General features: G+C 46.3%; 2 protein-coding genes across 2 annotated transcripts; both read right to left on the bottom strand.

The window, feature by feature from the left end:
- Positions 1–12414: 12414 nt before the first annotated feature.
- On the bottom strand, positions 12415–16161 carry THBD (thrombomodulin). The gene has a single exon (XM_060253978.1). The coding sequence runs from the start codon at positions 16159–16161 to the stop codon at positions 14521–14523; it is 1641 nt and encodes a 546-aa protein (XP_060109961.1). The 3' UTR covers positions 12415–14520.
- A 32834-nt stretch (positions 16162–48995) lies between these two features.
- CD93 (CD93 molecule) lies at positions 48996–51330 on the bottom strand. The gene has a single exon (XM_060254402.1). It carries the CDS (start codon positions 51036–51038, stop codon positions 49248–49250), a length of 1791 nt encoding a protein of 596 aa, XP_060110385.1. The 5' UTR covers positions 51039–51330; the 3' UTR covers positions 48996–49247.
- Between the last annotated feature and the right edge of the window lie 20759 nt (positions 51331–72089).

Here is a 72089-nt window from a genome sequence, read left to right as displayed (position 1 = left end):
GGAAATGTCTGCTGGGCTCTCCATGATTCCCTATGGAGACTGATTCCCATAGGGTGTAATGAAGAATTGATATAGGGTATAATGGAGAATTGTCGGGTGTCTGGGGCTCTGGGGGGCTGTTTTTTGAGATAGAGGCACCACATTTTCAGCATACCATCTGGTGTCTCTCCTCAAAACACCCTTCAAGTTTCAAAAAGATTGGACCAGGGGGTCTTATTCTATGAGCCTCCAATGAAGGTGCTCCTAGCCGTTATTACCAATGGAAAGGAAAGGTCCCCTGTGCAAGCACCAGTCGTTTTTGACCCTGGGGTGACGCTGCTTTCACGTTTTCACGGCAGACCTTTTTAGGTGGTGGTTTGTCATTGCCTTCCCCGGTCATCTACACTTTCCCCCCAGCAAGCTGGGTACTCATTTTACTTCCTGTTTTCGGCAGTGGCATTTGGGGGAAATGATGTCACAGGAAGTGATGTCACTTCCTGCTTCCGGCAGGTGGCGCAGGGAAAACGATGTCACGGGAAGTGATGTCACTTCCTGTTTCCGGCAGTGGCATGACGTCACCGGAAGTGACGTCACTTCCTGTTTCCGGCGGGCGCACGCTTCGCGCGCGCACACACACACACACACACATTCATCCCCCCCCTCAAGGTGTCCCTGGCTGACCTGAAGATATTATGGCCACCCTAGTGCCTAGGAAGGTGGTGAGCTCCCCTTCATTGGCAGTCTTCAAAACGATTATTTGTCGGAGATGCTTTAGGCTGATCCTGCATGGAGCAGGTGGCTGGATTAGATGGTCTGTATGGCCACTTCCAACTCTATGATTCTATGATTCTATAAATGTCACTTTGCCGGGCTGTGCCATAATATCTATGGGAGATATAACTTTATAAAGGATCCAGGCAAACCCAATTAACAATATTATTTTAAACTCAAAATAGAAACATGCTTAAAATAGAAATTCTCTTATGGTATTTCCTTACAGTATCTCCCTGATGCTCACTCTCCCACTTCCACTACCTGTTACATATTAACACTGGGACTCTATATAGGGTCAGAAATAAAGGTTACTCACAGATCAGATAATAACCCTGGATGGGCCAGTTCTGGCCCACGGGCCATATGTTTGATGTTGCTGCCTTAGATGGTCATCATGAAGTTATTCAGAGCCTGCAATAAATAAAAATAGATTATCTATTAATGGCTGCAAAATTGCTAAGTGAAGAAAACTGGAGAAATGCTAGAAACAATTTACATCAAACCAAATTATTTCTTTGGTATAATTACTTGTATGCATGAAAGACTGAAGGCAAAAGAACCTTTTCCAAATGCTGGAAGCCTTTTTAAATTTTTGGTATTAGAAGCCTGGCTTAGTTAATGATTTCTACGATTACTCTTCTTTGATGTGATTTGTGTGATACATGTGTTATGTCTTTTTTAAAAATATCAATAAAATAATAACATAGAAAGATAGTGGGTTGGATCCAACCAGCTTTGTCAATAGTGGAAAGGTGAGGAGGCTATGCTGGAGATTGTAGGAGCATTGATAAAAGTCATATGGGACAAGAGTTGTGATAAGGAAAACTGAACAAGAATAAGTGAAAAAGCTAGCTGGATCCAACCCACTATTTCCCTCAGGAAACTGAATCAGTCCTAGTCATGGGTGTGTTGCAAATCCCAGAAGCAGGTTAATGTGTCTTTCTCTTAAGTAAGGCAGCACATCTTGCCAAGTTTCCACATCATTTTTTACTCACGAAGCAATTTTGTGAGCAAGATGTAACATATTTTTTTAATCTATAAGCTTTCTCAGTTAAAAACTCACTATCTTTTTTGTGTTTTAACATCTGGCACAACTAAGAATTCATTTAATGTCACAATTGACTCAGGAAACATGCCGCCCTTCCAGAGTCTTTCAGGCATGCAACAAAAACAAGTGACAGGAAATGTCCATTCTTCACCTCCTAGACGGCTGTGCGTGACTGGGCTACCCAAGCTGAAGAAACTAAATCAGAAGAAAAGTATATATAATGTGAACCTGGAATATTTGGTTCCATGAACAACGGCAGAGACTGGGGAGAAGGGCAGGGGTGGAATTCTAGCAGGAGCTCCTTTGCATATTAGGGCATACACCCCTGATGTAGCCAAATATGCAAAAGAGCTCCTGCTAGAATTTCACCCCTGGAGAAGGATCAGAGGAACCCACTACAAGAGAAATATGGGCATAAACATGATGGGGTTACAAAGATATATGGAGCTAGCTCAAGATGTTTTGATGCCCAGGTGAAAAATCCAAATGGCACTCCATCATTTCACCCAGGAACAATTTCTCAAAGCTTTATTGAATTGTACAAAATGGGTAAAAGAGCCTCAGTGGATCATTTTACTTTCAATAGCAGTTTCTTTGGAGAACTTTCCCATATGTCAGTTCTGTTTGTCCCTTATTCCCTTATTAGGGCCTCATCTGAAAAGGCAATTGAAGTTCTGGGGACAACAGTGCAGCTACATGATGGCCACATAAGCACCGCTGTTCACCTGAAACCCTCTGACTTCTGCACATCTGTCATTTTAGGCTGTACAATGACAACAGCTCTACCGTGTGCTGTAGTGGTTAAGCCAGTGTGGTATAGTGGCTAAAATCACTGGACTCTAATCTAGAGAACTGGGTTTGATTCCCCACTCCTCCACATGGGTGACCTTGGGGTCAGTCACAGTTCTCTCAGAGCTCTTTCAGCCCCACCTACCTCACAGAGTGTCTGTTGTGAGGAGAGGAAGGGAAGGTGATTGTAAGCTGCTTGTTTGAGTAGTGAAGATTGGGGTATAAAAATCAACTCTTCCTCCTTAAAACGAAGAGGAGCTGTCTTGCTAGTGCTCTCCATACCGTGGGGTGGGAAAAGAAGATCTGTTGTAATCACATTCTTATTAAAAGAGGATTAGATGCATTCATGGAGGAGAGATCCATCAATGGCTACTGGCCATGATGAGGGAAAGAAACCTCCATATTCAGAAGCAGTAAACCTCTGAAACCTAGTGCTATGAAGCAACAATAGAGGAGGACCTTGGCCACTGTGCCCTTTTTGTTGGCCCTCAAGGGAAACTAGATGGCTGCTGTATAAGAAATGATGCTGAAGTAGATGCTGGAATGGAGAGTCATAGATGAACAGATTCCATTCTCGTTAGTATCTTGCAGTTGTCAAGAAGTGTGTCTTGCCATAATTGTGTAGAGTGGGGAGGTCTGCTTTTATCCATTGTATTAGATGCCTGAATTTTCTTTGCACGGTCCTTTCTCGTACTTCAAGTACTTGAAGGGCTGTCATATAGAGGATGATGTGGAATTGTTTTCTGTGGCCCCAGAAGGTAGGACCAGAACCAGTGGGTTGAAATTAAATCAAAAGAGTTTCCATCTCAACATTAGGAGGAACTTTGTGACCGTTAGAGCGGTTCCTCAGTGGAACAGACTCTCTCGGGAAGTGGTGGGCTCTCCTTCCTTGGAGATTTTTAAACAGAGGCTAGATGGCCATCTGACAGCAATGAAGCCCCTGTAAATTTAGGGGGAGGTATTTGTGAGTTTCCTGCATTGTGCAGGGAGTTGGACTAGATGACCTTGGAGGTCCCTTCCAACTCTATGGGTGTTTTCGCACTGACCTTATGCCGGAGCGACGTCCCTCTTCACCGCGCAGCGTCTGCGCGGATTTCACAGTAATTGCTCCGCAGAACCCGGAAGAGCCGCAAAGTCCCACGGCTTTTGCATCGCAAATGTAAACCGCCAAAAACCAGTTTACATTTGCGACGCAAAAGCCGCGGGACTTTGCGGCTCTTCCGGGTTCTGCGGAGCAATTAGTGCGAAATCCGCGCAGACGCTGCGCGGTGAAGAGGGACGTCGCTCCGGCGTAAGATCAGTGCGAAAATGCCCTATGATTCTATGATTCTAAGGGGTTTTTTTGCAAGCCTAGCAGGTCCAGTGCTGACTGGGTAATTTTGTACAAGTCACACACTTCCGGCTTAATCTACCTCACAGGGTAGTTGTGCAGATCAAAGCAGGGAGAGGAGAATGATGTAAGCTGCCTTGGTCCCCCACCCCACTGTGAAGAAAAACTGTCCTTTGCCTATATAGAGGCTGCCAGGAGGGGGAAAGTGATAGAAACCTGAAGTCAGAGGGGCAGATAAAAAGAAGGTGATAGGGTTTCCAACTCCTAGTTAGAAAATTCCTGCAGATTTAAGGGGTGGGTTTTGAGGAAAAGTGGAATCTCAGACAGGTACAATGCCATTTCCCCCTGGGGAATCACTGTTGCCAACCTCCAGGTGGCAGCTGGAGATCATTCAGAATTACAACTGCTCTCCAGATGGCAGAAATCCACACCCCTTGAGATGAGGGGAGTGAATGCCTTCAATTGGGTAGGTGGAAAGGGGGGCACTAGTCCAGAGCCTCTTTCTAGAGCCCATTGAATTTTTTCTTCACAACGGGCCTTACTCCTAGTTAAAACGTAATAAGAAATACTTTGAAAGTTTGCCATAAGTCAAGAGTTGGCACATACCATACAGCAGTTTGAGAAGTTGTTAATTTACTTAAATGAGTCCTCCTAACCATGTTCATTCAGAAGTAAGTCTCAGTGGGCTTGTGGTGGCATCTTTGCTAATTGATCATTAAAAAAAACAAACCCTAGAACACACTCCACATTATACAGAAACTATTCTATTTTTGTTTCTTTTGATGTCGCTTTCCAAAGCATCACATGCATCATTCTGGTCACAGTTTAGTGTGTGTGTATATATATATATATATATTTAGCCTATAGTATTATGTCACTTCCAGGGACACCACACCTCTAGGAATTGCAGGAAACTTTATGGTAAAGCCATAGTTTCCTGCAATTCCTAGAGAGAACTGGCATCATTTCAGGGTTTCCAGACACATTCCCATGTTCCTCCCCCCCCCCCCCCCCCATCTCCCACTGGTTGCCAGGCTTGGCCTGGCAGCTCTTCTTGTAGATAATAATGCATTAACATATTTAGTGCCTACAAACTTTGAAAGCTGCTTTTCACCCACCTTCCGTTTTCCACTGTAGTCTCCTGAGGTGTGCATCGAAGTATTGTAGTCTAAGAGATTTTTATTGGCGTTTTTAAGGGGGTTACAAAATTTTCAAAAGGGAGAAGAGGGGAAAAAAATCCCCCTCCCATATGTATAGGGTAATTTTCCAAAAATTAAAGACATTCTTTGCTCAAATATAAGTATACAATAGCAGACAAAACAAGAAATAAAATGTTGTGGTTGTTATGTTGTTGTTAGGCTTAATTAATCATCCCATCCCAGTTAATACCGGGCTCTGGGCAATGTACATCAGTAGTACAGGGATACATACATTTAAAACGAATAGAAACAATTCAAGCCAAAACATCTTACATCTTATAACCCCCATATGGCACCTTGTCCGTTTCTTCTGTTCCAGATTGCTGGATGCTGTATCAGGGTGGGCTGGGGGGAGTTCAGAGGGGTGGAGGAATGAGGTGCCATCTCGGCAACCCTTGCTGCCCTTACTTGAAAGGCTGCCAGAACATCTCTGCCTTGCAGGCCTTGCTGAGCTGCATAAGATTCTGCAGGGCCCTGGTGTCATCTGGCAGAGAGTTCCACCAGGTCAAGGCCAGGACCAAAAAAGCCTTGGCAGTCATCAAGGACAGCTGGACCTCTTAAGGGCTGGGGATCACCAGCAAGTTATTACCAGTAGAGCCTAGTTCTCTTCCAGGGATGTAGCAGAGTTAGTGATCCCACAGATACATTGGTCCCAGACTGGTCCCAGTCTGCTCTCATTTTCTTTTTTTGAGAACAATGACAATAAATTTATCTATCTATCTATCTATCTATCTATCTATCTATCTATCTATCTATCTATCTATCTATCTATCTATCTATCTATCTATCTATCTATCTATCTTAAGGTCTTGAAGATCACAACCAGAACCTTGAATCTGACTCAGTACTCAATCGGGTTATTGTAGCTTAAAAACATATAACAATATATATGACCCATAATCATATTTGGCAACATAGCTTAGAAACACACGGGGGGGGGGGCTTTTTTCTGAGGAAACAGAGTTTCAGAACCTCTTTGGAGAAACAAAATTCTCAAAAAATGTTTAAAAGCTCATGAGGGGCACCTGTGTGTTTCTCCTTCATTTCCCTCTTGAGAGTTCTGGCATACTTCCACCTTAGATCCATACCAGTCCGGCTTCCGCCTGGGCCATGGGACGGAGACGGTGCTGGTCGCCCTCATGGATGACCTCCGGCGACATCTGGATTGAGGCGGCTCGGCGGTATTGCTGTTGTTGGACCTGTCAGCGGCGTTCGATATGGTCGATCATCAGCTGCTGACCCGCCGCCTCACCGACGCAGGAATTCGGGGGCTAGCCTTACAGTGGCTTTCCTCCTTCCTTGAAGGTCGGGGACAAAGGGTGGCAATTGGGGGAGAGTTGTCCCAGAGGCGCCTACTCAATTGTGGGGTGCCTCAGGGGGCAGTTCTCTCCCCGATGCTGTTTAACATCTTTATGCGCCCCCTTGCCCAGATTTCCCAGAGGTATGGGCTGGGTTGTCACCAGTATACTGATGACACCCAGCTCTATCTACTGATGGGCGGCCGGACTGGAGATGCTCCTGAAAACCTGGACCGGGCGTTGCAAGCCATGGCAGAGTGGATCAAGTCGAGTGGGCTGAAGTTGAATCCAGCAAAGACAGATGTCCTGTGCATGGGCCGCGGCGGGCCAGGGGAGGAGATCTCCCTACCGGCCTTTGACAGTGCGTCGCTGATACCAGTGCGCAGGGTCAAGAGCCTGGGAGTACTTCTGGAGCCTTCCTTGACAATGGAGGCACAGATAGCAGCCACTGCTAAAGCCGCCTTTTTCCATCTTAGGAGGGCGAAGCAGCTGGCCCCTTTTCTGGAACGTGGTGACCTAGCAACAGTGATTCATGCAACGGTCACCTCGAGGCTGGACTACTGTAATGCCCTCTACATGGGGCTGCCCCTGTACCGAACTTGGAAACTGCAGCTGGTGCAGAATGAGGCAGCCAGGCTGCTAGTGGGACTACCTCGGTGGGAGCACATGCAGCCTAGGTTGCGGGAGCTGCACTGGCTGCCAATTGTGTTCCGAGTTCATTACAAGGTGCTGGTTATTACCTTTAAAGCCCTATATGGCCGAGGACCTGTCTACCTTAGGGACCGCCTCTCCCCATATATTCCCCAGAGAGCACTGAGATCTAGCTCCCAAAATCTCTTAAAAATCCCTGGACCAAGGGAGGCCAAACTGAAAACAACTCGAGAGCAGGCCTTCTCAGTAATGGCTCCCCATTGGTGGAATCAACTACCAGCGGAGGTTCGAGCCCTGCGGGACTATAATCAGTTCCGCAGGGCCTGTAAAACTATCCTTTTTCAAATGGCCTACAAGATTGAATCCTGAAATGACATCTAGCCATCTGATATACGTCGTTCTGTATTATAGCACCTTATTTGTTGTGGTTTTAATTAATTAATCTATTTATTCAATGTATTTTATTGTATTTTATCGTATAATGTATTTACTGTAATTCATGGCACTCTCCATGTCTGTGAGCCGCCTGCCTTGGCGGGGAGGGTGGGATATAAATAAAAACTATTATTATTATTATTATTATTATTATTATTATTATTATTATTATTGCTTTTTCCAGGGGGGGGAAAGCCCTGTATAACACAGTAGTTTAAACAATATAATGGCCCAGTCAGATTTTCTTTCTTTTTTTCATGGTATGTTATTTTTATATCTAATCTTAGCCATCTTATCTATTTTATGGAATTACATACATAACCTCATAAGAATTTTTATAATTACGATTATAATTTCATAGTATTTTTGCACATTAGGACAAAAATCACATAGATACAATACCCCTATTATTTCTTAATGAAATTGTCTTATGATTATCAAATATTAAGCCATTCAACTGTTTAAGTACAAAAGATTGATTCAAATAATCATAAAAAATCATCATTTGAATTTCATTCAAGTTCATCATTTGATCTTTAATTAATGTAAATTGTCAATTTTGCCATAATCACATATTCTTACATCTTGTCTATCCAATTCTCAAGAGCTGGACATCCCTCAGCTTTCCATGTAGATAGATCCCAGCAGGCGGCCATGTTGCTCTGAAGCAGTAGAACAGAGCAGTAGACAAGTGGCACCTTTAAGACCGACTAAGTTTTATTCAGAATGTAAGCTTTCGTTAAGAATTGCTGCTTGGCATTCCAATTTTGTCTGATGAAGTCTGCTTAGAGCATAAGAAAGCTTACATTCTGAATAAAACTTTGTTGGTCTTAAAGGTGCACTTGTCTACTGCTTTGTTCTCAGCTTTCCAGTTAGCTGCAAATTCTCTTGCTGCAGTTAACATGTAACTAAGGACTTCATGCTTTGTTCTGAAAGTATTGTTGAAGGATGGTGAAGCCATTGTTGACAAAAAGACATGTAAGATGGGGGGGCTGCAAAGAGGATGCAAAGAATGGGACAGAATTGCTTTTTCCCTCCCATGCTGCCGGTGCAGCCTCCTGTGCTGGAGGGAGGAAGAGCAATTTCATCCCATGCCCCCAACTGCAGCCCCTCCAAGCTTGATGGCTTTTTGTCTGCCTCCTGGCTGTGATTTTTAATGGGTTCTACTTCTGCAGTCCTCTTGTCCCTGAGGTTCATAGGTTCCAACCAATTGTTAAGAAGATGTATTACAGGTTCAAATGTTACCTGTGTGCAAGGACACTGATGACCATTTTCCAAAGTGTTTTTATAACAAATGTGTGGCATCTTTTGCTTGCTAATTTGTAAGTCTATCCTTTCCAAAAGGCACTTTTACTGGGCTTTGGTCATATTACAATTTAATTAAATTAGTTAATTGTGTAATGGGTATACTGTTGGAGTTTTGGCAATTTCACTCCCTGGAGTCAAGTCCTTAAAGAGATGGGAGTACCAGACCACCTCACAAGTCTCCTGAAAAACCTGTATAAGGGTCAAGAAGCAACTGTCAGAACAGGATATGGAACAACTGATTTTGAGGAGAAGACAGAAACTCAAATGAAAAGACTTTTATCAAAGATTTCAGGTTTTCACAGCTGGTAACATCATTAGGGTTTGTAGAATCTTTCGGGATCAAGTGCCGGTCTGAGCGCCTGCTCCGGCTGCAATGCCACTGAGGATGTTCTCCGCAGCTGAGAACGAAACACCTGGAAGGAAAACTTTCTCCAGTAGAACACGGCACTTGAGCCCGAAAGATTCTACAAACCCTAATGAAAAGACTTTTCTTCTTCTGTGCATTCAAAGGAAGCTGAAAAGGGCAATGAGATTAGCTAGGTGTCTGCTTGCTCTGGAGCCTGGGAGCCACACCTTAGCCAGAGATAAAGAGATTTATGCACACTTATCTGACTTGCTCAATGCTTGTATGTGCTGAATCATGAGGACATAGCATTCTTGGAGCTGGGGCAGCTTGTCCAGGGTACTGCCAGGCTCCAAGTGAGGGGGTCCACAGCCCAACAGTGTCTCAGGTGCCAAATGTTATTGAGGGGTGCCTGTGCTTGGGTTGCCCTCCACAAGGCATGTGTGTGAACAGGGCATATAGGGTGGGGTAAAACAGTGATTGCAAAATCCAAAGGTGCTTAAACTGTCAGTTTACTACATACATTCCCTGGAGTCAGTTACCTTCAAGAGCTCTTATATCCAGGGCTTTTTTGGTAACAGGAACTTCTTTGCCTATTAGGCCACACACCCCTGATGTAGCCAATCCTCCTGGAGCTTACAGTAGGCCCTGTACTAAAAGCCCTGTAAGCTCTTGGAGGATTGGCTGCATCGGGTGTGTGGCCTAATATGCAAATGAGTTCCTGCTACAAAAAAAGCCCTGCATATATGTAAGGAAGATTTGTGTTCCTTTTCATCTGCATCTCTAGTGAACTGTGGTCCAGTGTGTATTTTCCTTAATTTACACTCATCCTGTGCTGTCTCTTCCAAGAACATGTCTTTTGTATTTGAATCTTTTTAGGAGCTCTGCTGAGGAGAAAGTAGAGTTTAGTATCTATTCTTGGTCTTTATGGAAAATAATTAGGTGGTTGTATTTCCTGCCTTTGATTTATTCCTGTAACCCCAACTTTCTCAGCTTGATTTTGCAGGGTGAGCCTGTTTAGTTTCTGGGCAATTTATTGCCTTCCTCCCTTTCTTTTGCAGGTTGCCCTTTTTTTGCTCCTTACTTGAGGTTTGTTGAACAGGAAGAATGGCTTTTCTTTCCAGGAAGATCCTGATTTCCTGCCAGCCGCTGGCAGGCCCTTTCTCACACTCTGCTGTCCCTGCTGAAATCCTCATATTGTATGATCCTGTACTGCCTGCTGATCAGACTCAGGGGTCCATGCAGATTTGACCCAGCAGCGGACAGGCAGAGATTGCCAGGCAAGGATCTTCTTCAAGTTGGCCACACATAATTGGGCACTTTAAGTGCTCAAAGCAAGAACGCTCCAATGAAGATGAAAAGCAATAGGTTACCTGAGCAAGAGAGCTCCATTGGTGATGGAAAATAGAATTCTTCCAGTAGTGTCTCTGTTTCTTTGTAGGGCTGGTGACACCACAGCATTGCAGGCCTTTCTCTGCTGTTGCTTTAACTCTTTAGTCCTTATAGATCCAAACAGGCAGCCGTGTTGGTCTGAAGTAGCAGAACAAAATAGGAGTTGATTGCACCTTTAAGACCAACTTAGTTTTATTCAGAATGTAAGCTTTCTTGACCACAGTACAAATATCTTCACTGTGTTCTCATGGGTGTATGCAAGGAAAAAAATTAAACAGTATGTTCCTTTTAAAAAGAAGTGTGCATGCACATGGAAGCTTACGTTCTGAATAAAACTAAGTTGGTCTTAAAGGTGCAATTTCTTTAGTCCTTACATACAGGTGTACCAGGTTGTACCCAGTCCTTGCTGGGTACCATGTGTTCCCATGCTGACATTCTTTGCTGTGAACTCTGTCCCACTGTGCTTAAGGGTTACTTATCTCTGAAAGTATAAGGAAAAGGTAAAGAAATAAAAAGGTAGAGAAAGAGGCCAACTGCATATAGGTGTTCTAGTGTGTATCAATTGGTTTCCTAATTCACTGCCCCTGGGCACCATGGTGTTTGCCAGCACAACACCTTTCCTATGTCTGCCAAGTGTTTTTTAAAAAGCGGACAGGAGCAGGTGGGGCTTTTGCCCAGTTGGGCTTCTGACTGGCCATGGAAGATCTGATTGGCTGTGCAGATTTTTATAGCATTGCTTCAATGACACCTCTGACCACAGTACAAATATCTTCACTGTGTTCTCATGGGTGTATGCAAGGAAAAAAATTAAACAGTATGTTCCTTTTAAAAAGACATCTCATTAAAGAGATTATAGATCATAGAATCAAAGAGTTGGAATGGAACTCCAGGGTAATCTGGTCCAACCTCCTGCACAATGCACCAACTAAATCAGCAATAACCCAATTTGGTGTAGTGGTTAAGTGTGCGGACTCTTATCTGGGAGAACCGGGTTTGATCCCCCACTCCTCCACTTGCACCTGCTGGAATGGCCTTGGGTCAGCCAGAGCTATCGCAGGAGTTGTCCTTGAAAGGGCAGCTGCTGTGAGAGCCCTCTCCAGCCCCACCCACCTCACAGGGTGTCTGTTGTGGGGGGAGAAGACACAGGAGATTGTAAGCCGCTCTGAGGCTCTGATTCAGGGAGAAGGGCGGGGTATAAATCTGCAATTCTTCTTCTTCTTAAGATATGCTTTGGGTTATCCACCTAAAAAGCTGAAAACAGAAGAGACCCCACACTGCATGCACCAACTCCCACCCCCAGCCTCATACATTCTTCAACATATTTTTCTGCCATTAGGCACACCTCTGAATAGGCAGATTCTGTACACCAAATTTCAAACAGATAAAGCCTGTCCGCTTGGTTTTGTGGCGAACTGAATGATCAAGTACAAATGGCAGAACCTCAAGTACACCGCTGTTCTAGCATAATTTGTTAAGTCTAACTACAATACCCACACAATAGTCCTCAAAGTTGTCAACAAGATTCATTCAATATTTGTGGCAGAGACAGATATTCCCTGAATCAGCCAAGGAACAATAATGTCATTTGGCACACAAAGTTGGCATTTGAAGAACAAAACATTTTTTTCCTGTAAAGTATTTTGCAAGTTTTAAAATATCCTCCTTGATGTTAAAATCATATCAGGCACTTGGCAGCAAGCACAAAGAATACACGTAGCAGAACATTGGGATAGCATGGACTTGCTCCTCCTCTCTGGCTACTAATATTCCAAAAATAAATATTTACACAGACACCAAACACTCAACAAAACAGCTGCTAATGAACATCCCTTCTGTTCCCCTCCCACCTTGTTAAAAATAATCAGGTCTTTACACCATAATAAAATGTTTAATCGAGAACTACATTGTGTTCAGCAACATTTGTTGGTCACACCCATTTGCTCATTTCTATGAAAGTCGTGTTGCACTGGAATCATAAATCATACATACATACAAAAGCACTCCAGAGAGAGGCAGCTTGCTTTATAGCTTAATCATGGTAATTTGTTAGTGGTATAAATCCTGTTAAAGCTCAGTTTATGGTTCTCCTCCTAAAATTGTATGACTTAAGATATAAGGAGAGCTGCAGATTTGAGTTCAGGAGCAACTAATAAACCAACAAGATTTTCGGGGTGCAGGATGCAGAAGTCCAATGCACACAGTAATTAGCTTGATTAGAGCAAAGAGCAAATTAACATCTATCATATCTAATAAAGTAGAATACAATGCACATTGTGCCTATGCTTCCCGAGTTCCTTCTTTGCAACACCCCTCCCACCTTCTGACTGGGACAAAACAATGAGATCTTCATTCTGACTTATATCTGACAAAGGGAACTTTGACTCATAAAAGCTCATATCCCAAAAACCTCATTAGGTCTCTAAGGTGCTGCTGGGCTCACACTGAGCTGTACAACAAGAGAACCAAAATCATGCTTTAGTCCATCTTCTTGAAAAATAAGTCTTCACTAAATGTTTAAATTTGGCTGTTGTGCTCAAGGATTTACACAGATCTAACAACTATTGACTTCACGTTGTTTTAAGGCCCGTTTTTTAAACATTCAGGATCCTTAAAAATTGACAATACTTAAAAACTGTTTTTTCAGAACTCCCCACCATAAGGGAAGAGCATGGATCTTTGTTGCAGCTACTGTCACTGAAGGGGGAAAGGGGATTTGGTGCCATTACCAGGGAAGGCCAGAAGGTAGCAGCAGAGACACTAAGGCTGATACGCATCTAATGGTCACTTTTTAAAATCCAGGCTGCTTAACTGATAGTAGCAGATAAGGTTGCTAATATAAGTAGAGTGAGCTAATTGTCCTTTCATGCCTAACTAGCATGAAAACTTGGAATATACATTGAGGTGCTTCTGTGAAAAGAAACCATGCCTATGAAGAGTCTAAATCCCATTGTAAATGTAAGTTGCTGTCCAGTAAACTGGATTTTTTATGTTAGCGGCTGCATGGGATTTATGGCTGTTGGGGTTATCACTATGTCTCTCACAGAAAGTTTCTTCTGCAATGTAAAACAGCAGTGCTTTGCAGAGAGCAGCCCATTTAATGTGCCAACATGCCCAAGGGCACACAGAACATTCAGGATGTTATGAAAGATCTATGGCAAAACAAGAACATGAAATGGCAAAAGAATATCCATAGGAACAATACAAAAGAAGAAAGTACTGTTTGTAAAGCAAGTGATCTGTGCTCGTCATCAAGGACACAGAAGTATTTTGGTACTATACAGACCTAAGGGAAAATTCTTCCAGGCCATGGGGTGGGAGTAGGGGGGAGAGACAGCAGTAGAATAGCACCTCTCTCTTTTCAGCACCAGTAGAACAGGAGAACTTCTCACAGGGTTATGCCCTTCCATGTCTATTTGGCATGATCTTTTGCAAGCAACTGTTTACCATCATGGATGCAAACACACCCACTCTGAATATAGCAGGGATAATACACAGATCGGTCTGTAAGCAACAACACACACACACACAAAACCCAAAAACAAAACTACAAAATGCAAGCATTGTCATCTTTGGCAACTCAAAAATATCTTTAAAAAAAAAAAGAGTGTCTGCATTTAGCCAAAGAATATGCAGTTTCTTCCAGTTCACCAGATGTCCTAAATACACGGTCCTCAACTTCTCTGGCCAATGAAACACCAAATCCTTAATCCTTCATCTGGAGAAAACTCCCCAAACGCCAAGGACTTCGTTTCACGGCGCAACCATCGCTGCTGCTTTCAGTGCTTCAGGATTCACAATGTTTTACAAAATCCAGGAACACCCCCCTTCCCCCACCCCAGCGTTCCTTCAGGCAACCATGAAAAAAAAATGCATCCATGCCAATTAGTCAGTCTGCAGCTAGTATCCATTTTCACCCCTTTTAAAAAATAACTTAGACCAATTAATGCCACTCTCTCCTCTCCCAAGGAAGTCCCCTACATTTTCTGTTTGCAAGAGGGGCTCTCAGGCCTAACCTGTCGCATGCCCACTTCAGTCTCCAGCTGCTGGCATTTGTAATCCTTCCTGGTTGGTGAAGCACGCAGCCTTTTCAGCAGACAGTACACAACTGCCGCTAATGCCCCAAAGGAGAGCGCTGTGCTCAGGATGACAGCAACCAGGATCCCTGGGCCGTGACTGACCCTCGGTGGCGCAGAAGTGAGCACGGGGGTTGCAGTGGAGTAAAGGCTCACCTCCCCTGAGCCATCGTAGTCCGGTCTTTGAGAGGCGCTGTCCGTGTCAGGTCTCTGGGTGGAGCATTCATAACCGCCGAAGCGATTGCGGCATTCCCCCGCGCAGTAGCCTTCCTCGCACTCGTCGATATCCGTGCAAACCTTTCTCCCGTCGTCATATTCCTGGATGATGTAGCCGTCGGGGCAATAGCAGGTGTCTCCGGTGTGCGGGTCGCACTGGGCAGGGCACTCGGAGCGGTTGCAGGCCCTGACACAGCGGCGCGGGTCCTTGGGCTGGGGAGCGAAGCCCTCGAAGCAGGCGCACCGCGCGGCGCCGTCGACCACGGCGCAGTCCTGCTCGCAGCCGGCGTGAAAGCAAAGGCTGGCCGTCTTGAGGCAGCTGCCCTCCACCAAAGTGTAGCCGGCAAAGCACTGGCAGCGGAAGCCCCCGGCGGTGTTGACGCACTGCTGGCTGCAGAGGCCCGGCGTGTCCCGGCAGTCGTCGACGTCGTTGCAGCTGCGGCCGTCGGCGCCCAGCCGGTAGCCCTCCTCGCACATGCAGAGGGCGCGCTCCCCTTGCGGCTGGCACAGGTGCTCGCAGCGCAGCCGGGCGCAGGGCGAGAGGCAGCGGCGGCCGTCGGGGCCCAGGGCCGCGCCCTCGGGGCAGGTGCAGAGCGGGCGCCTCCTGCCGCCCTCGTCGTCCTCCTCGCGGCAGCGCCACTCGCAGCCGCCGCCCTCCAGCTGGCAGGGCCAGGCGCCCGGCTTGTCGGCGTCCCAGGCGCCGCGGCGGCACTGCAGGCTGAGCTCGAGGCCGGGCACGTGGGCGCGGGTGGCGGGCGGGAAGGCGGGCAGGTCGGCGTCGCGCGCGCCGAAGGGGGTGCCGTAGCGGGCGGGCAGGGCCAGGGGCGCGCACATGGCGCCCGCCGGGTAGCTGTACTCGCACAGGAAGCCGGCGGCGGCGGCGTGGCACGCGCGCTCCTCCCAGCGCAGCTCGCCGCTCACGGCCACGCAGCGCGGCCCGCACGTGCCCTCCGCCGGCCCGCCCCCCGCCCACGCCGCGTAGTCCGTGCGCTCGTCGCCCGCCTCCCACTGGAAGCCGCGCAGCGCCGCGCCCGCCTCCACGCAGCGGCCCTCGCGCAGCCGCAGGCCCAGCCACGCGCCCCCCGCCCGCCCGCGCAGCAGCAGCTCCGCCGCCTCGGCCGCCACCGTCGAGCGCGCCCACAGCAGCCGCCCGCCGCCCGCCGAGCACGCCGCGCCCGCCGCCGCGAAGCTCCGCGCCTCCCAGAACAAGGCGAAGCAGCGCGACTCCACGCACTGCGCGCTCGGGCCGGCGGCGGCAGGAGCGGTAGGGAGCGGGACGGCGCCCACCCCCGCCGCCGCCACGAGGAGCAGCTCCAGCGGCCCCATGTGTGCAGGCCCCGCCGCCGCCGCCGCCTGCCTTATATGCAGGGCAAGCCCCGCCCGGGAAGAGACCTCCCGCCAGGGGAAGGAGGAGGGCTGGGCCTGGCAAGGGCCGCCAGCCCGCCCGCCCGCCTCCCCTCGGCTAGCCGCCCGGCGCTGCTCTTGGTGCCGTCGCCACCCTCTCCTCCCCCGCCCAGGGCAGCATTTTGTGCGTCTCTGCCTGGACTGGACCATCAGCGCTTGCCCATAGAGCTTTTCCTGGAATCCTCCTTTGTATTTACTACTGCTGGCCCAATGTGTACCGGTGCCGCAGCCAGTTTGGTGTAGTGGTGAAGTGTGCGGACTCTTATCTGGGAGAACCGGGTTGGATTCCCCACTCCTCCCCTTGCAGCTGCTGGAATGGCCTTGGGGCAGCCAGAGCTCTGGCAGAGGTTGTCCCTGAAAGGGCAGCTGCTGGGAGAGTTCTCTCAGCCCCACCTGCCTCACAGGGTGTCTGTTGTGGGGGAGGGAGGTAAAGGAGATTGTGAGCCGCTCTGAGGCTCTTCAGAGTGGAGGGCGGATATAAATACAGTATCTTCATCTACCTCTCAGGGTGTCTGTTGTGGGGGAGGGAGATAAAGGAGATTGTGAGCCGCTCTGAGACTCTTGAGTGGAGGGCGGGATATAAGTCGTCTTCTCCCCAGGCTTCTGTTTCATTAAGCTCAAGTGATTGATTCCCCACCAGTTACTGCACCTGAGCATTTTGACCCGCAACTCCCTCTAATTTTCCCTGCGCCTTCTTGATCTCTAAAAATCAAGACTGGGGAGACGCGGGGAGAACTGGAGGGAGCTGCAGGTCAGCAACTGACAGGGGATCCATGGCTTCATCTGACAAAAGCGGAAGCCTGGGGAGCCAAAAGGCCCATTGCCACCAGTGCTGGGGAAAGCCAAATTAGCCACTTCCTCCACTATAATTGCTGTGGGGGAAGTGACTGGCCAGAGGGGGGGGGGGTTGAGGGAGAGGCCCCAAAACTGCAGGGCAGCTTCAGGGGACTCTCCCGCATGCAACCCCCCTGGTCCAAAAAGACTGCACCCAGCTGTGGGCACCCCAAAAAGAACACTTCCCAATGGTGAGAAAAAAACAATTAGAGCCACTTCCCCCACTGTAATTATTGTGGGAAAAGTGGGGGTTTTGAGGAGAGCCCCCAAACTGCTGTGCAGCTTCAGGGCACTGTCCCAAACAAAACCCACAAGGCCAAAAAAAAATTGGACCAAGGGTCCAATTCCTGGGGCACCCAAAGCCAAACCTAACTTCACATCAGATAATCTCTATAGGACCCAAATGCACTACATCCATCTATCTACTCTATGAACCCTGCTGGCCTGGAACCTATATAAACCCAGTTGTATCTACTATCTACTCTATGAACCCTGCTGGCCTGGAACCTATATAAACCCAGTTGCCAACGCCACTGCCACACAAAACACAATCTGCTCAAGGCTGCAGCAAACCCAGATGCCAGCTCTCCAACCGTGTCCCAAACAATGCAGGGAGAGCTGGCCAAGCACAACAAGCATGCTTGGTTCTGGGTCTCTCACCCAGATGCCAGCTTCCCTGCCACAGAACACACAATCTACAGATGCCAGCTCTCCAGCCCTGCCCCAAACAACACAACTCTCAAATGAGAAGCAGTGGACCACACCTAGCTCCACATCATTCTGTATCTGACACAAAGCAAGAAGCATTCAGACTTACCTTGAGTGATGGATGGTTGGCTGGTCCAGGCTCTTTTGCATTACCCAGGGTGCACCACGAGGAGGCGAGCCAGAGTTGCACCCCAAATGAGGAAGATCACTGGGAGGGCCAAAGATTGTGTGAGAGGAAGGGAACCATTTCTTCTCTCTCAGCTCAGCAGCAACACACCAGCTATCACTGTTCCATTAGAGGGACCTCAGCATTGGTATGACTGCTGGTGCCTGAAGGAACCAAAGAAGGGGGCTGGTCCTCCTCAACCAGCTTCTCCTCCAGCTCCTGCACGACACTCTGCAACCTCCTTGGAGTGATTGTTTTGGACAGAAAACTGTCCCCAAAGCTCATCTCCAAGGAGGGCTGCTCTTGCTGCCCCTCCTCCAGCTGCTGAGGCTGAGCAACATCAGCTGGAGGAGAGACTGCCTGAGCAGCTCAGTGCCAGCACCTAATGGCACCTCTGCTGGGGGCGCCCCAGCAGCAGCCTCGATGAAGGGCCCAAGGCCAGAGGTCTGAGTGCTGGAAGGCGGCTGTGGAGTGGCCCTACGCACAGGTGGGGGGGGGACTGGGTCCTGCCCCTTCCCTCCACCCCTCTAGTCTTCTCCTGGCCTTGCCCCAGAGCCAGTTTGGTGTAGTGGTTAAGTGCACTGACTCTTATCTGGGAGAACCGGGTTTGATTCCCCACTCCTCCACTTGCACCTGCTGGCATGGCCTTGGGTCAGCCATAGCTCTGGCAGAAGTTGTCCTTGAAAGGGCAGCTGCTGTGAGAGTCCTCTCCAGCCCCACCCAACTCACAGGGTGTCTGTTGTGGGGGAGGGAGGTAAAGGAGATTGTGAGCCGCTCTGAGACTCTTGAGTGGAGGGCGGAATATAAATCTAATATCGTCGTCTTCTGCTACCTGTCACTCATGTCACCCTTGGCCAGTCTCACACAATCTGAACTGCGAGTGGGGTTTTTTACAAACCTAACTCACTACACTGTACCCTGAACCAACAGGTGCCCTGACTTCTTTTTAAAAACCCTCCCACCAAAACTTGTTTGTTTGTTGTTGTTTTGGTCCCTAACCTGTCCCTCTTTGGGTTGGGGTAGCAGTAGTCTGGTAAAGTTTAGGAGACTAGGTGATCCTGCCTCTACCTGGCTACAGTTTTTAAAAGGCTACCTTGAGATGAAGGCAATCCTTGTTATAACCTCCTAGTTAAACTTCTCCTAACTAGATCCTGGGACAAACTGGATTTCCTTGCAAACTAGAAATCAGGTGTCCCCTATAACTAGAGAGAAGCTGTGGTTTACCTTGTGGAAATGTAAGGATGCACCAGCTTTCAGTGGCTGAAAGCAAGATGCACTGCAACCCTAGTCTCTTTAAAAGGGAGCCTGATGTGGCATCACGCTGCCTTTTATGGAAAACCTAAAATCTTTTTAAATTGCCCCTATCTGGCCTAGTTGAATTTTGAAAGAAAGATAAAGCTGTAAACTGGATTAATTTTTTTTTTAAATTTTAAAAAACACAATCCCTAAAAACACCCTTATTAGTGCGGCAGCCTATTTAGTGGCCCTAGCCAAATCGAAAGCACCCTCAGACTCCATGGCCAATGGCTGGGGCTGATGGGAGTTGTAGGCAAAAAACATCTGGAGAGCTACCGTTGGCCACCCCTGATATATAAAAAACCAATGTTTCCCTCAACTGGATAACCCTCTTCAGATATAGATCTTTGTTCAAGATGGTTTTTTAATATCTCCACACACTATCTCTTTCCTATCTCGTTCCTCAGACAAGACTGGCTAAACTTGTGTAAGAACTTCCCACCACAGACCCTTTCCCCTAGCACACTAGATATCCTCTTGTCTGAAGAGCTATACCCCGGACTCTGACACCCTTGAGGGCTCTTCACACTGATACCTCATACGCTTGTGCCAAGTCCCCTTCCACTGCTAGGATCTCTGTCTGACTTCTGGGATTTCACACAGACACAAGAACCTTTTGTCCCTTTCACAGTGCGTGTTTTGATGTTCTTTCTTTAACCAGGAGTCTGCCCTTTGGCTCTGAAGGAACTCCTCAGCAGAGTCTTAAAAACTCACTCTGCCTTGTGACGCTCTGTGCCACAACTCTGAGAGTCTTCCCAGAAAGAGCCACTGTTAGTCCCTTCTCACGAATAAACTCTCTAGAGGCAAAGCTCTATTCAGTCGCCACCTCTATCTCTGAATGCCTGGGCTGCAGTCTCCTTCAGACTTCTGAGTCTGATCTCCACTGAAGCTAAACTGGAATTGAGAGATTTCTCTCTCCCTGCCTCCTTTAACTTGTTGCATTGGTTACCACAGATGCAGTTAGCCAATCACAGTGAGTGTCTCAACTGTCACTCACACAGACTGCTTTCCAGTCCATCACACAGAGGTCCATGGGGCCTTACATGAGTGGGCGTCAATGTGGCAAATGAGGTTCAGTGTGGCCAAGTGCAAAGTAATGCACATCGGGGCCAAAAATCCTAATTGTAAATACATGTTGATGGGGTCCAAAGTGGGGGAGACTAACCAGGAGTTCTGCTGTATGGAGAAGTTTTAAACTGCAAAAGTAACACCAAAATAGGTTTTCCCAGACTCCTTATAATAGCAAAGGAGTTCTAGGGTCATCAGGACACAACACCTTGTGCCAACAAAAGTAAAAAGGAATAAGCAAAATCTAGCTAATGTTTTTGCCGGGAACACTGTAGTATTGTGACTGCAGAAAACTATGGTGACCTGTTATGGCATGTGATATACTACGCTCTTTCCAACTCATATGACAGCACTGACTATTTGGAAGAGATCATCATGGCAGTATGTCTACAGATCATGCCTTATGAGGTCCATATTGTGGAAAAAGGACTCTGTTCAGTGCCATCTGCCACCAGATTGCCCCTGTCAGTGTAATGAAACCCTTTGCAAGTTTACAGAGAACACCAACTGGGAATATAATAAGCTTGCTAAATTAATCTTTTAAAGATTAATTTAATCTTTTGAAAGACTTCATTCTGAGGCTTGGGTGACTGCTGAAAAGGCTGAGTTGTGATAGCTGGGGAACTGCTGTATGTTTGGGTGAGTGGGCTAAAGGTGAAAGTGATTGATTGATTGATTGATTGATTGATTGATTGATTGAGAGTAATTGTTGATGATTGCTTAGGAGTGGTCTACTCCACCCTCTTTGCATTTTAAGCTGCGCCTTGCGAGAGCTAAAGGGCTCTTGGCCTGTGGCTCTTTGCCTGGGGGCTTCCTAAGGACCGGGAACCCAGATCCCTGATTTCCTTGTTCTCCCAATAAGGTAAGTTGACCTTCCAGAAGGGGAGCCACGTAAACAACAGCATTTAAAGAGGACTGTATATTTAATATATATATATATATATATATATATATATATATATATATATATATATATAATGAAGGTAGAATGCCAGCAGGGGGGTGGGGGCTTTCCAGTGTTTTGCACTGAGTGTCACATGTATGACTATCTGCCCACAGGACAGAAGTCTTGGGTGTGTGCTCGATGCAAGGAGATCCTGGTCCTCAGGGAAAGAGTTCGTACCCTTGAGGCCGAGGTGACTGCCCTGGAGAAGCAGAGACGGTCAGTTAGGCAATTGGGGAAGACTCTCGGGGGCGGATTAGATGAGCCCCACTCTGAACATGGCAGCCCCGTTGCTGCCAGAGAGCATGAGGGTCGAGAGGGAACAGGGCACCTTGCTGAGGACAAGGGGAATGCGCCCTCAGAAGGGACCTCTTCTTCGGTTGGTGAGCAGGTATCCTTTCGCGCCAAGGAACCATCCCTGGGCAGGGGGAGAAGGGGGGTCTTGGTAGTTGGTGATTCGATCCTTAGGCAAGTAGACAGCTGGGTGGCAAAACCGCGTATTGACCGTATGGTGACTTGCCTGCCTGGTGCGAAGGTAGCGGACATTACACGTGTAGTAGATAGGCTGATAGACAGTGCTGGGGAGGAGCCTGTGGTCGTGGTGCATGTTGGCACCAACGATGTGGGGAAATGCAGTCGTGAGGTCCTGGAGGAAAAATTTAGGCTGCTAGGTGGGAGACTTAAGGCCAGGACCTCCAAGGTGGCCTTCTCGGAAGTGCTACCTGTTCCACGTGCAGGGCAGGAGAGACAGGCGCAAATTAGAAGTTTCAATGTGTGGATGAGACGATGGTGTAAGGAGGAAGGGTTTAAGTTTGTTAGGCACTGGGATGCTTTCTGGAACAAGCGGGAGCTGTACAAAAGAGACGGTCTCCACTTGTCTCCGGATGGAACCAGGGTGCTGGCGCTTAAAATCAAAAAGGTGGCAGAGCAGTTTTTAAACTAAATCTTGGGGGAAAGCCGACAGGAGATGGAATGTCTCTGGTTCGGGAGGACTCATCTCAAAGAGATGAAGGGTTGGCTTCTATTTTTCTACCGAGTAACGGATCAGAGTTGTCCACTGTGGTGGTGACAAACAGTATGGACTGTCTGCCAGAGTCTCGAGGCGGCAGGACAGAGGTGGCGGGCCTAGCTTGCCTGGGAAATTATAAATGTTTGTATGCAAATGCTAGAAGTGTCCGAAGTAAAATTGGTGAATTGGAATGTTTAGTGTTGGGAGAAAACATAGACATTGTGGGAATTTCAGAAACTTGGTGGAATGAGGAGAATCAGTGGGACACGGTGATTCCTGGATATAAGTTATATCGGAAGGATAGGGAGGGAAGGGTTGGAGGTGGGGTGGCTCTGTATCTCAGAGAGGATATACGGTCCAGTAAGACTGAGGTCAGAGAATTAGATTCCCTTTTAGAAATGCTTTGGGTTGAAATAGAGGGCCCAAAAGGAAATCTAATTATCGGAGTTTGTTATCGCCCACCAAATCAAAAGAGAGAGGACGATTATAATATGATGGAAGGATTAAAGATAGCAGCTAAACGTAAAAACTGTGTCGTAATAGGTGATTTTAACTACCCGCAGATTGATTGGGTCAATATGTGTTCTGGTCGAGAGAAAGAGATTGAGTTTCTTGATGCTCTCAATGACTGTGCTATGGAGCAGATGGTCTCAGAACCTACCAGAGGTGGGGCGATCCTGGATCTGGTCCTAAGTAATGCCCAAGACTTAGTGAGAGACGTAAAAGTGATTGCGCCACTTGGGAACAGTGACCATAATGTTATTGATTTCACCGTTTGTATAAATAGGGAGTTGCCCAAAAAGACCGCCACAACCACATTTAACTTTAAAAGGGGTAAATTCTCTGAGATGAGGAGGCATGTGAGGAGGAAACTGAAAGGAAAGGTAAATACGGTCAAAACCCTTGGGGAAGCTTGGAGACTATTTAAAACTATAATCCTAGAAGCTCAGATAAAATACATACCACAAGTTAGGAAAGGCACAAACAGGTATAAGAAGAGGCCAGCATGGTTAACAAACAAAGTAATGGAAGCTGTAAAAGGTAAGAAGGACTCCTTTAAGCGGTGGAAAACCAGTCCAAGTGAGATTAATAAAAGGGAACACAGGCAGTGGCAAATCAAATGCAAGACTGTGATCAGGCAGGCAAAAAGGGACTATGAGGAGCATATTGCAAAAAACATAAAGACCAACAATAAAAATTTCTTCAAATATATTAGAAGTAGGAAACCAGCCAGGGAAGCAGTGGGGCCCTTGGATGACCATGGGGTAAAAGGATTACTGAAGGAGGATGGGGAAATGGCTGAGAAGCTGAATGCATTTTTTGCCTCCGTCTTCACCGTGGAAGATGAGAAGTGTTTGCCCGCCCCAGAACCACTAATATTGGAAGGGGTGTTGAAAGACCTGAGTCAGATTGAGGTGACAAAAGAGGAGGTCCTACAACTGATAGACAAATTAAAAACTAATAAGTCACCGGGTCCAGATGGCATACATCCGAGAGTTCTGAAAGAACTCAAAGTTGAACTTGTGGATCTTCTAACAAAAATCTGTAATCTTTCATTGAAATCTGCCTCTGTTCCTGAGGACTGGAAGGTAGCAAATGTCACCCCCATCTTTAAAAAGGGTTCCAGAGGAGATCCAGGAAATTACAGGCCAGTCAGTCTGACTTCAATACCGGGAAAGTTGGTAGAAACCATTATCAAGGACAGAATGAGTGGGCACATTGATGAACACAGGTTATTGAGGAAGACTCAGCATGGGTTCTGTAAGGGAAGATCTTGCCTCACTAACCTGTTACATTTCTTTGAGGGGGTAAACAAACTTGTGGACAAAGGAGACCCGATAGATGTTGTTTACCTTGACTTCCAGAAAGCTTTTGATAAAGTTCCTCATCAAAGGCTCCTTAGAAAGCTTGAGAGTCATGGAGTAAAAGGACAGGTCCTCTTGTGGATCAAAAACTGGCTGAGTAATAGGAAGCAGAGAGTGAGTACAAATGGGCAGTCTTCGCAGTGGAGGACGGTAAGCAGTGGGGTGCCGCAGGGCTCGGTACTGGGTCCCATGCTCTTTAACTTGTTCATAAATTATTTAGAGTTGGGAGTGAGCAGTGAAGTGGCCAAATTTGCGGATGACACTAAATTGTTCAGGGTGGTGAGAACCAGAGAGGATTGTGAGGAACTCCAAAGGGATCTGTTGAGGCTGGGTGAGTGGGCGTCAACGTGGCAGATGCGGTTCAATGTGGCCAAGTGCAAAGTAATGCACATTGGGGCCAAGAATCCCAGCTACAAATACAAGTTGATGGGGTGTGAACTGGCAGAGACTGACCAAGAGAGAGATCTTGGGGTCGTGGTAGATAATTCACTGAAAATGTCAAGGCAGTGTGCGTTTGCAATAAAAAAGGCCATGCTGGGAATTATTAGGAAGGGAATTGAAAACAAATCAGCCAGTATCATAATGCCCCTGTATAAATCGATGGTGCGGTCTCATTTGGAGTACTGTGTGCAGTTCTGGTCGCCGCACCTCAAAAAGGATATTATAGCATTGGAGAAAGTTCAGAAAAGGGCAACTAGAATGATTAAAGGGCTGGAACACCTTCCTTACGAAGAAAGGTTGAAACGCTTAGGGCTCTTTAGCTTAGAGAAACGTCGACTGAGGGGTGACATGATAGAGGTTTACAAGATAATGCATGGGATGGAGAAAGTAGAGAAAGAAGTACTTTTCTCCCTTTCTCACAATACGAGAACTCGTGGGCATTCGATGAAATTGCTGAGCAGACAGGTTAAAACCGATAAAAGGAAGTACTTCTTCACCCAAAGGGTGATTAACATGTGGAATTCACTGCCACAGGAGGTGGTGGCGGCCACAAGCATGGCCACCTTCAAGAGGGGGTTAGATAAAAATATGGAGCAGAGGTCCATCAGTGGCTATTAGCCACAGTGTGTATGTGTGTGTATATATATATATTTGGCCGCTGTGTGACACAGAATGTTGGACTGGATGGGCCATTGGCCTGATCTAACATGGCTTCTCTTATGTTCTTAAGATGTATCCATGGTGAATGATAGACTTTTTTGATATTCTTTCAAATATCAAATACTAAATTGTAAGGGGCAGTGAGACAATAATTCAAAGTCTTGTATGATGCCAGAAACTGGGGATAGGAACACTAAAGATTTGCAGAGTGGTGCATACACTAGGTAGTTAACTTGCAGGTATGTATGGAAATTAAACCCTTGGGATGCATAAAACATGGATTTCGATATCTCTACACTAATGCACAGAGTATGGGAAACAAACCAGAGGAAGTCCTAATACAGGAAGGAGACTATGACATAATAGGCCTTACTGAAACTTGGTGGGATGACACTCACAACTGGAATATTAGGATTCATGGGTACAACTTATTTAAAATGGGTACAAATGAGAAAGGGCAGAGATGTAGCAGTATATGTGAAGGAAGTATATACTTGTGAGGAACTATGTGAATCTGAGCATGTCGGCTCAGTTGAGAGTCTCTGGGTAAAAATAAAAGGAGTGAGAAATATCAGTGAGATTATTGTGGGGGACTTCTATAGACCACCAAGCCAGGCAGAGGACTTGGATGAGATACTCCTACAACAGATTGCAAAGTTCTCCAAGAGAAGGGACACAGTGATCATGGGAGAGCTCAATTACCCAGACATCTGTTGGAAGTCCAAATAGATTCCTGACTTGTCTTGCTGACAACTTCCTTTTCCATAAAGTGAAGAAGGAAACAAGGAGATCTGCTATCTTGGATTTGATTCTCACCAACAAGGAAGAATTGATTGAAGAAGTGGTTCTTTAATATCTCCACCCACTATCTCTTTCCTCAGACAAGACTGACTGAACTTGTATAAGAACTTCCCACCACAGACCCTTTCCCCTAGCACACTAGGTATCCTCTTGTCTGAAGAGCTATACCCTGGACTTTGACACTCTTGACGTCTATACCTGGAAAAGTTTTAGAACAAACCTGGGCAGTAGTGACCATGTGATTTTGGAATATACAGCCTTTGGGAAGGGAAAAGCTATACGTAGTCAGACTTATAGGTTGGACTTCAGAAAGGCAAACTTTGATAAACTTAGAACTATGATGGGTAAAATCCCATGGTCAGAAATCCTTAGGAAGAAGGGGGTTCAAGAGGGGTGGGAGTTTCTTAAAAGTAAAATACTGGAAGCACAATCACAGACAATTCCTATGAGAAGAAAAAATGGAAAAAGCCTAAAGAAGCCGAGTTGGCTCCGTAAACAGCTCTCTAAAAACTTGAGAAATAAAAAAGACTCCTTTCGGAATTGGAAGGAGGGCCTTATAACCAAGGATGAATATAAACAAATCACCAGTGCTTGTAGAGAAAAAGCTAGGAAAGCTAAAGCTCAGTATGAGCTTAGGCTGGCCAAAAATGCTAAAAACAACAAAAAAAGGGTTCTTTTTTATGTTCAGAGTAAGAAAAAGAGCAACGATATGGTAGGCCCATTACGAGGGCAGGAAAGTGAAATTGTAGCAGGTAATGAAGAGAGGGTGGAACTACCCAGTCCTGCTTTTCCTCAGTCTTCTCTTCTGAGGGAAACGGTGCTCAACCTGGCAAAAACAGAACATATAAGAAAGGTATGAAGTTCCAACCTAGGATCAGCATAGGGGTAGTACATAAACACCTAGATCTTCTTCGTGGTCTCTGTGCAGTCCCACACATGGGTCTTGCCGCAGGCAATGAATCCATTCCTCGGAGTTCCAATAGCTCGCCTATAGCGCTTTTGGCGTGCTCCCCTCCCGCCCTGGGGAGCAGGCAGCGACCGCGCATGCCTGGAGCGGGGGGAGAGCGCCCATTCCACTCAGTTTCTTCCTTTCCGCCGCCCGGACAACACCTTCCTCGCTGCGCTCTTCCTTAGCTCGTCTCTCCTCAGCTCATCTCATCTCTACTTCGACTGGTATCGTTTTCTCTTTCCCCGTTTCGTCCTAAAAAAACAAGACCAAAAAAAAAAAAAACCCGTTTCTGCGCTTTTCTTCTCTTTTTCCTACCCGTCCCTTCCCTCCCTTCCCCCCACCGTCCGGGTCGTATGGAAGGGAAGGTTACTTTCAAAAAGTGTAGGCACTGTGGGGCTAAAATTCCCACCACAGACGGCCACAGTCACTGCCTTTTCTGCCTCGGGGAGGGCCATCGAGTCGACGCTTGCCCGCATTGTGCGAACTTCGGCAAGCAGGCACGCAAAAACCGCGCCGCACGACTACAGGCTTTCCTCTTAGAACGCTCCCTGCGGGCTATGCCCACTTCCGACTCGCCGCCTCCCCCACCTCGAGCGGGAGATTCGGCTGCCCCGGCTGCGCCTCAGTCTCAAAAGACGCACAAGTCCGGGAAGCGACCTTCGAAGCACGCCGAAGCCGGCCACAAGTCTTCGAAAAAACTGCGTCATTCCGAATCGGAGTCGGCGCCTAAGAAGCCTCGACACTCGGATTCGGCGCCTAAGAAACCTCACCATTCCGAACCGGCGCGTCATTCCGAGTCAGCGGACGCGGCGCCCATAAAGCCCCGTAACACCATGTCCTCGACTGCTCAATCGAGTTCAGCTCAACCACTCCTGCCGTCCGAGTTGTCGACCCCGGTTGACGTCATCACGGACATGCCTCGGCTTACACCTCACACCTCCACGGCCGTGGAGGTGATTCCGATTCGATCTCGATCGCCTTCAGTACATAGCGTGGTACCTTCTGAGATCCTTGAACCCGACCGTACCACCGACCCGACACAGACTTACCTACGCCCATCTTTGCGACCTGACTCCTTCCACGATGTTGCGCTCTCTCCGCTGTACCGTGAATCGGCAACGCAAGTCTCCTCCCATCGGATTCGAATTCGATCACGCTCTCCGCGTAGCCGCCACGACTCCGGTTCCTCCGTCTACTATGAACAGCAGGATTACTACTCCAGGAGGCGATATGAATACTCTCCTCTATCCAGATCGCCCTCACCTCGACAGGGCAGGTCCCGTCACCGTTCCGGCTCCCACTCCGAGTGGGACATCCATCGTAGATACCAGGAGTCAGACTCCTACTTCCACCGTGATCCCGCTACTCCACGGGTCCGTTATGGCGGTTCGCCTCGGTCTCGTTACGCGCGCACAACCCGACGCGAGGATTCACCTCAGCTCCACTTCGACCGCCCTTCTCGACTTCGTGACCCTCGAAGCCATTTCGAGTACTCACCCAGACTCCTCAACCGCCTCCTATCATCTGAACCAGAGGCTGGCCCCTCGCATCAACGCCGTGAGCACCCTCGGTACCGAGACGTGGCTAAACCGCGTACTGCTTCTGCCACTGTATCCGTGGCCCCGGATTCTCGACTTCGGTCTCCTCCCAAGACCTCGGATCCTGCAGCCCCCATCTCGGAACCGATCGTTCATCCACCCTCCCCCTCCACGGGGGCCTCTTCCTCGGGTAGGGAGTCCCCATCCTCTTCGGATTCGGAGGACCACTCTCCATCTCTCCCCTCGGACTCTGCGCAACAGCTCAGGCTCTCTCCGTCTGATGCATCCAAAGCGTATCTCAACCTTATTACTTCTATGGCGGAGGCACTGAAGATACCTCTCCAGGCGGACTCCCCCAAAGTGTCGGACATGGTACATGACCTGGTGCAATCAGACTTCCCTCCCGGGTCCTTGCTTCCTATGCTACCGGTGCACCTGGAGGGTCTGCAGGAGACTTGGGACAAACCTGCATCAGTACCTCCCACTTCTAAGAGACTGGACTCCCTCTATCGAGTCCATGCCCCCGACGCTAAGTTCCTCGCCTCACATCCAGCTCCGAACTCTATCATTGTTCATTCTGCCATGAAGGCCAAACCCTCCAGGCATCCCGCGCCGCCGGATCGTGAGGGAAGGAAATTAGACACCTTGGCAAGGAAAATCTTCACACTTGCCTCCACCAACTCGAAGCTTAACAATTACCTGGCTTATTTTGCTGCTTATACTTTTAATCTGGCGAACCAATTCACACCACTGATACCATCGCTTCCCGACTCCTCTCAGAGAACAGCATCAGCCCTGGTTTCCGAACTCTCCAGGGTCTCCAAACAACAAATTAATTCGATTCGACATGCGGTCTCCTGTTCATCCCGTGTCTTCGCCTCTTCAGTTGCCCTGCGTCGTCATGCTTGGCTGAGATCCACTAATCTTCAACCCGACATCAAGCAGAAGATAGAGGATCTTCCCTTTGATGGCCTCGGCCTCTTTCATGCCTCTACTGATGAGGTCTTGTCCTCTGTTGACGACGGTCGTAAAAGGGCCAAGCGCCTAGGAGTCTCCCAACCTGCTTCGCAACCGTTTGGCCGCAAACAACCTTGGAAACCATCTTTCCAAAGACGCCAGCGTTCTCCTAAACAGTCTGAATACTGGAAAAGAAGACCTGCGCAACAGAAGCCTTCTTTTCAGCAAAGGCAACGCCCTCAGCAGTCCAAAAAATCATCCCCCCCTACCAAGCAGTCTCTTTGACTTCCCCATTCAGTCACCCTACCCCACGCGTCTTTCCCCATTCTACAGGACTTGGACTTCAATCACGACCGACTCCTGGGTACTCACCATCGTACGTCTGGGGTACGCAATAGAGTTCGCTTCGCTGCCTCGCCACCACTACTTCGTGGCTACCCCTCCATCCCATCACCTCCATCACGAGATTCTGGACTTGCTCCAGAAAAAAGCCATAGAACCGGTTCCCCTCCAACATCGGGGAATGGGACTCTACTCAAGGTACTTCCTGGTCCCCAAGAGGGATGGAGGCAAGCGTCCTATTCTAGATCTTCGGAAGCTAAACAAATTTATCCAGTACAGAAAATTCAGAATGATCTCGTTGCAGTCCATCTTGCCCTTGATTCCAAAGGATTCATGGATGGCTTCCCTAGATCTTCAGGACGCTTACTTCCATGTGACTATCCGACCTCAGCATCGCAGATACCTCCGGTTTGCGATCGGCCAACATCATTATCAATACATCTCCCTACCATTCGGCCTCTCCACTGCACCCAGGGTATTTACCAAGTGCATGGCGGTGGTGGCAGCGGCTCTTCGACTACGAAACATCACAGTCTTCCCGTACATAGACGATTGGCTCCTCATTGCACCAACTCCAAATCAGCTCGAGGCCAATCTCCACGAAGCCCTTCTCCTCCTGGAGTCTCTAGGCCTGCGGGTGAATGTCACCAAATCGCACTTCACCCCCACTCAACATCTCTGCTTCATAGGGGCCCATCTTCGCACCTCTTTACACCGTGCCTTCCTTCCAGAGGACCGTGCTATGACAATCATCACCCTTGCCAGGATGGTCCAGCTACATCCCATCCAACCGGCCCTAACTATTCAGCGTCTTTTAGGTCTGATGGCCGCTACTACAGCAGTCCTCCTCTTCGCCAGGCTACGAATGAGACCACTTCAGCTCTGGTTCGTACGTGCCTACCGGCCTCACGTGCAACCTCAGAGCACCCTGCTCACCGTCCCCAGGAGAGTCCTTCCTTCTCTCACTTGGTGGACCAGCCTCGACAACCTCCTCGAGGGCATGCCGTTCCTACCAACTACTCCAACGGCTATCGTGACAACAGACGCCTCCATGTGGGGATGGGGAGCCCACTTAGAAGGCAAGACTGTCAGAGGTCTCTGGACCCCTCAGGAGAGGACCCTGCACATAAACTGCTTAGAACTGATTGCAGTACACAGAGCTCTTCAATCCTTCCTTCCTCTCATTGCGGGTCGCCACATCCAGATTTCCACGGACAACATGGCAACAGTATTTTATGTAAACAAGCAGGGAGGCACCAGATCCCCTCGACTATGTCGCATAGCCACACTGCTCTGGGAATGGTGTATCAAACACAGCATCCACATGACCGCCATCCACCTCCCAGGTGTACAGAATGTATTGGCCGACTCCCTAAGCAGGATACGTATAGACGACCACGAATGGTCCATCAATCTGACCTACCTTCGTCGGATTTTCAGGTGCTTCGGGACCCCCAGGGTGGACGTCTTTGCCTCCAGGGACAATGCCAAATGTCACCGCTTCTACTGCAGGAAGGGCGACGATGCCTTCCTACATCTCTGGAGAGGTCCCCTCCACTACATTTTTCCGCCAACCCCCCTACTGACACGCGTGTTGACGAAGGTCGCACGGGATGGCACGGACTGCATCCTTATCGCACCGTGGTGGCCACGGCAACCATGGTTCACCAAACTTCTGCAAATGTCACAACACACTTACCGCCGCCTCCCGATCGTGGGAGACCTTCTATCGCAGGCGAACGGCCAGGTACTACATCACAACCCTCGGGTTCTGGCCCTCACTGCTTGGAGGATACACTCACCTGCCTCTCCACAGAAGTGACCAATATTCTTCTCAACGCAAGGAAGCCTTCTACTAGACTCTCGTACCAACACAAATGGAAGCGCTTTTGTTCCTTCGTTGCACCCTATCATTTGACACCTGAGGTAACACCTCTAAACCTGATTCTAGATTATCTCCTATCCCTGCAGAAATCAGGCTTGTGCTACTCTTCACTTAAAGTACACCTGTCTGCCATCTCGGCATTCCATGACACTATCGACGGCAGGACAGTGTTTCTCACCCCTTATCTAAATCCTTCCTCAAAGGAATGCTGCACCTACATCCACCGGTTAAACCGTTCGTCCCAACGTGGAGTTTATCCCTTGTTCTTTCCTGTCTAATGAAGGCGCCCTTTGAACCCATGGCGACAATACAGCTCAATCTTCTTTCCTGGAAGACAGCATTGCTAATAGCCCTCACCTCGGGTAAGCGGGCAAGTGACTTATGTGCCTTCAGACATGACCCTCCCTACACCATCTTTCATAGGGACAAGGTTGTCTTAAGACCGGATCCTACGTTCCTCCCCAAAGTTGTCTCCAAGTTTCATCTGTCTACCTCCACTGCGTTACCAACGTTTTTCCCTAACCCATCGGACCAGGGACAGCGATCCCTGCATTCTCTGGATGTCAGAAGGGCGTTAGCCTTCTATCTGCATCGCACACAACCTTTCCGTAAGGACCCTAACCTGTTTGTGGCCTACGGTAAACCGCGTAAAGGACACAAAATTTCTACCCAAAGACTATCCAAATGGGTAGTTAGTGCCATCAGGTTGTGTTACGAACTGGCTAAACAGCCTCTTCCCGAAGGCCTCAAGGCCCACTCTACTAGAGCGGTCTCCACATCTTCGGCTTTTCTACAGGGCGTCTCCTTAGAGGACATCTGTGCAGCTGCATCGTGGTCCTCTCCTTCCACGTTCGTCTCCCATTACGCTTTGGACGTTCGTGCGAGACGGGACGCCTCTTTCGGCCAAGCAGTTCTCCGATCCATCTTCCACTGAAGTATGGTGAGTGTTTTCGCTTCTGCCTCTATGTCTTGGAACATGATCTGTTTTCTTATGTGACTAACTATCTTCTTTTACCAGCACCCTCCTCCAGGTTACTCAGCTGGCTAGTCACCCATGTGTGGGACTGCACAGAGACCACGAAGAAGATAAACAGGTTGCTTACCTGTAACTGATGATCTTCGAGTGGTCATCTGTGCAGTCACACACGCCCACCCAGCCTTCCCCGCTGCTGGCTTCCTGTGATTGTTACTTAACTCTGTACTGTGTTATGTCAGCGGCGGCTGGAAGAAGCTGAGTGGAATGGGCGCTCCCCCCCCCGCTCCAGGCATGCGCGGTCGCTGCCTGCTCCCCAGGGCGGGAGGGGAGCGCGCCAAAAGCGCTATAGGCGAGCTATTGGAACTCCGAGGAATGGATTCATTGCCTGCGGCAAGACCCATGTGTGTGACTGCACAGATGACCACTCGAAGATCATCAGTTACAGGTAAGCAACCTGTTTTTTCTTTAAATGAAATTAAGTTCTCAGGGCCAGATGAACTACATCCAAGGGTTCTAAAAGATCTTGCGGATGTAATTTCTGAGCCTCTGGTTATTATTTTTTAGAATTCTTGGAGAACAGGAGAGGTGCCAGAAGATTGGAGGTGGGCGAATGTTGTCCCCATCTTCAAGAAGGGGAAAAAAGAGGATCCAGGTAACTTCTGACCCATCAGCTTGATGTCTATACCTGGAAAAGTTTTAGAACAAATCATCAGTCAGTCAGTCCTGGAACATTTTGAAAGAATGGATGTGATTACTAAGAGCCAGCCTGGGTTTCTCAGGAACAAGTCATGTCAGACTAACCTGATCTCTTTTTTTGAGAAAGTGACTACCTTGCTGGATCAGGGGAATGCTGTAGACATCGTTTATCTTGATTTCAGTAAGGCTTTTGATAAAGTTCCACATACTATCCTTGTTGACAAGTTGGTAAAATGTGGTTTGGATCCTGTTACCATTAGGTGGATCTAACTGGTTGACAAATTGCACCCAAAGAGAGCTTGTGAATGGTTCCTCATCTTCTTGGAGAGGAGTGACAAGTGGAGTGCCTCAAGGATCTGTCCTGGAACCTGTTTTGTTCAACATCTTTATCAATGATTTGGATGAAGGATAGAGGGAATACTTATTAAATTTGCAGAGGATACTAAATTGGAAGGGGTTGCAAATACATTAGAAGATAGAAACAGGATACAGGATGACCTTGACAGGTTGGAAAACTGGGCTAAAAGCAATAAAATGAATTTTAACATTTATGTTAAAATGTTAAATGTAAAGTTCTGCATTTAGGTAGTAAAAATGTTAAATGTAAAGTTCTGCATTTAGGTAGTAAAAACCCAATGCATGGCTATACTATCGGTGGAGATTTGTCTTATCAAGGTATAGAAGCGGGAAAACCTGTTTTGTTTGTTTGGTCAGTTAGTCAGGTGACTTCCTTTGTTCAGGCAGAGAGGTCAAGAAGAAGGAGGAAGTAGTCTCCATTAAGCATGTGGTTCTCAATGTGTTAGCATGTAGTTCTTTAGTGTTTGTTGTTTTATCTCCCAGTACCCTTCATTGTAGAAATAAATATATTTTTGCTTTTTCATGTTAAATGCCTCTCACTGATTATTTGATGCAGTGATCCATCGCTCTGTTTGAGATAAAAAAATAGAATTCCAAACAGAATTCCCTAACAAAATTGGTAGCAGTCGACGGTTGTTCTTGCTACAAAACTGATTATAGCATGGGCTGTTTTTTGAACTCTAAATGATTTTTTAAAAATCTGGATCGCCTTTGAGAGCATTTAGAAAGCAATAGGCAAAAAGCTGCTATGCTGTGCAGACAAGCCTCAATTTTAAAACGATGCCTTTTCTTCTCTTGCCATTACTGAGAGCGTTCTGACTTAAATGAGCTTTGAATTCAGATCGTCTCGATCTGAAGACGCTGCTACTTTTGTCTGAAAGCCTCAGATGTGCTAGAAAGAGAATTTTTGGAGCCTTTTAATCCTTTTTCTGTGGATTACGTCAGAGACCTTGGAAGAGCCTTGCTGTAACCATGTGTGCACATTCAGCCACCTTTTCTCTTCAGTGAGAAAGGAAGAATCTTTAACCCTGCCCTGCCTGATTACTGTGAAAAATGTCGAACCCAGAGAGAGGAGCCACTGGACCTTCTGTTTCCACATCTTCAGGAACAGCCACTGCAAATCTTGGTTTTGGTACCATGAGTAACCTACCAGTGATAGGATTTAGTACCCTGAAGTTAACTAAGAATAATTTATTATTCTGGCTCTCGCTCCTAATACAAAGACTTGAGATTTATGGAGCTGAAAAAGTTTTGTCTGAAAATCCCCCTGAGAATGAGCAAGAAAAATCAAATTTTAAAAGGCTAGATGGTTTTGCAAAAACTCTTATTTTAGAATCTCTTGAGGCATATGAAATTTTTGAATTGCAAACTCTTTAAACTGCAAAACAAATGCTTGAATGCTTTAAAGATAAATATAACAAAACTCCCATAAGTACTATTCATGATTTAAAGGGAAAAAATTTGGTTTTCAAGTGCAAGAAGGGGAGAATGTGACTAAATGTCTGAAGGAATTTATGTGCATGCAATCCAAACTACAGGTTGCTTGGTGAGGCTATTGCAGAATGAGACTTAATCTCAACTATATTGAAAGCTCTACCAAACAACTACAAGCCAATTAAGATGATTTGAGACTGCAAAAGGATTTGAGTTTGGAAGGCCTGTTAAATGCTATCGAGGAGGAAGCAGCCTCCAGATCTGGGGACAAGGACACTGAACAAAGCAATAGCAATTTTAAAGCACATGTTTCAAATGAGGGAACACGGGCGCCATCTCATGGCCATAGAAATAATAGCAGTCAGAATTTTTTAAAGCAGAAATTTTCCAAGCCAAATGGCCCAGGTGGGAACAAAGAAAAGAACAGAGAAAGTACTATGCATGTTAATAATGTGAATTTTATTGATGAAAGAGGAAGATTTTTGATTGATAGTGGATCTATATGCTCAAATCAAAAGATGAGACTCTTGATAAATTTAAAGAATATGTTGCCATGGTTAAAAACAGATTTGGGCATGCACCTCAAAGCTTGCTGACAGATGGAGGTGGTGAATATTACAACAGTGAGCTCAAGAAATTTTCGAAAGCAGAAAGGATTGAACACAAAGTGACTGTCCTATACACTCCACAGCAGAATGGGAGTGCAGAAAGTCTTAATCGTGTGTTACAGGAAATGACCAGAGCAATGTTCATGCATTCTGGATTACCTAAAGGCCTGTGGGCTGAAGCTGTAAATACAGCAGTGTATATCCACAATAGAATACCTTCAAAAGTAACAGGAATTAGTCCGTTCCAGGCTTGGTTTGGCAAGAAGCCAGAACTGAAGCATATCAAAACTTTGGGAGCAAAAGCCTATGCATATGTTCCTAAAGAAAATAGAGGGAAACTTGATGCAAGGACTGAGATTGGATTCATAGTAGGATATCCCTCAGTGGGAAAAGGCTACAGAGTCTATGATCCAAAGCTGAATAAGACCAAACATTGTAATGTAGTGTTTGTGGATGACAGTAATTTGCCTAGAGCACCCTGTGTACCTGAATCTGATCCCGAGGTTAATGATGATGCTTCTGAAGATTGATGTACCTGGTTACCTGTAGTGACCACCAGTGAACCGGCAGGTCTACCTTCTGAAGACTCTACTGAACCAGAAGGGGAAATGGGGACCACACCGCAGGGAGCGACAGAACCTCCACTCATTTTAAGACAATCAGAAAGGAGCACAAAAAGGCAACCACCACAGAAATATGGATACTGTGACGCTGTGAGATCTATAGAGACTGTGAAACCTAAAGAAGAACCCAAGATCTGGAAACAAGTGTGTGATTTACCTAATGAAGAAAAGGAGAAATGGATTCAAGCAATGGAACAAGAGATACTATCAATTTATGAAAAAGATGTATGGAGCTACCTGCAGGAAGAAAGACTGTTGGATGTAAATAGGTCTACAAAATAAAGTAAAAAGATGATGGAACTATAGACTTGTACAAAACAAGGCTAGTAGCCAAAGGCTATGCACAAGAATTTGGAACTGATTATTCAGAGACTTTTGCACCAGTTATCAATAGTGCTACACTTAAAACACTACTGAGTGTGGCAGCATCTAGAAATATGCTCGTAGAGCACCTAGACATTGACAGCATTTCTTAATGGTGAGCTATCAGGGGAAATCTATATGGAAATACCTGAAGGTTTTCAAGTCCCTGGCAAATAGAACTGTGTTTTCAAATTCAACAAAGGACTGTATGGTTTGAAAAAGGCCGCAAAAAGCTGGTATGACAAAATAACTGGACTACTACAGCAACAAGGATATGAGCAAGGGAAAGCTGAATCCTGCATGTACACTAGACTCAAAGATGGAAAATATCAATACATTCTGGTTTACGTTGATGATTTGGTTGTGAGCTGCAAGAACAAAGAGGACATTAAAGACATTGTTGAAAAGCTGAACAAAGAGGTCACAGTCAAAAGGCTTGGAGATATTAAATACTATCTAGGAATACAGATTGAGAGACTCAAGGATGGAACCTTTCAACTGTGCTAAAGACGAAAGATTATGGACTTTATAGAATCTCTTGGCATGAGAGACTGTAAAGAATCTAAGATACTTCTTGAACCTGCATACCTGAGAGCTCAGGGTAGTCAACCACTCAAAGACATTGGAGAGTACAGAGAAGCTATAGGAGAACTCCTGTACCTGAGTAAAACTACCAGACTGATACCACAGCTGCTGTCAAAATACTGAGCAGAAAAGAAAGTTCATCTAATCACCATGATTGGAATGCAGTAAAGAAACTTGCCAGATACTTAAAAGGGACTATGGACTTAAGACTGATCATTGAACCTTCTGAGAATCCCAGACTAGTTGGATACATGGATGCCAACTATGCAGAAGAATCATGAAATTACAGATCAACCAGTGGATACTTGTTCTTCTACGGAAATGGACTTGTAGAATGGACTAGCGGAAAACAGACTATAGTGACACAATCTACAGCAGAAGCTGCATGTGTGTCAGCAGCCAGTGCCTGCAGTGAACTTGAATGGATTTTTCATCTGCTGAAAGACTTCAAGATAAAAGAACCTGATCCTATTTTAATGTTTGAAGATAATCAAGCTTGTATTGTTATATGTAAAGGCGAAAGTAGAACAGTCAGTAGATCTATTGGTATTAAATGTGAGCTAGTGAAAGATCTACACCAGAAGGGGCTGATTAAGATAGAATATTGTTGTACAGAAGCTATGGTAGCTTATATACTTACAAAACCATTACCTTGTGCTAGATTTGAACGTTTATGTGAAATGACGAATCTAGTTGATGTGAATGTTACAGTGAATAGAGTAATGACTATTGAATGTTTAATGACTTGCACATTAGGCATTGAGAAGGGGTGTTGGAAATATATATCTGTTTTGTATGTCCTTTGCAATGTTCTAAAGTTCCAGTCATTATAGGGTTAACACTGTGCCTGATTCCGTATTGTCTGCATGACCTGGGAAGAAGATACTGACTGCTGTCAATCAAGGTCTAGAAGCAGGAAAACCTGTTTTGTTTGTTTGGTCAGTTAGTCAGGTGACTTCCTTTGTTCTGGTAGAGAGGTCAAGAAGGAGGAAGTAGTCTCCATTAAGCATGTGGTTCTCAATGTGTTAGCATGTAGTTCTTTAGTGTTTGTTGTTTTATTTCCCAGTACCCTTTCCCTGTAGAAATAAATATGTTTTTGCTTTTTCTTGTTAAATGCCTCTCAATGATTATTTGATCCAGTGATCCATCGCACTGTTTGAGATAAAGAAATAGAATTTCAAGCAGAATTCCCTAACACCCAGCACTCAGCTCTCATGGCCCTTACTTATATGCCCAGGGTAATGCCAATTGCCTCTTTGGGGTCAGGGAGAAATTTTCCACCAGGCCAGATTATCCCAGATTGCCTTCCTCTGGGCATAGAATACAGCGTCACTGGGGGAGTGGAGGGAGGAGGTATTTGTGAATTTCCTGCAATATGCAGGGGGATTGGACTAGATGATCCTTGAGATCCCTTCCAGCTCAATGCTTCTAAATACTGCAGAACTCCCAGTTTTCCCTCCTTGTGACTTCTAACCCTTCAAATGTACTCTGTGAAATGAATGGTAAAAGTTATTACAAAACCTGTTGGAATTTCTTTGCTCACTGCCAGCTTCTCTGCACCAGGAGATGTGTCACACTTTGCCCTCAGTCGCTTCTTGTGCGAGAAGTAGAGGATTGTAATTTTTATTTTTATTTTCAAAGATTCTCCATTGCACACTGTGATTCAACAATGCATTATGAGTGCTGCCACCCTTAGGGGATAGCTGTGCTTCAGAACTGCCTGCGTCAGGCTGTAGAGGTTTGGCACGGAAGTAGCTGATGTATCCCAAATGCAGCAGATGGGTTTGGGGCTGCAGTGACTCAGAAGGGCTGGGGGGGAAACTGCTCAGGCACGAAAGAGAACACTCCTCCCAAAACATAACAAACAGCAGGCCAGGGAACTGGCGTCTGGCCAGGAGCATGACTGTTCTGCTCCAAGAAAAACCCTGCTAAATAAATGCTAAGCAGTCGGATGGCTCATTGTGGTCTCTTCTCCAGCATCATTTCCCATTTCAGTCTGGGTGGGGAGCTCTGCCAGAAATGGGGAAGGCAGCAATTCCGAGCCAGATGGGGTTTCTTTGAAACTGTGACGTAGAGACATCCTATCCACCTGCCATTAAAGTGACTGGAATTGGGTGATAAATGTGTTTCCCCAAGATTATCCATTTTTATCTGCTCTTGAAGATTCATATGGGAAGCCATGTTGATCTGAAGAAACAGAACAAAATTTGTCCAGTGGCACCTTTAAGACCAACAGAGTTTAATTCTGGGTAAAAGGGTGATTAACATGTGGAATTCACTGCCATAGGAGGTGGTGGCGGCTACAAGCATAGATAGCTTCAAGAGGGGGTTAGATAAAAATATGGAGCAGAGGTCCATCAGTGGCTATTAGCCACAGTGTGTGTGTATATATATATGTGTGTGTGTGTGTGGGTATAAAATATTTTTGGCCACTGTGTGACACAGAATGTTGGACTGGATGGGCCATTGGCCTGATCCAACATGGCTTCTCTTATGTTCTTATGAGACATAGAGTGTTGGACTGGATGGGCCATTGGACTGATCCAGTATGGCTTCTCTTATGTTCTTATGTGACACAGAGTGTTGGACTGGATGAGCCATTGGCCTGATCCAACATTGCTTCGCTTATGTTCTTATGGGTATAGCTTTCATGTGCATGCATCCCTATCCAAAAGTGACATGGGTGTTCTTTGTCTTTTATGTGCCTGTTAACATACATGTTTAAGGGCAACTTTATTTATGATGTAAACAAGAGACTCCCAGCATTTTCTGTGCCTTCACAAAAGTTACGACCCCTTCCCCCCCACCCCAGCTATTGTATCTAAAGAATGCAAGGAAGCCCCTCAAAGACATTTGAGCATCTAGGAAAGCCATACTATCCCTTCCTGCTTGTTATACAATAGGTCCATCTGAGAAGGAAAAGAGCAGGAAAACGCAAACTAAGGAAAAGGATGTAGCTGATGACCCAGAGTTAACGGTATTATGTAAATACAGTTTCAGCAACTTGGGACTCAGTTATTTAATGGGTATAATTGATCCGATGTTCATCACTTCTTAAACCCCCTTGATGGCAAGTGAGAGGATGAAGTGTGAACTCAATTTTCATCTCTTAAAGACAACAGCTCTCCAAATGTTTAAATTTGGTTTGATCTGCTGAATGTGTATAACAATCTTGAGAATTTTAATTAATTACTTCATTTATACCCCACCTTTTCCCCCAAGAGGGACCCAATCACCCAAAGTGGCTCACATCTTTCCCACCTCTGTTTTACACTCACAGCACCCCTGTAAGTTAGGAGGTAAAAGTGGCTGAAGGTCATCCAGCAAGTTTCCATGGCAGAGTGAGGATTCGAACCTGAGTCTCTCAGATCCTAGTCTGACACTCTAACCGCTACACTACACTGGCTCAAAAAATATCAAAGATCACACCAAAGCAATTTCAGCCAATCCCAAATGAATACTCTCTTCTTGGATAAATACATATTCTGGCAGACATACTGCAGCATACATTCCAAAAGGTGGCATGCAAACCATTTCGCCAGTTCTGCAGCCAAGCAACTAAGCAGCTCAGGAGGTTAGGAGAAGGTGATACTCATGGTGCATGCCCTTCATTGCCTCCTGGACCCATGTAGTCAGCTGCTGGGTCTGAGCTGAAGTCCCTAAGATGTTGGCAGTGCCACTGTGACTGAGATGGCTGCCAGAACACCATCTGAGGAATCATGAAGAGCTGCGGGGAAGTACTCTTTTCCTCTGGCCACCTACTTGCAGTTAATGGCCCAAAAGACCCAAGCAGGTTCTTGGAATATCAGATGAGTGGGCACTTGCGCATGGCTTGTGCCTGCCATTGTCTCCCAGACCCATGCTACAGTTGGCCAACCTGGATCCAAGATACACTGTAGAGGCACAGGAGTGAGACAGAAGAAAGAGAACATATGTACATAAAAGAAGCCATGTTGGATCAGGCCAATGGCCCATCCAGTCCAACACTCTGTGTCACATAAAAACATAAGAGAAGCCATGTTGGATCAAGCCAATGGCCCATCCAGTCCAACACTCTGTGTCACACAGTGGCCAAAAACCAGGGGCCATCAGGAGGTCCACTAGTGGGGCCAAGACCCTAGAAGTCCTCCCACTGTGCCCCCCCCCCCCGCCAACACCAAGAATACAAAGCATACTTTGTCCCAGATAGTGTTCCATCTATCCCTTGTGGCTAATAGTCAGACCTCTCTGATCCATATGTTTATCCAATCCCCTCTTGAAGCCATTTATGCCTGTAGCTGCCATCACACCCGTGGCAGTGAATTCCATGTGTTAATTACCGGTACCCTTTGGGTGAAGAAATACTTCCTCTTATCCATTCTAACGTGACTGCTCAGCAATTTCATTGAGTGCCCACGAGTTCTTGTATTGTGAGAAAGGGAGAAAAGTACGGTACTTCTTTCTCTATTTTCCCTATCCCATGCATAATCTTGTAAACCTCTATCATGTCACCCCTCAGTCAACATTTCTCCAAGCCAAAGAGCCCCGAGTGCTTTAATCTTTCTTCATAGGGAAAGTGTTCCAATCCTTTAATCATTCTAGTTGCCCTTTTCTGCAAATTTTCCAGTGCTATAATTTTTGAGCTGTGGTGACCAGAACAGTGCACAGTATGCCAAGTGAGGCCGCACCATTGATTTATAGAGGGGGAATTATGATACTGGCTGATTTGTTTTCAATTCCCTTCCTAATAATCCTCAGCATAGCATTGGCCTTTTTTATTGCACTGTCTCAACATTTTCAGTGAATTGTCTACCATGATCTCTCTTGGTCAGTCTCCACCAGTTTGGACCCCATGACTATTGAGTTTACTTAGGAAACTGTGATATGGAACTGTCACGTGCGCTCATTTCTGGACCACATTTTACTATGTAGAGAGCATGTCATCAGCTCTCCAGCTCTCCCCCATTATTTACAACCCAGAGGGCACGTAGTGAAAACATCTGGCCCTGGGATGTTTATACTAGAGGCTGGCCACTGGTACCTCCAAGCCACCTCCCACCCTCACCCCCGGTTTCACACAGACAACCCTTATCTCTTAATAGAGAAGTGTGAGAAGGTTTGATGTTTTCAATAGCCCAGGATTCCTTAGTAGTAAAATAGATAGTTGCTTAGTAACCTTTGAACCTGTGACTCCAGTATGCATCTGTAACACAGCCTTTGCTGAGATCCTATATAGCATCTCATATATAGGGGAGGGACGGTGGCTCAGTGGCAGAGCATCTGCTTGGGAAGCAGAAGGTCCCAGGTTCAATCCCTGGCATCTCCACTAAAAAAGGGTCCAGACAAATAGGCGTGAAAAATCTTAGCTTGAGACCCTGGAGAGCCGCTGCCAGTCTGAGTAGACAATACTGACTTCGATGGACTGAGGGTCTGATTCAGTATAAGGCAGCTTCATATGTTCAACTGTGTAACCCTTTGTACCCCATTAGTCCCAAGGCTTGTGTCCTTGGCAAAGCTCCTGAGTTTCTTACAATAAACCTATCTTTTGATTCAAAACAAAAGGACTCTGTTATTGGAAAATATCGGCGCTTGACAGGAACTTATCAAAAGCTTTCTGGAAGTCAAGGTAAAAAACATGTATTGGGTCCCCCTTGTTCACCCCATTCAAAGAACTCTAACAAGATAGTGAGACAAGATCTTCCCTTACAGAACCCAAGTTGAGTCTTCCTTAATAACCTTTGTTCATCAATGTGCCTACTAATTCTCTCTTTAAATAACAGTTTCCACCAACCTTCCTGGTATTGATGTCAGACTGACCGGCCTGAAATTTCCTGGATCTCCTCTGGAACCTTTTTTAAAGATGGGAGTGACATTAGCTACCTTCCAGTCCTCAGGAATGGAAGCATATTTTAATAAAAAAATTACGTATTTTTGTCAGGAAATCCACAAATTTACATTTAGTTCTTTCAGAACTCTTGGATGTATACCATCCAGGCCTGGTGACATCAGTTTTTAAATTGTCTATCAGTCACAGGACCTCCTGTTTCATCACCTCAATCTGACTCAGGTCTTTCAACACCCCTCCTGAAATCAGTGGTTCTGGAGCAGGCAAACACTTCTCATCTTTCACAGTGAAGACAGAGGCAAAAAAATGCATTCAGCTTCTCAGCCATTTCCCTATTGTCCTTCAATAATCCTTTTACCCAGGCCTCATTTTGAAGATGAGCTCACAGGAGCAGAGCTTTGAAACTTTCAAATTTTATTGTGTTCTTTATTTCTTACCCCCTCCAAAAAAAACCACTTGCTTCTGGGCTCCATTGTTCAGACTCCCTGTTAGAATTTTGCTGAACGTTAAGATTTTACAAACTAATATTCCCCCCCCCCCCACAAAAAAATGAATAAATGGGAAAATAAACAAAACATATGAAGCAGAAAGATGGAAATCTTCCTCGTGCCACTATGGTCACATAGGAGAAAGTAATTCACAAGGTATGATGGGAGGAAGGTTTTTTTTATGACAGCTATAATTCAAGAAGCATTTTAAGGTAGATGCTAAGCTGATGCAATTTAGTACACCTCCTGGTAATGTCAGGGGTGTGTGGCATATGCAAATGTTGTGCTAATGAGCTCCGGCAGCTCTTTTTCTACCAAATGACCCCTGCTTTTACCTCTTGGTCATCCAAGGGCTCCACTACCTCCCGAGCTGGTTTCCTGCTTCTAATGTATTTGAAGAAATTTTGATTGTTGATCGTTATGTTTATTGCAATATGTTCCTCATAATCCCTTTTTGCCTGCCTGATCACAGACTTGCATTTTATTTGCCACAGCCTCTATTTTCTTTTATTAACCTCATTGAGACTAGCTTTCCACTGCTTAAAGGAATCCTACTTACCTTTTACTGCTTCCATTACTTTGTTTGTTAACCATCAGGCCTTTTTCTATACCTATTTGTGCCTTCCCTAACCTGTGGTATATATTTTATCTGACCTTCTAGGATTGTAGTTTTAAATAGTTTCCAAGCTTCCCCAAGGATTATGACCAAGAGTCATGTTGTAGAAAAAGAGGTGCTGGAGCTCATTAGCACAGCACATTTGCATAACTCATTTAAGAACATAAGAGAAGCCATGTTAGATCAGGCCAATGGCCCATCCAGTCCAACACTCTGTGTCACACAGTGGCAAAAATTTATACACACACACACACACACACACACACACACACATATATATATATATATATATATATATATATATATATATATATATATATATATATATATACACACACACATACATATACACACACACTGTGGCTAATAGCCACTGATGGACCTCTGCTCCATGTTTTTATCTAAACCCCTCTTGAAGGTGGCTATGCTTGTGGCTGCCACCACCTCCTGTGGCAGTGAATTCCACATGTTAATCACCCTTTGGGTGAAGAAGTACTTCCTTTTATCCGTTTTAACCTGTCTGCTCAGCATCTACCTTAAAATGCTTCTTGAATTATAACTGTCATAATAAAACCTTACTCCCATCGTACTTTTCAAATTACTTTCTCCTATGTGACCACAGTGGCATGAGGAAGATTTCCATCTGTCTGCTTTATATGTTATTGGTTATTTTCCCATTTTTTGCGGGGGAAAAATATTAGAAAGTTTGTCAATTAGACTTCAGCAAAATTCTCACAGGGGGTTTGAACAGTGGAGCCCAGAATCAAGTATCTGGAGGGAGGGGATAAGAAAGAAAGGGCACAATAAAATTTAGAGGAGCGCACTCCTTTGAGCCCCTGCCCAAAATGAGGCCTAGTTTTGACCCTTTTTACCTTTCCTTTCAGTTTCTTCTTCACATGCCCCCTCATCTCAGAGAGGTTACCCCTTTTAAAGTTAAAAGTGGTTGCAAAGAGTGTCCAAGTGACTTCACTCAGCCCAGCCTGTCTGCCTGGCAAGTCCACAGTAGCTGCCTGAAGTTCTCTTGGAAGTATTGCTCATCTCCAGACTGCATGGGTCAGTTCCCCTGCATAGTTTAGGAAGGTGGGATCTCTGGCATTGCATCTTTGCTCAACTCCCTCCCCAGGATCTACCCCCAAATTTCCAGAAATTTTCCAAGCCAGTGTTGGCAACCCTGCAGCCAGGCCAGAAACTGCAGCAGTGGAAGGAGGAAAGGAATGAAAAGGATGGGAGAAAAGAAGGGGCAACAAAGGAAAAAAACAACATTTGTCTCCCCTTGACCTTTGTTGCCCAAATGATCAACAGGAAAGCTTGGGGGGGGGGGTTCATTTATGTGAGGAGTGGGGAACTTTTTTTCTGCCAAGGGCCATATGGATATGCCAAAACTACCGTGAACTCAAAATGTTTAGGGTTTTATTTTAATGCTGACCGGGGGTGGGGGGGAGAGAAGTATCACTGTGTGGAAGTTTCTGAAGACCTGATGATAATGTATGTGCATCACTATCATTTTGTTGATGAACATCCTGGTCCAAAAGAAAAATCCCCTCAAAATCCCCCCCATGTAACACCTTTTACTCAAATATCTAAGTACCTTAAGTAACAATTCCATGTTAGTATGTCTGTAGTCATAGAAAAGAGCAAGAATCTAGTAACACTTTAAAAACTAACAAAATTTGTGGCAGGGGATAAACCTTTGTGAGTCAGTGACTCCATTCTTTCTTTCTTATTTAGTCTTTCTCTCATGACTGGTTGATTTGGTCAACTTTGAGTGAGATCAGATATGACCAACAGGATTTACAAAGCCTTCATCATTACAGATGGTCTTTCCTGTTCTCTTCCACCCAGGCTCAGTCATAACAGATGAGCACAAGTAGAGGAGAAGAGAGCCAGAAAGGCTCAGCTAGAAGCAGGGGTGGAATAAGAGCTTGCCCAGTTTGCTTCCCTCATCACTGAAATGATTCAGATGAGCAGGTGGCACAGGGGAGGGCTTCTATAGGCCTTCACTCCTCCTCCACTGTACTACATCCTTACCACTCAACCCAACACAACTCTCCCCCCGCCCTGCAGTCTGGGATTGCCAGCCTCCAGATATGGCCTGGAGATCTCCCAAAATTACAATGGATTTCCAGCTGACAGAGATCAGTTCCCCTGGATAAAATGGCAGCTTTTGGAGGATGGACTCTTATGATATTGTACCCCACTAGTGTTGCCAGGCCCTTCTTCCCCAGCAGGACACTTTTGGGGATGTGTCTGGAGGAGGTGGGACATCCCCAATGCAATGACATCACACAAAAGTAATGTCATCACTTTGGGAACTGGAGCCCTGCACATCAGGTCCCTTCCCCCACTTTTAAAAGGTTCCTTTAAATGCTATTTGCAAGGGGGGGGGTGACTGAACTTCAGCTGGGAATTTTGGGGGGGGGGGTGACTGAACTTCAGCTGGGAATTTGGGGGGGGGGGTGACTGAACTTCAGCTGGGAATTGGGAGTTTAGGCAAGTGGCTGATAGCCACTCCTCTCCCTCCCTCCTGCAAGATTTAAAGGGCCCCTCAAGCTGATCTGTGGGAACATGGGCTTCTTGGAATCAGCTAGAGGACCCTTTAAAATTTGCAGGAGGGGAAGGAGAGAGGCGACTGCTGGTGGTCACTCTTGGGAGTAGGACTTCCCCCACCAGCCAGCTGGCAGGCAGGAGTCCACGAAATTTGGGATGTCGTGACCCTACCTGGGGATTGACATCCCTATTAATAGAGGTCCCTCCCCCCAAATCCCACCCTCCCCCAACTCCACCTCCTTAGATCTAGGAATTTCCAAATCTGAAGTTGGTAACCCTACCCCATACACTTGGTTTTGAGCAGATTTTCCACCCCTGAATAAGCGGTATACATGCCCCTTGCCAGAGTTGTGCCTGCCAAAAGCACAAACCATACAAACAGAACTGGTTTGTGATGGCTCTTGCCGCAATCTGTATAAAATGATGGCATCAAGAACTGAAGTGTGGAACAAACAAACTTTACTTTACACTGTGTGATGTACTTTACAACATGCTCAAAATGGCTGTATGTTATCAAAATTGGCCCATTGCATACACCCAACATAACTGTGCTTGAATTTGAAAAGAAATGTTAATACAAGATTCTGTCCACTGATCTATGGAAAACCAATAACTGTGAAAACTAACCAAAAACTGAAAATTACCTTCACTTAAAATGCAGCTCTTACTGTAGCTGATCTCAAAATAGTTGCCACCCTGGGGTTCATTTTTCAGCTGGTGTTCCCCAGAGTCCATGTACATAGTCACAGAACATTTTGGTTCCTACTGTCATTACGTGGTCTCAGCGTCCCCTGACCTTAAAAAAAAATATATGTGGGAGGACACTCCATACCTACCTGGGTTATTGCCCACTTTGTGGGACTAAGTCATTCCCCAAGGAATATTTTAGCCTGTGAGCAATTAGTAGAATGCAAAACAGGCTCAGGCTGTGGTTTCATTGAGTACAAAGAAGTGCCATTTCTTAATGGGTCTTGCCCAATCAAATACAGTCAATTTTTTTTTTGTCTAATCAAATACAGCCTATTCACAGGCCAAATGATCTTCAGCACATTGGACTCAAAAGGGTTCTACTGATGGACCAAAATTTTCATAAATAGATTAATGAAGCTAGGTTTTTTTAGAGCGGCGGAAGTATTTTGGTAGCACCTCTGCTGTCCTGTTAAAAATAAAAATACATTTCCCATAGCAAACTCCAGAGAACAAAGAGAACAGTGGAGATTTACAAAATGTTTCTACTTGAATAGGGGAAAGAACTGGTTGTGGAAGGGTCATTATTCATACACTTTCCTCCGGTAATTCACAAATTTTTAACTTTTTTTAAAAAAGTTTGGTTTTTTTAAATGGAGAGGAATGACGTATATTCAAATACGTGTACATGTGGTACTTAATATTTGAAAACATACCATTTTACATCACCGAAAAGTGAAAGGAGGAAAAGGAGAAGGCCAGTATATAACAATTACTTGCTGTTCAGTATGTCAGCAATCCAAGTTGAAAAACCCACTTTATACTTTAGGTTCAAGAATTCATTGGGGTTGCTTTTAAAATTCTGTGTCTGTCTTTAGCTCACCCTGAGTAATGTGTCCTGTCTGCCGTGATGCTTAAAACTTCTTGAATATATATTTTTTTCTCGGGTTGCTTCAACACAGAGACTTTTCTCTGCTTTGGTGTCCAAACCGGAGTTGTTGTTTTTGAAGCCTTGACATGATATCATGCCCTGTCCTCAATATGCTCTTTCCCAGGCCTGCTTTGCCATGAGTTTTGGGAGCAGAGTGCACCATCATACCTTCTAGACACAAGGAAGGTGTGCTTTTTTCCAAGGTCCTGCATACATCAGTGCAATTTTCTTTCCACCATCCAGTCACAGCTACTGTTTTCCCTGAAGTTCCATCAGCTTTTTGAGGGCCTTCAAAAACAATAAAAATTGCTATAGTGTTCTAACCACAGCTTGTTTGTAGCAGGAACTCATTTGCATACTAGGCCACATACCCCTGATATAGCCAATCCTCCAAGAGCTTAGAGTTGGTCCTGGAATAAGAGCCTTGTAATCTCTTGGAGGATTGGCTACATCACTAATATGCAAAGGAGTTCCTGCTACAAAAAAGCCCTGGTTGTAATGCTATAGCTGTAGCACTATAACAAGATAACATTATGACAATTACTGATTGCAAAAAGAAATACCCTCTGATGGCATAGCCAAGGAAAAGTGCAGGGAAAATGGCAACTGATGGATGAAAACACACAAAAAAAACCTCCTTTTGGGATACTCCATTACCAATCCAAATGCCTCTGCACACACAGCAGTAATGAGTACAAAACGGAGAATCCTTGCCACGTAGATGCAGCCTCTGTTTTGTTCTGCAATACCTTACCTTTCCTCCCCACCCCCTTGCATGCTTTACAGCAAAAGCCTTTCCCTTATTGATCATTTACATGTACTCATTGCTTCCTGCCCTGGGCTCCCGCTGATCTGGCACCCAAGAGTAATTGTCAGCTGCACTCTTAGCTTCATTTTTGGCTTTCTTGAGCTTCATTTTTTTGTAGGTGACCAGGATTAGAGCACAAGCCAGCAGTACTAAAAGAGCCACAACACCACCAAAGACATAATACAGGAGTTGCTTGGAGCTGCCTGTGGTTTTTTGTGCACTGTCGTCTCCACCCTGGTCTTCAGCCTCTAGTGGCCTGCTGAGCACCACTGGCTGAAAAGTGCTACCCTGTGATATAAAGATTTTTTCTAGTTCTGCTTGGACTGGAGACTCAGACAGCAGCATCGATGGGTCTGAACCAGGCTGAATGTCCACTGTGTCCCCCAGTTCTCCCTGGGTAGGTGGGGCGAAAGTGCTGGTGGTAATAGTATCCAAGATGCAGGAGATCCCATTGGGGTCTAGTTTCCAACCTGGCTGGCAAAAGCATCTATAGCTGCCTGGGAGGTTTCTGCACATGTGCTCGCAAGGCTCTTCCTGGCACTCATCCACATCTAGACAAGAAGAGCTGTTGATGTCCTTCAGCTGATAGCCCGGCTTGCAGGAGCAGAAGAAGGAGCCCTGAGTGTTCGCGCATAGCTGGGTGCACGGCTTGACCCTGGCACATTCATCAATGTCCTGACACATCAGCCCATCAGCCTCAGCCAGTTGGTAGCCTGGGTGACAGTGACACATAAAACTGCCCCAAGTGTTAACGCAGATCTGCTGGCAAGGGTTTTGAGGAGCAGTGCATTCATTCACATCCACACAGTTTTGGCCGTCAGCAGCCAACACATAACCTGGAGGGCAGAGACAGTTGAAACCACCGATGTGTGGCAGACACTGCCCCTGGCACGGATTGGAGCTGCAGTAGTCCACAGGGATGCAGGAAAGATGGTCTCCTCCAAGCTGGTATCCTGAGCGGCAGGCGCACCGGAAGACGCCCCCACCAAGTTCCAGGCACTGGTGCTCACAGCCCCCATTGCTGTACCTGCATCCATGACTGGGTGAAGCACACAGAGGACCCTGACTGCTCCATTCAAAGGCACTGCTGTTTATGTTTGCTTGCATCTTACACACGAGGAAGGTGCCAGCCATCTTTGCCCCCTGTGCTTCACACACCACTTCAGCGGTGGAGCCAAAGGGCACAGCTAGCAGGGAAGCAGCAACTATGCCAAAGGGGGTGGTATACTTGACAGCACCCGGCCCAGCCAATACAAGTGGACGGCACATCCCCTGGAAGCTGAATTTGCACAAGTAGCCAGAGTTCCCCTGAGCAGACTGGCTGCAGTGGTGATCCACCCAGGCCAGGCCCCGGGACAGGAAGGGAGGGCCCTGGAGGGTCACGCATCGCTGAGCTGTGCATGTTTCCCGGGGCTCCTGAGCCCAGTTGGAGTACTCAGTCTCTTGGTCACCTGCCACCCAAATGAAGCCCTTCAGTGGCTGATGTCTCTGGTAGCATTTGCCCTTCTCCCTATGGAGTCCAATCCACAGCCTTACCTCCACCTCGGAGCTGGCTTCCCACCCAGGCACGGTTGCCAGCAGTTGTCTGACCAGATGTGCTTCCTCCAGGCTCTTCAGAGTCGCCAGGTTTCCCCCGTTGTTTTGACATTTCTTCTGGGCCTCCAGCCAGCTGAGGCTTCCCCAGTGCAGTGTGTAGCAAGAGAATTCAGAGCACAGGGCTTCTGCTGCCCGACCCGGCTGGACCACCAGCCCCAGCAGCAGCCCCTGCCAGACGGTCTGGAGGAGAGTCACCATCTTGACTGAGTGAAAGAGCAGCAAGTGAAGGGCTCTTCCTCTCACAATCTCAAGTTGCACTCAGGGTTCTTCTGAGGGAGATGCTAAGACAATGGAGGGCAGACTGTTTGTATATCATATCCCTTCAGCTTAGCAGTTTGGTCCATATGTATCCTGTGTTGTTGTAGCTCTCTTATTTATCACCGGAGACTAGAGTTTCCTGAGCACACTATTATTGTTAAAGGCAGCTCTTGGTAGCTAAAGTTGGTTTTAAGTCATAATTCATGGGAAGGTTCCTTTTCTTCTTTTTGATTTTAAATCTAGCCCTTTTCTTTCCTATGAGAAACTGGCTGAAGTGCTCCTTTTATTTCCTTTTTTGTTGAAGTAGTCAGACATTATAAAGCTTCTAAACAGCCCAAATAAGGATTTCCAGCGGTCAAGCAGGCAAAGCAGGTTTTTTTTTAAAGGGAGGGAAGAGGGCATGATTCAGAGGGGTCATCACATAGTTTTGCTTTTCTTTCTTTCTTTTTGCTAGAACGAAAACATAAAATGGCTTCTTCACAAGATTAATCTCACATTCTGATTATCTTGAAATAGCCACTGAAGCCCTTAAATAGAAATTAGGTCATGGGAATGTCTAAACTCTAAAGCTGTTGAGCCAAGCTTTCAAAGGATTTTAAACCAATCACTGCATGGTATAAAGTCCTCCTGCTTCAGCTTAAGCCAATAGGCCTAAATTCCTGTTGAGTCTAAAGGGTTTAGAGTTTCACCCTATGATAGTTACAAGCAGTTTTCGAAGCACAACAGTGGCTTAGGAAAGCCCTTATGAATTAGCAAGGTCTGATGAGTTTCTGACTTATTGTGACTGAATTTTACTTCATCTGTCTCCAGATGCAAACAGGAATTGTCGACAATGGTAGGAATTGTACCAGACAATATAGAAAGAACTTCACAAGAACTAGATCCAAGTGGGCAGCCATGTTGGCCTGAAGCAAAAGCTTGCACAGAATGCATACAAAAGCTTCCATTCTGAATAAAACTTAGTTGGTCTTAAAGGTGAACTTGTCTACTGCTTTGTTCACAAGAACTATTCAGATATATGTCAACTGCTGCCACAGTAGCATTGGCATCCCAACTGAAAGCTGAAGAATGCCCAACCTGTGAGAACTGGAAGGATAAACTGACTGAATGTTTAGTAATGGCAAGACTAACAACTTATATAAACTATACAAACAAAAGACCAACTAAGGAATCTGAAGAGAAATGGAAAGCCTATTATGGTTACTTACATAAAGGTTCAAAGGAGTGATATGAATATCTGTTGCTTGATCTATCTGGAGTGATATTATCGAACGACTGTTTATTGTTTGATGTCTTCTTCAGAGGCAAACCACCCCGTAAAGAGTCTGCTGGAATGACTGGTGCTTGCACAGGGGACTACCTTTACCTTTATAATTTGAATAATTAGTAATAATATTTTAGATTTTTATACTTTAATATGCTAAGATATGCTATTGTGTAATATTGGTTATAGTGTTAGCTATAGTTTAAAATAACATTCAAAATCATTCAAGAATGAATACAATTGTTTTAATTTTTATTGTAACCATATAATAATGCTAATATGTTTGGGGAGGGGACTAGAATCTTTGAAAATAATTTATATCTTTTATATTTGATACATATATGTTTTACACATTAGCAATATTTAAAATACCTATGTTACTGGGGAAGGCAATGGCAAACCACCCTGTAAAAAGTCGGCCAAGAAAACATTGTATGTGATGTCATCCCATGAGTGAGTAACAACTCGGTGCTTGCACAGGGGCCTACCTTTACCTTTACCTAGGGTGGCCAGACCGTCCCGGTCACCCGGGAAAGTCCTGCTTCTGGGTCCAAATTCCCGCCTCCCGGCCTGCCTATACCAGGACCATTACAAGTCCCGGTTTAGCCAGCGAGAGGAGCCGGGCATGCGCGGGGCCAGGAAGCGGGGGGAGGCTGCGCTGCTGCTGCCTCTTCTCCGTAGCTGCTCCTCCGAGATGGGCTCAGCCTGAACCCATCTCGGAGGAGCAGCTGCGGAGAAGCGTGGCAAGCCCTGAATCTGGGTCCTTCTAGGACCCTGAGCAGCAACGCTGGAGGAGCAGGAGCAGGCCGGACTTGCGCCCCGCCCCTCCACTCTTGGGAATATCTGTGGAAAAACTCTATGAAACTCGCATAGTATTAAAGAGAACTGTTTTAAGATGATGTATAGATGGTATATGACTCCAAAAAAATTAGCAAAGATGAACAATAAGATGCCAGATAGGTGTTGGAAATGTAAAAAGCATGAAGGTTCTTTCTACCATATGTGGTGGACTTGTGAAAGAGCTAAAATATTTTGGCAGATGATTCAACAAGAGATATCATAGAGTGTTTCGAGCCCGTCCCTGTGGCATCGGTCCCATCATTGTGGGGCCCAGGGGGCCGGCGTAGCGGCACGCTGAAGCAGCCTGTCGGTCACTTCCGGGTTCCTGTCCTGCATCTCGACCTGTGTTATTAGTGACAGGCTGCTTCGGCGTGCTGCTGCGCCGGCCCCCTGGGTCCCACAACGATGGGACCGATGCCACAGGGACAGGCTCGAAACACTCTATAACCCCTCAAAAGAACAGCAGTCTAGCTCGCTTCCCCCGAGCCCTGCCGCCATAAGCCTCAAGGGGGCTCATTTTGCGGCATCTCCCGGCGGGAGGGTGGCACCCGCACGGGACACATATCAAATGAAAGAGGGGGCGCAGGGCTATCAGAAACAGCCGGCAGAAGAAGTCGGGAGCCCACCCCATGGGGGGATCCACACCCCGAAAGTGGTGAAGGTGGCGCAGATAGAGCCAACAGAGCAAACAGGACAAAATAAATAGGCTGCATTATGCAGCACAGTTGAGAAAGTGCCTTATCCCATATACTGATGAAGTATATACAGGATTTGAGAACAAAATTGTTTCCGGAGGTGATATTTGGGGGATTTTTGGGGACGTCACAGGAAGTGCTGTGAAGTCACTTCCTGTTTCCGGCAGTGGCATTTGGGGGAAATGATGTCATTTGGGGGAAGTGATGTCACAGGAAGTGATGTCACTTCCTGCTTCCGGCAGGTGGCGCGGGGAAATGATGTCACAGGAAGTGATGTCACTTCCCGTTTCCGGCAGGTGGCGCGGGGGGGGAAATGATGTCACAGGAAGTGATGTCACTTCCTGTTTCCGGCAGGTGGCGCGGGGGGAAATGATGTCACAGGAAGTGATGTCACTTCCTTTTCCTGGTGGTGGCATGACGTCGCCGGAAGTGACGTCACTTCCTGTTTCCGGCGGCGCACGTGCTTCGCGCGCGCACCCCTACCTTCCCCCCCCCAAGGTGTCCCTGGCTGGCCTTCAGACATTATGGCCACCCTACCTTTACCTTTTTATATCATTGGTATCTCTGAATAATTTTTGATGTCTGTGAATTTTTAAAAATGTTCTTTTTTATACGAGCAATTCCTTTCTCCCCTTCTTTTCTCTGCATCCCTATTTCCTGTTTTTGCTGTTCATACACACACATACACACACACACACACACACACTAGGAATAAGACCCATTATGAAGAAAAATACAATGGGTTCTAGAAAGAGTCTCTTGGCAAGTGCCCCCCATGCTTGCTATCTTCCTACCCACCCAAGTGAAGGCATTCACTCCTCCCACCCTTGGTGTCTCTCCACCCCCAACTCACCCCCTTCAACTACTTCCCACCCCACAACCACTTTTTCCTCTCAACTACCCCCTTAGCAAGCCACTACTCCCCCCATCTGTGACATTCATTCACTCTCCATCCTTGCTGTCTTTCCCCCATCCCCACCCCAACTCTTGGCCTTCACTCACCCCACCTTGCTGTCTTCCCACCCACCTTGCAGCTGAAACAGATGTCTGCTTTCCACTCCCCCCCCCCCGCCGAATATGTGTATGTCCCTGTGTCTGTGGTGGCTCCAGGACCAGAATGGAGAAGGAAGAATAACTGTAGGGGGTGCAGGGGGGCATGATGATGGTCACACAGCATTTCCTTTTGTTTGCAGTGCATTGTTGCCACCTTTTCCTGTCATATCCAGCCTTGTGGAGTTTAGCATCAGCATGAGTTTGTGGCATGATCTATGTTTTTTGGCCTGGCATAGTTGTATTATGGTATACCATAGAGCAGAGGTGGCCATACTGTGACTAGGGAGCCACACATGGTTCTTTCACACATATCATGTGGCTCTCAAAGCCACCACTGCCCTATTGGCTGGCTTGGCAAAGGCATTTGTCTCTTTAAATCACTTCTCCAAGCCAAGCCTGTAGGCAGGTTGGAGCACATTTAAAGTTAAAGTTGTGTTCTTTCCATCCTTCCCTCCCCATCTATTTTCCTTCCTTCCTCCCTCCCTCCTTTCCTGGTCACAAACATTTGACATGAAAGTCTTGCATCTCTCAAACATCTGATGTTTATTCTATGTGGCTCTTGCGTTAAGCAAGTTTGGCCACCCCTGCCATAGATTATGCGCCTCAGGGAAATTGATCTGACTTCAGCTGTACATCTCCTCCCCATCCCTGCAGCCTCTACCTAGAAAAAGTGCAGTCCTTCTCCGCAGTGGGAACTAAAGCAGCTTACATCATTCTCCTCTCCCCCCTTTGATCTGAACAGCAACCCTGTGAGGCAGCTTAGTCTGGAAGTCTGTGACTGGTCTGAAATCATGCAGTCAGCTTCCACAGCAAGAACCTGTGTCTGGCAGACCTCACTCTGAAGCCCTAACTCCTATGCCCTCCTCACACTCCAACACAAAATCTCCAGGAATTTCCCACCAACCTGGAACTGGCAGCTGTAGTCAGGAACGTCCCTAATGAGTTCTGCCTCAGAGGCCTTTAGTGACACCTTTCAGACCAACAATCTGTCTCTGATAACATTGTTGGTATTATAAGCATAGCCACCTTCAAGAGGGGTTTAGATAAAAATATGGAGCAGAGGTCCATCAGTGGCTATTAGCCACAGCGTGCGTGTGTGTATGTATGTGTGTGTATATATATATATATAAATTTTTTGCCACTGTGTGACACAGAGTGTTGGACTAGATGGGCCATTGGCCTGATCTAACATGGCTTCTCTTATGTTCTTATGTCTTAAGCACAGGAATTCAATTTCTGTCTCAGTCTCACTTTTCCTCCATATCTCTCTGTGTATTTGGTCTGTTGCCACAGGACACAATTTTTTCCCCTTTCCAGAGGAAGACAAGGAGAAGTTCTCAGCCAATCAAAGGAAGCCTTTCTTTGGCAGTTTCCCTCCTCCTCCCTCCTTCAGCCAATTGAGGGAAGGGTTTCTTTCTCTCCTCTGTGAATCAGTGTGACAGGTGACTCAGCCAATGCGAGAATAAGGAGAGCAAGTGACTGCCAGAACTAAGGTTGGTTGCCTTTTACTGACAGAATCAGCTTTGCTGGCTAGCAACAGCCACTTGAAGAAGAAGAAGAAGATATTGGATTTATATCCCGCCCTCCACTCCGAAGAGTCTCAGAGCAGCTCACAATCTCCTTTACCTTTCTCCCCCACAACAGACACCCTGTGAGGTGGGTGGGGCTGGAGAGGGCTCTCACAGCAGCTGCCCTTTCAAGGACAACCTCTGCCAGAGCTATGGCTGACCCAAGGCCATGCTAGCAGGTGCAAGTGGAGGAGTGGGGAATCAAACCCGGTTCTCCCAGATAAGAGTCCGCACACTTAACCACTACACCAAACTGGCTCTCTTGGGCAGGAGAGAGGAGTGGATTCAACCAGTGGCCCACAAGTACTCTTGATTGAAAGTCTGATGGGCCAAAGGTTGATGCACTGCAGTCCCACCCAATGAGTTTGCTTGGTTTTGCCAAGACAAAAGGACTTTTATTATTTTAAAGATATATATATGGAAAGATTTGAAAGATATATATATATGGAATTGTCAACAATGGGTTATCCTGCAAAATGTTATACATCTAATTCCAAATGGTGCCACAGAGAATATGATTAATAGATCCACACAGCAGAACTAAAGACAGTTGGGGGGATTTTTCTACAAACCTGAAGAAAGTTGCAGGTTTTCAGAAAATACTGCAATCTGGGGGGGGGGGGGGGCACATCAGGGGATAAGGCTCCTAAAAATAATAACAGCTATGTCTGTAGCTTTAGGAAAAGAATGCTGACTCAGCTCTCATTGGCCATTTTGGAGGTTCTTAGGTAACCACAGCAATATTGCTAAGCCTTCCATGCCTCGGTTTCCATAACTTAGCAGCCAAGACAGACCCGAAAGAGGTCCTGACCCATCACCTGTCATGTTCCTGACGGAGGAGGACTCACTGGTGACAGACCCAGTGGCAACTACCAGAGACTCACTACTCAGACAGTTGAGGTTGGCCCAGCAACCACTGTGCAACTGGGTCTTTCCAAGCACAGTGACAGCCATTGCACAACAGTGTCAGCGTCGAAGCATTGAAGTTTCAAGGATGAATAGACTTAGCTTTGTTTTGAAACAAAGTTTCTATTTATTGAATACAGCAATACTACTCACTACGCAGGTTTATTGAAACTAATAGCGAGGTGGGTACAAGCATAGGCATTTATTGGCACACATCAAAGAGAGGGGCTTTAAATCATTTCCCACAATAAAATTGGGGCCTTTGCTGGGACCCATATCTGTTATCTCTCCACATACACAGCCTGTCTCTCCTCCCCTGCTGTGGCCTTGCTCATCTCGGCCAGATGCTTGGGAACTGACTAGATGTTATTTATTTCAAAGACCTCTTGGCACCTTCTACACCCCTCCCGTCCACCCTTCACATTCTTCTGCAACATTGGGGTTAGTAAAGCAGGGATCTGCAAGGTTAGTTCACAGTAAATAAACACTTCAGGTAATAAAGCAAAACTTCAAGGCATACAAGCTGACAAACAGTAGTCACCACACAACAGGGCCTAGCCCTGTTGCAACTACTGTACAGCCTGACCCAACAGCCACCGCCACACAACGAGGTCCCGCCAGCAGCCATCATGCAAGTGGGTGCAGCACGGCATGACTCAGCAGTGGCCATTGGGCAACCTGGCCCAGTGTGGTGGCAGCCTAAAGTTGCCAATCCCCGGTTGGGTAAGGACAAACAGAAAAACTGTGGAATCTTAACGAATTGCCATGCAATAGAAAAGTACCACAATATATTCTCATTCCAGATCTCTTTTAAAAGAGAAACAGCTTGCAAAATGAATTGCTATCCAAATTTACCTATATTTCAATACAATCACAATATCATAGACAATTTTACAAACAGTTAATCATATCATCCGAGTTCCCAGTTCAGTCAATTCCATGTGAGCATGTCGATTTCCGACTTCAATAGCTTCGCCCTCCTGCTCCTGCGGGATGAGTTAAAGTGCTAGTGCTTTTAATGATTCCGTCGAGAGAAAGTGCTTTGCGACTTTTATCAGTTCTTTTCCTCTTTCCACACAGCATATATAATAGCTTCCAACAATCACTGAAACGAGATTCAAAAAGTGGGTGCAGGAGAAGCCTCTGGCACTGTGAGGTGTGTGGGGCTGAGAGAGCTCTTACAGCAGCTGCCCTTTCAAGGACAATTCCTACGAGAGCAGGTGCCCCAACATGATCACATTGCTTCTGGTTTAGTGCCAGAAGAGATGTCACATGACACCAGGGTTCCTTCCTTTTTAGGCAAAATGAGATCATTGCCTAGGGCACAAAAGCTGAAGGAATACAAGAGTTCTAGAACTGCATACAGCCCCAGGAATCCTAGGTGCAGGGAAGAGTGGAAGCCAGAGCCCCTCATGCACTGGGGAACCCACCCCTGGGCCTCCTCTGTGTCAACAGCACTGAGCTCACCCAGCCTGTCTTCCTCTGTTGCCAGTATGTAGGCACATCCTAAGGGTGCCAGCCACAGTGATTGGGGGCAGGGGCAGGTTGCCCAGTATTGTACTGGTGCATTTAACCATAGATTTTTTTGGGGGGGACCCTAGAGTGGTGCCCCAACATGATCACATTGCTTCTGGTTTAGTGCCAGAAGAGATGTCACATGACACCAGGATTCCTTCCTTTTTGCCCATTGCCCCCTGCCACCAGCCTGTCAATCACCATGTGGGGCAATTCCCAGGAGGTCTTCTGCTGCAGCAGGCAGTCTGCACCCCTTCTGACAGACTGTAGTCCAGCATCTGACTGTGGGGCCAGACCAGCCTTCCCATGGTGTCTGAATTGGCCATAGCAAAAGGCAGCCCAACTACAGGGAGGCTTGGGTGGTAGAGGGTCAGCTTCAAGGCTCTGCCCCCTTTCCCCTTCTGCACTCTTCTGGTAACAGTAGTGCTGCTAAACTGTGCCATGAAGATCCCAACAGCCATCTTTCCCTGGCCAGTGGCTGGAACCAAGTGTCAGTTTATCCATCCTGAATGATGACTCTGCCAAAGATTCAACAAAGACTCCTCAGAAGTTCTAATTATTAATTATCTCCATCAAGATCAAAATCTCTACAGCACAAAGTGATAAGTCTATAAAATAAGCCCCGGCATAAATCATTGTGTTACTCAGTATTCCCTGTCTCTCCTGGCCCCACAGTCTTAGGACTCAGCCAGCACCTGGAGACTCTTGGCATCAAACATTCTTGTAGGTCCAGCAATAATCCTGTCTGGCTAGAGGTTTCTGAGCCCTGCAGGAGCATTTTGAATTATGGGCCCTCCGTTATGTTAGGAGATGTTAGGAGAACAGGGCTGAGGGGGGAAAGAACAGATGGGAGAAGTCACCATGGCTTCCAGTGTTTTGTGTTACTCCTTTCTGAGTAAAAGGTGTGAGTGAGGAGGGAGGTACCATTTGGATTTCAAATGTTCTGGAACACCTTTGACTGGCACCCTTGATGAAGCATTCCTGGTTACAACAGAGAACAGAGCCTTTGACATACCTCTAAACTTTACACACCCTAGTGCTGGTACTCACACATAACATTTACAACAATTGGGAGAGAATGCCCTCTCTAATGGCCAAGGCTCTTAAATAATCAGAAGGGGAGGGGGTGTTCCTCCATTCTGCATTTTGGCCAAAAAAGACTCTACTTTAACTATGTGCAAACATTTGTTTGTACACATGCCAAGTTATTGAGGCTGGAAAATATGCAGTCAACAAGAGAACAGACTCTGCTTCTGGAAAATGAAAAATTATATTTCCAATCCCCTATTGCAAAGCACTTGTAAAGCAATTACTCTGACTGTGAGGACAGACAAGTTGAATGGCAGAGAAAACCAGGAAACTGAACCCCCCAGTTCTGCCAAACTATTGGCATCATAGTGTCACATTCTCAGGGTGCAGGCAGGCAGGAGTCCAAAGCCAGTCCAAGGTCATAGTCCAGGAAGTCAAGCAGGAGCCAAGTCACCAATGCAGAATCACAAACTGGAATCAGACGTCAATGTCCAAAAGCCAAAAGGTCAGGGTGCCAAGGAAATCAAGCAGGCCAGGATCAGGAAGGAGCGTGGATGCAAGCCAGAGAATAGACTTGTTGCTTCCACAAGGTTACCAGGTCCTGGGTGGGAGCTATATGGGAGTCTCAATCAGCCTGCTTCCTGGGTGGCAGTGACTCTGCTAGAACTCAGGTCTGAGAGATCTGAAGCATCGGCATGCCTCATGTCTTCGCTCTGAAAGTTCTTTCCGGAGCCTGCTTCGAATTCTTGAGATGGGAGGAGGAGAGCTTGGAGGAGATTGATTATCAACAGCTGACACTGGTGCCTGGAGAGTGATTGAAGGGCCAGCTGCTGTTTGTTCAGCTGAGGAACTGGCTGGCAACTCTTCCAGGTCTGTTAACCCTTCCAGCTCCTCATCAGGGCTCATGACACACAGAATGCTCAGAAACATTACAGCTCTTTATTTGTTTAATTGTCAAAATAGTGTCTAAAAGCAATTTTGATGGGTAACCGGGGGGGGGGGGGCGGGGGGTGAACCCTTAGGCTCATTCTGTAAATGGTGTATAAAAGTAATCATGGAATGGATGTATGAATCAGGTGTGTGTGAATCATCTCTGTATAAATGCATAGGGTGTGAGTGATCTGAGTACAACATCAACATGAGTGGGGATGATTCTGCATTGTGCGAATGCAATGCTATCACTTCCAGCATGAACCAGTTAAGCATAGATCTTTGACTGAATCCTAGTAATATACTTGTAAAGTACTGGGGTCGGCGCAGTAAGAGACCAGAGTCGGAGAGTGATTTCAGCAAGCTTTACTTCAGGAACCCCAACACAAACTGAGCTCTATTCAAACCTCCTGCTCCTTTTTATACAATTCTTGCCCCCTTCTGATTGGACCTTAACTATGTACATGGATTGGCTATTTACAGAGGCCTAAGGGCCTATCAGGGTACAGTATGAGCCTAGATGTTGATTGGCTACTTATGTTTCAATCCTTCCCCTGATTGGGCATGCTTAGGCCTTCTCTGGAACCCTGGTGTGGAGTACAAGCTTGGCTTGTTCAGCTTCCCTCCAAAAGTAACAGTTCCCTCCAAAAGTAACAGTTCTCCATTTGAACCTAGGACACAACACCCCTCCCCCCATAGTTCCAGCTATCAGGTGACATAGTCCTGGAGATATGCCGGAGGGCGGCGGTCTCGTGTCGAGCGTCGGAGCTCCGAGGGGACTGGGCGTTCCGACTCGGTTGGTGGTTCTGCAGCTGCAGAGCTGGAGACATCTGGGACGGCGGCCCCGGGAGACCTGGGTTCAGCTGCGCGGTCGGGGGTCTCCTCCTGCTGGGCCGAAGCGGGCTCCACGGAACCCTGTTCTGTGTCAGGCTCACGGGGACTTACGTTGTCCGGATCTGAAGCCTCTGACCTTGGCTCCCCGGCAGGCAGGCGACCACGGAGTTGGTCGATGTGTCGCCTCAGGAGATGTCCACCCTCCAAAGTCACTGCATAGGAGACCGGTCCGGTGACGTGGTCCACCTTTCCAGGGAGCCAGGCGGGGCCAGTGGTGGCATAGTTCCGTGCCCACACTGTCTCACCTGGGTAGAACCCTCTGGGGGCTTTAAGGTGTTCCGGCGCCGGTCGCCTGTCTGGGGCTCGGTCAGGGTGCAGCTTGTCCAGCAGGGTGGTGATGCGGCGGCCCATGAGGAGTTCGGCTGGACTGTGACCTGTGGAGGCGGTGGGTGTGGTCCGGTAGGCCATTAGGAAACACGCCAAGTCTTTTGGCCAGTCTGAGGGGCCCAGACGGTTCAAGGCCTCCTTTGCCGTGCGCACCATCCGCTCTGCCTGGCCATTGGTGGCTGGATGAAACGGGGCAGAGCGAATGTGCCTGATGAGGTTCCTGGCTAAGAAGTCCTGGAACACTGCGGACGTGAATGCTGTGCCGTTGTCGGTGACGATGGTCTCCGGCAACCCGTGGGTTGCAAAGATGGCCCTCAGAGCCGTGATGGTCGCCTGCGATGATGGCGAGGGCACCTGGACCACCTCCAACCACTTGGAGTATGAATCCACTAGTATGAGTAGAGTCCGCCCATGGAAGGGGCCAGCAAAGTCCATATGCAGTCTTGACCAGGGGGTTTTGGTGGATTCCCATGGTTGCACTGGGCCACGTGGGGGGTCAGGCCTTGACACCTGGCATGTTGGGCACCTTTTAACCCAAGCCTCAATTTCTGCATCGAGGCCGGGCCACCAGACATAGCTCCGTGCGAGAGCCTTCATGCGGACTATGCCCGGGTGTGCCTCGTGCAGGGCTCTAAGCACTTGGTCTTGCAAGGGTTTGGGGATGACGACTCTGTTGCCCCATAGTAGGCAGCCTTTGTGGGTGGATAGTTCGTCTTTCCGGGCTGCAAACGGAGTAAATTCCGGCCCAGTCGAGCCCTTGGGCCACCCCCTCCCCACCCAGTCCAAGACACGGGAGAGGACTGGATCACGAGCGGAGCGGGCAGCAACGTCGCGGGCGAGCAATGGCCTGTCCGGAAGCATGTCCATCAGTAGGATCTGATGAGCCGGGGCTGGATCGGGATCCACGTCAGGCAAGGGCAAGCGGCTCAGGGCGTCAGCATGGCCCATTGCCTTGCCCGGGCGATGCACTAGGGTGTAAGTGTAGCCGGCTAGAAAAATGGACCAACGGAGGACCCGTGGGGACAACACCTGAGGGGTCTGCCGGTCTGATGCAAAGAGGCCCAAGAGGGGTTTGTGGTCCGTATAGAGGGTAAAGGGCCGGCCGTAGATGTAATCATGAAATTTTTTGACACCGGCCACAACTGCCAACCCTTCTTTGTCGATTTGGGCGTAGTTCCGCTCCGCCGACGAGAGGGTCCGCGAGTAGTACGCGATAGGGACTTCGGTCCCATCAGGGAGTCGGTGGCCCAGAACTGCCCCCACGCCATAAGGGGATGCGTCGCATGCCAGGACCAAGGGCAGGGTCTCGTCGAAATGGGCAAGGACGGAGTTGGACATCAGGAGGCCCTTGATATCTTGGAAGGCTTTAGCGTGCTGGCGGCCCCACGCCCAGGGTCGGTTCTTGTCTAGAAGCCGGTGCAGGGGTTCGGCCACCGCTGCCTTGTGGGGGAGAAAAGCATGATAAAAGTTTAGGAGGCCGAGGAAGGCCTGGAGTTCTTGCTTGTTGGTGGGCGCTGGAGCATCTCTGATGGCACGCAGCTTGGCGTCGGAGGGGTGGACCCCCTGGGCATCGATGGAGAACCCCAGGAATTCCACCCGATCCACGCCCAGGAGGCACTTCTCCCGTTTGACCTTGAGGCCGGCTGTTTCAAAACGTTGTAGGACTCCTCTAAGGCGGGCGGCGAATTCTTCAGGCGAGGCTGCCGCGATCAGCACATCATCGAAGAATGGAGTGACTCCGGGAAGTCCTTTTAAAAGAGAGTCCATGAGTTCCTGGAACAACCCCGGAGCCACACTCACGCCAAATTGCAACCGCTTTACTCTAAAGGCCCCCCGGTGGGTCACAATTGTTTGGGCGTTGGCTGTGGCCTCATCCACCGGCAGCTGTTGGTAAGCTTGGGCCAAGTCCAACTTGCCAAAAATTTTTGCGCCGGCTAGGGTGGCTAGAACGTGGCTGACGATGGGCACAGGGTATGCGTGGGCCTGAAGAGCCTTATTGAGGGTGCACTTATAGTCTGCACAAATCCGCACTTCCCCACTGGGCTTGACTGGAGTCACGATGGGAGTTTCCCAGGTTGCGTGGGTGACAGGCTCTAGTATTCCCTGTGCAATCAGTTTATCCAGTTCCTGCTCAATTTTAGGCTTGAGCGCGAATGGAACTCGCCGCGCTTTAAGCCTAATAGGCCGCACTGTGGGGTCGAGGTGTAGTGTAACCGGGGGACCCGTGTAGCAGCCCAAGGTGCCATCGAAAACGGCCGGGAACTCTTCACAAACCTTGTTAAAGTCCACTCCGACAGTCTTATTGACCCCCCTGATCTCTATTCCCAGGGGCTTGAACCAGTCGAGACCCAAAAGGTTTGTAAGGTGGTTCTTGACCACTAGCACTTGTAGCTGGCCCTTGAACCCCTTGTATTGGACTGGGACCGGGCCCACTCCCAAGATAGGCACCTTATTCTTCTGGAAGTCCACTAAGGTAAACCCCGGGTCCCTGAGACGAGGCCTCAGCCTGGTGGGGATTTTAAAAAATGTCTCTGCCGCTATAATAGATGATGCTGACCCAGAGTCCACCTCCATTTGGCAGGGCACCCCCCCGATCCCTACATTGACCCGGATTTTGGAGGGCCTGACTGGCGAGGGTAGGTACTGTACCGGGTATGGGTGGGCGTGGAGAGCGTCGGTCTCGAAGTCTGGCTGGCCCTCGGAGTGCGCAGATCTTTGCGGGACGCGTGCTCGGGATGTGGATCTGCAGGCACAGGCGATGTGGCCTTTCTTGTTGCAGAGTCGACAGGTGGCATTCCGGAATCGGCAGGTCTTTCGCTCGTGCTGGCCCCCGCAGCTTGCACATGCAGGTGGTGTCTTGTGTCTCATGCCCTGTGGGGCATGGGTGGTCTTCCTTCCTGCTGAACGATAGCCGGTTTGTAGAGCTTTGTCCTCGTCTGAGTCCTCTGTAGATGGTTCAGGGTTGATCTGGTGTGCCGCAGCCTGTCTTGTCAGCCGTGGCTCTGCTGATCTGCCCTTCTCCCAGCTGGTGGCCACATCGATTGCCTTTGTTAGGTCGCACTCGGAGAGGGACAGGAGTTTCTGTACTAGTTTTTCGTCCCTCAAGCCCCATACAAACTGGTCAAGAAGGGCTTCATTGAGGTCTGCGAAACTGCATCGGCTTGCCACCCGGCGCAGGCTTGTCAAGAACGCCATCGTGGTTTCGCCTGCCTTCTGTGTCCTTTGTCGGAAGTCCCAGTGCCGGGTGAGCTTGGTTGGCTGGGGCTGGAAATACTTCTCCAGAGCGCTGATGATGTCGTCCATCGGCGTCTCTGAGAGCTTCCTGGGTTGGAGAAGAGCCCTGGCTAAGTCCACGGTCTCCGTGCCACACGTACTGATAAGCAGAGCTCTCTGCATGGTAGTCTCTGTAATCTTCCGGAAGGTCAGGTATGACTGGAAGCCTTCGACCCACGAGTCCCACAGCTCGGGGCGATCGATGCTAAAGGGCTGCAGGAGGTTAGCTGAAGCCTCCATTCTTGGCAGCGTGTCTGGGCGGCTTGAGAGATGGGGTGTGCACAGAGTGGAGGTGCAGACCCAGATGGCTTGGATTTAGCCACCTTTCCGTGTTCCTGGTTCTGTTGCTGGTTCTTACTGGCATCCCATCCTCGTCGCCAGTGTAAAGTACTGGGGTCGGCGCAGTAAGAGACCAGAGTCGGAGAGTGATTTCAGCAAGCTTTACTTCAGGAACCCCAACACAAACTGAGCTCTATTCAAACCTCCTGCTCCTTTTTATACAATTCTTGCCCCCTTCTGATTGGACCTTAACTATGTACATGGATTGGCTATTTACAGAGGCCTAAGGGCCTATCAGGGTACAGTATGAGCCTAGATGTTGATTGGCTACTTATGTTTCAATCCTTCCCCTGATTGGGCATGCTTAGGCCTTCTCTGGAACCCTGGTGTGGAGTACAAGCTTGGCTTGTTCAGCTTCCCTCCAAAAGTAACAGTTCCCTCCAAAAGTAACAGTTCTCCATTTGAACCTAGGACACAACAATACTGATGCAATGATATCCCTTCTGGTTTGCACAGTGGCAGTACAATGCTGATCTAATAGCTTCTCAGTGCTAAGATGGCAACCCTACTCCTGGGATCTTCTGAAATGCCTCCTGCTCAGTTGAGATGGAGAAAAGCCAGAACTGTCTTTGCTTTGAGGAACAGCAAATGTGGGTTCCAGGAAGTACAACAGCAGGCAACATGGCATGCAGATGGGAAGCTATAAGGGAAACAACACGCAAAAATGGAGAAAAGAGACAGACAGTGGATCTGTGGGGTTGGGTAAAACACATTCACATCTTTGGCTGCATGCCTCCAGTCAATCTGTGTTGTAAACAAGGGCCTTGTGTGTCTGTGAATGCCTTTCAAGGACCCAAGGATCTTCATGCTGAATAAAATGTGTTCCCAGCTGCAATCATTGCAAAGTTTTACATTAGGTTTGCCAACTCAGTTGAGAAATTCTTTGAGATTTGGGGATGGAGACGGGGAAGGCAAAGGCCTCAGTGGGATAATGCCATAAACTCCTTCCCCCAAAGGAACTATTTCTTTCAGAGAAACTAATCTCTGTAGCCCTGGAGATCAATTGTTATTCTGGGAGATATCCAGGCCCCAACTGGAGGTTGAGCAAAATGTGAGGAGGCTGCCAATCAATATACTTTATAAACAGTAATTACAATTGGTAAATAACAGCTTAATATAGAAATTACACAATCAACTTTCTGTGTTGTTCAAAACCTGGCAAACTTTGCATGTTGAACTTAGAAGTAATTGTTAAAAAGTTGATTGCAGTGCTTTCCTTTTAAACACTGTGAACATCCCACCACAGAATCTCCAGGGATTTCCCACTAACCTGGAACTGGCAGCCGTAGTCAGTACTGGGCCCAGTGAGTTCTTTCGGAGGCCTTTCAGACCAACAGTCTGTTTCTGACATTAAGCTGCATGGAACTGAACTCCATCAACGTTACAAAGAAACTTGCACAGGTACAGACTGACACAACAGGCAACCCAGGACGTCCCATTGTGTTGGGGGATAGGCACCATCATTAAGAGGGTATCTGAATATATGGACTCTATTCTAAGACCCTATGCCACCAGTGCTCCCAGTTATGTTCGTGATACTACAGATTTTCTGAGGAAAATACGATCTTTGAACAACCTTCCAGAGAACAATCTATCTTAGCCACCATGGATGTGGAATCTTTGTATACCAACATCCCACACCAAGATGGATTACAAGCTGTAATAAATATAATCTCTGATTAAAACACAGTTGACTTTGCTACCGAACTGTGCCATTTTGTTCTCATCCGTAACTACTTCAGATTTGACAGATCAATGGTACAGCTATGGGCACCCACATGGCCCCACAATATGCTAACGTCTTTATGGCTCTTGGAGCAATGCTTCCTAGACTCTCAACCACTCATACCTACCTTATACCTCCATTACATTGATGACAACTTTATGGTCTGGACGCATGGTAAAGAAGCCCTGGATGCATTCCACCAAGCATTCAATGACTTTCACCCTATCATCAACCTGACATTCGGTTAAAACAATTTTATTTGGTAACATATGGTAACAAATTATATTTCTTGCATCATTAATAACTTCCTTTATCTATCCCATATATTACTTTCTACCCACCCCTCCCGCCATTACTTGCCCCCCGCCGGTGTTATTTACTTAAAGTTCTAATGTTTAAAGGTACCCTTAGCTAATAAAAACAAAAATTAATATTCTTAATATTCTTCTTTTTTCTAAGACTTAATCATTATCAAAAATTGACCAATGTCCTTTTATTTTCCACTTTTTCTACATATCTTCTGAACTTTTTCCACTCCATCTTAAAAACTTCTAAGTCATAGTCTCTTAAAATTCTTGTTAATTTGTCCATTTCACTCCATGTCATAACTTTTACAATCCAATCCCATTTCTCTGGTATTTTTTTCTTGCTTCCACAACTGCGCATATAATGTCCTAGCAGCTGAAAACAAGTACCAAATTATAATTCTATCTTCTTTTGGAAATTTTTCCATTTGTAATCCCAACAGAAAAGTCTCTGCAACTTTCTTAAATTCATATCCCAAGATCCTAGAAATTTCTTGTTGAATCATCTGTCAATACTTTTTTGGTCTTTCACAAGTCCACCACATATGGTAGAAAGAACCTTCATGTTTTTTACATTTCCAACATCTGTCTGGCATCTTATTATTCATCTTTGCCAATTTTTTAGGAGTCATATACCATCTATACATCATTTTAAAACAGTTCTCTTTAATACTATGACACGTCGAAAGCTTCATAGAGTTCTTCCAAAAATATTCCCAAGTTTCCATCTGTATTTCTTTAATTACATTAATTTCCCACTTAATCATTTGAGATTTCACTACTTCATCTTCCGTAGACCATTTTAAAAGTAATTTATATAATTTTGAAATTAATTTTTCGTTGTCTCCAAGCAGAACTTTTTCCATTTCTGTTTGCTCTTTTCTTATTCCTTCAGTTTTAATGTCATTCTCAACCAAGCTCTTTATTTGTTGCATTTGAAACCAATCATATTTATTATTCAGCTCTTCAGCAGTTTTCAATTCTATTTTGCCACTTTGTATTTTTAATAGTTGATTATATGACAACCACTTTTCTTCACCTGTCTCAGCTGTTATTTTTATCACTTCGGCTGGCACTATCCATAACAGTTTTCTCTCATCACCATATTTCTTATATTTCATCCATGTATTTAGCAAGCTGTTTCTTATATAATGGTGAGAGAAAAAACCGTCTATCTTTTTTTCCCCATAATACATATAAGCGTGCCAGCCAAATTTATTTCCATGACCTTCCAGTGCTAAGAGTTTTTTGTTTAACAACATTATCCATTCTTTTATCCATACTAAGCAAACTGCTTCATGATATAATTTTAAGTCTGGTAATTGAAATCCGCCTCTCTCTTCCCTGCCCACAAAAACTCTGAAATTTTTCTTTGCCATCTATTAAATTGTTTACTGTCTTTCACAATCGGAATAGTTTGAAACAAATACATTATTCTTGGTAGAATATTCATTTTGATTGTGGCTATTCTACCCAACAGTGACAAATTAAGTTTACTCCACTTTAACATATCTTCATCCATTTTACGCCACAGCTTCTCATAATTATTTTTGAACAAATCAATATTCTTCATTGTTATCTCCACACCCAAATATTTTACCTTGGAGGTAACTTCACAGCCCGTTAGTCTCTGCAATTCTTGTTGCTTATTTATTTGCATATTTTTACATAGAAGTTTTGATTTTTCTTTATTAATACAAAGTCCCACCAACTCGCCATATTCTTGTATTTTGGCTAACGACAAAGGTGTGACTTGTATGGGGTTTTCATTTATAAACATTATATCATCTGCAAATGTTTTCTATTTGTAAGTAAATCCTTTTACTTTTAATACTTCTATTTCTTTATCTTCTTGAATTTGCATCAATAATATTTCAAGAGTCATTATAAACAACAGTGGGGAAAGTGGACAACCTTGTCTTGTACCTTTACTAATTATCATGTCTTCTGTAAGATCAGCATTTATACATAGCCTTGCACGTTGTTCAGTATATATTGCTTTTATCATTCTTATAAAGCTTTCTCCCAGCTCCATTTTCTCCATTACTGCAAACATAAAATCCCAATTTAAATTGTCAAATGCTTTGTCTGCATCCGCAAAGAATAATGCTACTTCCTTTTCTGGATGTCTTTCATAATATTCTACAATATTTACAACAGTTCTGATATTGTCTCTTATTTGCCTTTTGGGAAGAAACCCTGCTTGATCTTCCTTTATAAAATTTATCAAATATTGTTTAAACCGTTCTGCCAAGATTCTTGAACATATTTTATAGTCATTATTTAATAATGAAATTGGTCTATAATTTCTTACGTTCGTAACATCTCTATCTTCCTTTGAAATCAACGAAATAACAGCTTCCTTCCACGTATTTGGTATTTTCCCTTTTGTTCTTATCATATTCATCAATTTCTGAAGTTTCAGGATTAACTCTTTTTTAGGGTTTTAAAAAATTTAGCTGTATATCCATCTGGCCCAGGTGCTTTTCCATTTTTTATTGCATTAATTGCTGCTTCAATTTCTATTTTTTCAATTAGATCGTTCAAAACCTTTCGCATATTTTCTGCTAAGGGTGCTATTTTTATCTTTTGTAAGTAATCCATCTTTTCTTTCCTTATTTTAACACCTTTAAATAACTTGGCATAATAGTTAAAGAATTCTCTTTTTATTCCTTCTTGATCTACCACTTCTCTTCCATCCACCACAATTTTATTAATAATTTTACTTTCTCTCTTTTTCTTCAGTTGCCAGGCCAAATATTTTCCGGGTTTGTTTGCTCCCTTGAAAGATTTCTGCCGCAGTCTTTTCAGATTCCATTCCAGTTCTTTATTTAACAAATGTCTCATTTGCATTTGTAATATTGTAATCTCCCTTATAATTTTCTTTTTCCTTGGCCTTTTTCTCCGTTCCCCTTCTTTTTTCTTTATTTCATTTTGAATGTCCAACATCTGTTTTTCTTTTGCCCTCTTATCTTTGTTATTCAAGGTAATCAATATTCCTCTCATTACTGCTTTATAACCATCCCAGACCATCTGAAATTCTATATCCTCTTTATCGTTTATTTGGAAGAAAGCTTTAGTTTTATTTTCTAGAGATGTCACTATTTCTTTATTCTGTAGTAAATCTTCATTCAATCTCCATCTTCTCAACTTCTTAGACAATTTTATAATCCACAGTATTGTGTTACGGTCAGCCCCAATTTTAGGTAAAATCTCTATTTTCTTTGTTATAAGGCCTAAGTCTTTAGTGCCCCACAACATGTCAATTCTGGAAAAAGTTTTATGTCTTGCTGAAAAAAAGGTATAGTTCCGCACTTCAGGATTAAATTTCCTCCATATATCCTCCAAATTTTCTTGTTTGACCAATTCAAAAAAAGACTTTGGCAATATTCCTTCCTTATTATTTTTTTTTAACCCCCCCCCAGACCTATCCAGTGTGTTCTTAATTGTTCCATTAAAGTCCCCCATTATCAAAACTTGGTCATAAGTCAGTTCATCAAATTGTTGTATAATGTCTTTTTAAAAAGCATCCTTTGCACCATTTGGTGCATACAGTCCCAATAACTTTTTAACCAATAACCAGTTCCAATAACCAGGAGCTGCTGGATCTGAGGAGGCAGCACGGACGGCCCTTCCTCGAAATTGGGAAGCTCACCACCTCCTGGAACCTTTTCGGCCATTCGGTTACAAAGTAGCCAGGGTGGTTAAGCTTCAAAAGGATTCTTCTCAAAATGTCAAGTAGACGGATTCAATGACGAGTCGAAGTTGATACAAAGACTACGTTTATTGATAGACCGTTACTTTGGCTCAAGCCTTGGCTTGAGAAGAATGAAACCAATACATTGATACATAAGTTTTAAGGTACACTCCAAAGGGATTCCTAAGGGGAGGGGAGGCAGGGGAGCATTCACACATAAGTATCAAAACTACATACATTCCCAGGGCATTATCAGGCATTTGGCCTTGTATCACCCAGATGGCGCTTCCTCCCACAAGAGGATTCATGGGAAGGTGCTGATTGCTTTGGTCTCAGTAATTAACAGCCATAAAACAAAGAGGGGCCAGGAAAGGATAATAAACTAGCAGCATTTGGTTCAGTGTGATCTAACCCAGGCCTGCTTGTGGCAGACCAGGAACCCATCAGTTATTGATCAGAATTAGTCGTGCTTGACATCCTTTTGTTTTACCTAGACTTGCAGCAACACCAATTGGCAGGCAACTTTTATTACCTTTTATGGCAATCCAGACCAAATGGCCTTCTAATTTGTTACACTGTTTTGCCATGTGATCCTAGCTTTGTATCAGTTTGCACTCTTAACCCACCAAC

Source organism: Heteronotia binoei, chromosome 14 (genome assembly GCF_032191835.1).
Source record: "Heteronotia binoei isolate CCM8104 ecotype False Entrance Well chromosome 14, APGP_CSIRO_Hbin_v1, whole genome shotgun sequence".
Classification (NCBI taxonomy): Eukaryota; Metazoa; Chordata; class Lepidosauria; order Squamata; family Gekkonidae; genus Heteronotia; species Heteronotia binoei.
Note: the sequence above shows the minus strand (reverse complement) of the source record. Positions and strands in the feature narration are given on the sequence as shown.

Excerpts from the sequence above, each read along its gene's own strand:
- THBD (XM_060253978.1), bottom strand. The coding sequence starts at position 16,161 with ATGGGGCCGCTGGAGCTGCTCCTCGTGGCGGCGGCGGGGGTGGGCGCC.
- CD93 (XM_060254402.1), bottom strand. The coding sequence starts at position 51,038 with ATGGTGACTCTCCTCCAGACCGTCTGGCAGGGGCTGCTGCTGGGGCTG.